We start from the raw sequence: 72,089 nt of genomic DNA, 5'->3' as shown, positions 1-72,089 counted from the left end.
CTGAAGTCAGGGAACTTCGAGCTCAGCAAGCAAGATCAGATAGGCGTATAAGGGACATCGAGCGCCTTCTGTCGCATTCAAGGACTCACTCTAGCAGTTCTCGTCGCCGATAGAATCTTATTAACTTTTCTTTTGGATATAACCTAGTTATGTAAAAACTTTAGGCTAATTTCCTATCCTTGTAAATCTTAGACTTGTTAGGTCTTGATTAGGTCATAGTTCTGTCAAAATTTTCCATCTTGGTTGATATAAGACCTACTTCTAGGTCATTTTTCCCAAACTCATTACATCTGTAATTCCAGTATCTTTGACAGATGTCTAATCTAATGGAAATTATTATCCAAATTAATCTCGTCTTCATTTAGTCATATTCATTCAATTATGCTGTTGGGCTATGTAGGGTTAGTCCATGAGTCATTCTCATCAATTTTCCTATCAAATTCTTATCAATATTTGTACCTTTCTAAAACTTTCAGTTAAAAGATGCCTCCACGCAAATCACCAAGAAACAATCCTCCACCACCACCTATTTCTCAATTTGATACAACGGCCCTCAATGTTGCTGTAGCTGCAGCTGTGGCAACAGCCATGGCTGAGTATCATTCCTCAAGTTCCACTGGAGGAAGGACTCCTATTCTAACTATACAGGTTGAAACCCCTGTGCACTCAAAAGAGTGCTCCTACAAAGATTTCACGAACTGCAAGCCATTGTCCTTTAAAGGGACTGGCGGAGTCATTGCACTCTCGCAATGGTTCGAGAAAACCGAATCGGTTTTCGCAATCTGCTCCTATCCAGAAGGGAGCAAGGTGAAGTTTGCACCTTTGAAACAAAACCCTAACATGGTGGAATGGCCATGTTAAGTCACTATCTCTTCCATTGGCAAATGATATAGGCTGGGATACTTTAAAAGACCTCATGAGTGAGGAATATTGCCCGAGGGGCGAAATTCAAAAGCTGGAGGAAGAACTTTGGCGCCTAAGCATGAAGGGCTCCGACATCGTCGCCTATACCGCCATGTTCTGTGAACTGGTGGCCCTCTGTCCCAATATGATTCATACAGAGAGAAAGAAGATCGAAAGGTTTATATGGGGACTGGTGCCACCATACCAGGGCAATGTTTTGTCATCACGCCCTTCTACATTCGATAGTGCCAAGCGATTGGCACAGCAACTAATTGACCACGGGGTCTGTAACCCGACATCAAGAACCACCCTAGCCATCTCAGAACTCGCCAGAACCGCAGAGTCCAAGCGGAAATTCTGGGATGACAAGAAAAAGAATAAGGCTGCCAAGAAACAACAGATCGTGGCAGTTCATGCTGCTACAACACCTGTCACTGCTGCTTTTCCATTAAAGCAGTATTCTAGAAGCTTGCCGCTCTGCAACAAATGTAACTACCACCATGTGGGAGCCTGTCGGGAAATGCAGTGTGTAAACTGCAACAAGAAGGGGCACACTACCCATTTCTGCAAACCTCCGGCGAGGCCAATCACCCAAGTCCCCGGCGCTGGAGTGGGCCAAGCTTGCTACAACTATGGCGATGTGGGCCACTACAAAAGGAACTGCCCTAGGCAGGAAATGCCGGTGGAGTAGGAAGAGTTCTGGCTATAGGCCATGAGGAGGCGATTGCCGACCCCACAGTGGTCACTGGTACGTTCCTCCTCGATAAGTCTTATGCATGATTCTATTTGATAGTGGAGCGGAGAGAAGCTTCGTGAATCAAAAATTTGCTCTTTTACTTAAGCAAAAATCACGAGCACTCAAAGAACCATTCACAGTAGAAATGGCTAATGGGAAGACAGAGAGTACTAGCTGCATATACATAGGGTGTACTTTAACTTTAGATAGTCATTCATTCTCGATCGATCTCATGCCAGTCTCAATTAAAAGTTTTGACGTCATCATTGGCATGGATTGGTTGAGTCTTCAGCGTGCCGACATCATGTGTTACGAAAAGGCTGTCCGCCTTAATCTTTCATCTGGCGAAACCCTAATAGTTTATGGCGACAAACCCGGCACGAACCTTCGTATCATCTTGAGTATTCAAGCTCAGAAATTCTTGCGAAAGGAATGTCGTGCATTCCTTGCTCATGTTGTCGATGTGAGCCAAGAAACGAAATCTATTCAGAACATTCCAGTGGTACGCGATTTTCCCGACATTTTTCCAGAAGAACTCCTAGGATTACCTCCATAACTTCAAGTCGAGTTCCGAATCGACTTAGTTCCAGGGGCTACCCCCGTAGCCAAATCGCCTTATCGTTTAGCACCTGCAGAGATGCAAGAACTATCCAGGCAACTTAACGAACTGCTCAGCAAGGGCTTTATAAGACCAAGCTTCTCACCCTGGGGAGCCCCAGTCTTGTTCGTCAAGAAGAAAGACGGATCGTTTCGAATGTGCATCGACTACAGAGAGCTCAACAAGCTAACCGTAAAGAATCGTTATCCTTTGCCAAGGATAGACGATTTATTCGATCAACTTCAAGGGGTGAACTTCTTTTCAAAAATCGACTTAAGATCCGGATATCACCAACTACGAGTTCTAGGGGAGGATGTTCCGAAGACAGCCTTCCGAAATCATTATGGGCACTATGAATTCGTACTGATGCCATTCGGATTAACAAACGCACCCGCAATATTCATGGATTTGATGAATAGGGTGTGTCGTCCCTACTTGGATCAATTCGTCATCGTCTTCATTGATGACATACTTATCTACTCTTGAAGTAAGGAGGAACATAGCCAACATCTGGTATTAGTCTTAGAAACCCTGCGCGCGGAGAAGCTTTATGCGAAGTTCTCGAAATGCGAATTTTGGATCCGCCGAGTTGAATTCTTAGGGCATGTAGTTAGCGAAGAGGGAATACACGTGGACCCTTCCAAAATTAAAGTCATCGAGAGCTGGTCAGCACCAAAGACACCTACAAAAATTCGTCAATTTCTAGGCCTCGCTGGCTACTATCGCAAGTTTATTCAGAACTTCTCCCGCATAGCGAAGCCTCTTACAACCCTTACCCAGAAAGGCGTGTCCTTTGACTGGGAAGAAAAGCAGGAAAGAGCGTTCCAAACGCTCAAACGAGCCTTGTGTACCGCACCAATACTATCCCTCCCCGAAGGGATAGAAGACTTTGTTGTCTATTGTGATGCGTCAAATCAAGGACTCGGATGTGTTCTAATGTAGCGAGGTAAGGTCATCGCCTATGCCTCGAGACAACTGAAGACACATGAAGTCAACTATACAACGCATGATATTGAACTAGGAGCAGTTGTGTTTGCTCTGAAGATCTGGAGACACTACCTATACGGAACGAAAAGCACTATCTTCACAGACCACAAGAGCCTTCGACACATATTCGACTAGAAGGAGCTCAACATGAGACAACGACGGTGGGTCGAGCTACTCAGTGACTACGAATGCGAAATTCGTTATCATCCCGGCAAGGCCAACATAGTAGCTGACGCCCTGAGTCGAAAGGAATATTCTGGTCGTCGAGTCAAATCATTGACTATGACAATCCATTCACACTTATCCGCACAAATATAGGCGGCTCAGCTCGACGCTTTGAAACCTGAAAATGTGACTAGTGAATCCCTGGGAGGGATGGATAAGAACTTGGAAGTCAAGGGTGGCGGATCTTATTATCTCATGAACCGGATCTGGACCCCGAAACTTGGTGGTTTCAGAGACTTGGTCATGAACGTGGCGCACAACACTAGTTATTCCGTCCACCCAGGTTCAGATAAGATGTATCTGGATCTTAAAAAGTTATACTGGTGGCCAAACAAGAAAGCAGAGATTGCTACCTTCGGGAGTAAATGCCTTACTTGCGCAAAGGTCAAGGTCGAGTACCAAAAACCCTCAGGCCTCCTTCAACAGCCTGAGATCCCGGAATGGAAGTGGGAGCAAATCACTATGGATTTCATTACCAAGTTGCCCAATACAACGGGCGGACTTGATACCATATGGGTCATCGTCGACGGATTGACCAAGTCCGCGCACTTCCTACCTATCAAGGAAACAGACAAGATGGAGAAAATCACAAGAACTTACATTAGGGAAATAGTACGAATGCATGGTGTTCCCATATCCATTACCTCGGACAGAGATAGTAGGTTCACTTCTAGGTTCTGGCAGTCGCTACATAGTTCCTTAGGAACTAGGCTTGACATGAGTACAACCTACCATCCGCAGACAGACGAACAAAGTAAGAGGACTATTCAAACCTTGGAAGATATGTTGCGAGCCTGTGTGATCGACTTTGGGAAGGCATGGGATACTCATTTACCCCTTGTCGAATTTTCCTACAACAACAGTTATCACACAAGCATAAAGGCTACTCCATTCGAGGCCCTCTATGGCCGCAAATGCAGATCCCCTCTGTGCTGGGTTGATGTGGGTGATACCCAGTTAGCTAAAGGACGAGTTCCTGAAAGCACTCTCACAGGTCCGGAGATCATACAGGAAACGACGGAGAAGATCGTTCAGACCCGTGAACGATTGAAAGCCTCCAGAGACGGACAGAAAAGCTACGCCGATAAACGTAGAAAACCGTTGGAGTTCCAGGTGGGCGACCGTGTTTTATTAAAGGTCTCACCCTAGAAGGGATTAATACGCTTCGGAAAGCGTGGCAAGCTAAATCCAAGGTACATTGGGCCTTTTGAGATTCTTGCCAGAATTGGCCCAGTAGGTTACAAACTTAATCTACTAATCGAACTTAGTAACGTACATTCTACCTTCCACGTATCGAACTTGAAAAAGTGTCTGTCCGATGAGACTCTTGTAATCCCACTCGGCGAGATTGAGATCAACGAGAGCCTCAACTTCATGGAACAACAGGTAGAGATCATGGACCGAGAGGTCAAGCAAACAAAACAAAGCCGTATCCCGATAGTGAAGGTTCGCTGGAACGCTAAGCGAGGACCAGAATTCACTTGGGAACGAGAGGATCAGATGAAACTAAAATACTCTCAACTTTTTACTTAGTTACTTGTGATTACTTATTTGCTTAAATTCTAATTTCAGGACGAAATTCCTTCTAAGGAGGGGATGATGTGACAACTCGAAATTTCTAGCTTTCATTCTTCATTATTGTTAAAGTTAGTTTCGATTTGCTATTTTATAATGATGTTTTGGGTCTAAAAGAGTGCTTAAAGCTTAGTATAAATGAGATACGTGTCGGAGGAGAGGTTAGATTGGGTGTAGCATTGGAAAAATGGGCCAAACACACCAAATGAGGTGTGTGCGGCCGCACACTAGAGTGTGCGACCAGTCAGCCGCGCAAAGTCCAACCACACACACCTCCAGCCGCACTCACTCCCTTATATATACTATCCTTAGTCATTTAATCATTTCTTACACTTCTACAAAGCAAGGACCCGAAAATCCTCTCAAGTATCATCCAGAAAGGTAACATCTTTCACCAAGAACACCAAGAACACCATGTTTTCTGGCAACACATGCTTCTGGCAACACACCTGGCTGCACACAGGGCCGCACACACGTGCTGGCAGCACACATGGCCGCACACACACATATTGTGTGTATTTTGGCCATATACTCTCTTGTATAGCCTTATAACCCTTCATACAATCATATATGGTTGTAACACTTCAATATAAGTGTTTACTAGTCCCTAAGGTGGTCCCAATTCATTAGTTAGTTGTTCATAACACTAATTATATTCATATATGTGCCAATATATGCTAAATAGGATTCGCGTGTGTACTCAAGTCACCACTTGGTACTTAGCAACTGATCCAACATTGTCATCAGAACCGCTCACTACAGGCGAGTTCATACCCCTAAATTAACCCTTGAAATGTTTTTAAATGCTTTTATGGGGGGGGGGGGGGGAATACAAGTTGAACAATTATAGTTACTATATCAATCACATGTGATTAATGACTACCAAGCAAATGGTTTTCTTACTTTCCAAGCTATTTATCAAACTGTTTTACCTCAAACTGTCTTACAAACTCCTTTAATTGTCAAATACTTTTACTTAAACTCTTTTAAACTTATATTCTGTGTATCTGTATAAATATAGTTATATAAGTAGGATTGAAAAGACTTAGGACTGCTAGTCTACCCTGCTTCCTATTCTTGTTTGATGTGGTCTTAGGGTATCAAGGTTAGTTGTCCGAAGGTCGTTTGAATCCTAGTTACATATTATGTATATGTATATAGATATAAAAAGGTTATTTCTTTCATTCAATTCCATGCCCTTGGGTAGCAAGGGTATACAAACATGTTCATACTTTACTAGTAAGCTACCATAGGGGTAGTTTAGGAAGATACTATTACTAGAACAATGAAACATACAATGAGTCAGTTCATACATGAGTCAATACATACTATGATGAGAATCAAACATGAGACAGAGTGATGAGAAACAAACATTAGACACTATGATAAGAAACAAACATACAGGATAGACAGAGAAAGAACACACAATACATCTAGCACACAACTCACATTGCATATACATTAACCACATTTATGTGAGCCATTAAGCAGGGCATGGCACTACCTGCCATGACTGTTTTTGTATCAGAATCTCCTTCATTGGGGAGCGTATTGAGTTTGCGTATAGATCTATACTGGATTGACTATCCTACACCTTGCTGCTCGCTACAGTGGGACTTGCAAGTCTACGGGTGCCAAACGTCATTTTTACATCATCTTACATTGTCGTTTTTCAGCTAAGTCGGTAGCAAGATACAGGCCGATCACATGTTACCTTAAAATTTAGATAACGTATAAGGTAGTTAGTACAGTAGTAGTTACTAATTACTACATTACAGTACTATAACATTTTCCCTTTACTTTTTTACTTTGTGATATTCACACAATAAGTAATAATGTAACAACTATATCTTGGTTAATAGTAGTCGGATTTAGGGAAAATACACACTTTTACAAGAGACACACACACAAATACTAGATGCCTTGGTAGAAGGATACTGTTAGTAGAAAACATAGGGTTTTCTAGGAGAGTTCAATCAAATACAACATTTTTACAAACATACACAGTACATCTTACAAAACATCTTACAAATGCTTTCATACAAATACAGACACTAATATACTTATGATCTCACCAGTTTAAAGCTGATACTCTCTTTCAAAATAACTTGTATTCTCAGGTCGCCAGTAGACAGGTACAGGTGCCAGGTTTTGAGAAGAAGGAGCTCGTTCAAGACTCTTCTTTTATTTTGATGTATATAATTTTTGGTGTCTATATAGCTTGACAAAAACACACTTGTATAAAATTATACTATTAATTCAATGGATGATGTTGTTGCTTGTTTACTACTTTGCATTGTTGTGATACTGTACATGACGTCCTCCACCCCAGAACATTTCCGCCGTTCATCGGTTTTGGGGGTGTGACACTAACCCTTGTTGGGCACGTATTGAGGGAGTAATCCCTAAATCAATACTTTCTATGCGATGTAGGCACTGATCCTTAGGGAGAGTCCTTAGGAACAAACATATAAGGAAATGCGATGTAAGGAGATGAGAGGTAAATATGATGTATGAGACGACCCTTAGGATAAATCCTTAAGGAAGGTACTTAGGAATATAGAAGATAATGGGGATGGGTAATTGGGTTAAGTTTTTTATGATTAAACATAATAATTATATTATTGTGGGTTGAAAACCCTATGTACTTACCAGGTTTCCCAACCTGACCCACTAAGTTTAATTGTATCACAGCTGTCGATATAAAACTACACTACACTGAGAGATTAAGGAGATGTAAATCACTAGTGATAATGAATGTAAGTTCTGTTTATGCTTATGTTTCTGTATTGACGATAACATCCCAAATGTTTTAAAATGAATAAAAATATTTTTCTTCATAAATACTTTGATAACGTATTTATCATGTTTTACTGGGAACAAATTCCGCAACATTTTTATTAAAGGAGATACTCTGATTTTTATAAAGCATAAACAAAACCGGTCTTTTCTGGCCGTAAAAATGGGGATGTCACAACATCTTTCATCTAGCATAACTTTCAAAGCATAAAATATTTATACAGTGTAGATCTGAAAAATAGTGTTTAGATTTTTCACCCAAAATAAATTTCAAATAATAAAATACATATATAGTCTAGATCTGAAGAAAAAGTTCAGATCTGAAGGAAAAAAATTCAGATCTTTCATCCAACATAGATCTCAAATTATACAGTTTAGATCTGAAGAAAAAGTTTAGATCTGTGATGAGAAAGTGTAGATCTGAAGGAAAAAGTTTCAAATATGAATGAAGGAAGTATAGATCTTCTCATCCAACAAACATCTCAGGTAAACAGATTCGGACATCACCTCACTTCTAAAAATATATATACACATAGCACATAATTTATATAAAATACTTCGTATTTATGTGTAAGATGAAAGTGACTATACACTCACTTGATACGGCGTGATTCGGACATCACCTCGCTTCTAAAAATAATCTTCTTTGACGAAACCGGGAACTTTGCTTGAAAACCGGGCTCTGTGCGGGCAAAGTTTCAGACCGAAAAACTCTTTTTCTCAGAGACTCCGGGAGCCTTGGGGCTTCCTTCGGATGCTAGGGGGTTTACCTAGGCTTAGGAGGGTATTTTAGAGAGAAGATGAAGAGAGAAAGAGTTGAGGAATTGAGCAAAAATTTCGGCAGCCCTCGCAGCCCTTTTATAGGCGCGAGCCTCCTCGGAACGTTGGGCGTACCCTCGGTGGTACGCTACGCGTAGGGGCAAGTGTGTCGCTGTGGGTGGGGCAATGTGCCATCTCCGGAATAGCATAAAAAGTCAATATGCAGGGTGTAGGATCCTCGTACGTGGGGCGTACCTGGTACGCAAGGCTTCCGAAGTCTACATTGGGTGTAGCCTCACATCCAGCTTCGCGATTTGGACACTCGACTTCTAAAATTCATAACTCTTGAATACGAGCTCCGTTTTTGACGTTCTTTATATCCACGCATAGGTGAGACCGTACTCTACAAATTTCATTTAGATAGCTAAGGCTAAAAGTCACTCTATCGTAAATTCACTTTTTACGTCTCCCGGTGTCGTGTCGGTTCCCTCGCGAAAATTCGACGGGTCATAACTTCTTCGTTATAACTCGGATTTCGGCGTTCTATATATCCCCGAAATCCTTGTTTCGACCACTACAACATTATGTAAAGATATCTAGCCGATCTCGCACTTTAATTTTGACGTTTATTTTTATTCTTTATTAATTATACCTTTATAATTAAGTATAAAAAAAAAAAAAATTTACATTATTCACATAATTCACATAGTTCACATAATACTCATATATTTCATCTTTATTACTTCAAAAAGAGTTACAATATTTGACCTAGATTATTACATCATCTAATAATGGTTAGCCTTGAAACGTGGGCGTTACAATTCTCTCCCCCTTGGGGTGATTCCGTCCTGGAATCATGCATCAGCAAACAGATGCTGATAGCGACTCATCATGTCACTTTTTATTTCCCAAGTGAGATTCGGCCCATTTGAATGTTTCCAACGGACTAGCACTAAGTCGACCATCGTGCGTCGTAACTTCTTAGTGTTACGGTCAACAATTGCTTCGAGCTCTTCAATCAACCTCTTGTTCTCATCCATTCTTAACTCTGAGATTGGAATTATGTCGGGAACTTATCCCATGAATTTCCTCAAATAACACACATGGAAGGTGTTATGAATACACTCTATTTCTTCAGGCAATTCGAGCTTGTAAGCTTGGTTCCCAATCTTCTGAAGAACTTTGAACAGTCCAATAAACCGTGGACTCAACTTTCCTCTTTTCCCAAATCTTATAAGTCCCTTCGACGGTGAGACTTTAAGCAAAACTGAATCCCCAACTTCGAATGTCACCGGTCGTCTCTTCTTATCAGCATAGGTCTTCTGACGATCCTGAGCTACTAACATCCTTTCCCTGATCACCTTTAACTTCTCAGCAGTCTGATGGACTATCTCGGGGCCCATAAAATGTTTTTCTCCAGCTTCAAGCCAACAAGACGGCGTATGACACTTTTGTCCATATAAGGCTTGATAAGGTGCCATCTTGATGCTCGAATGGTAACTGTTGTTGTAGGAAAATTCTACCAAAGATAAGTGTTCATCCCAGTTACCTTGGAACTCTAGGGTACACGCTCTTACCATATCCTCCAGCGTTTGAATCGTTCTTTCGCTCTGACCATCGGTCTGCGGATGATAAGTTGTACTTAAACACAATTCCGTACCTAATTCCTCTTGTAGACTCCTCCAGAATCTTGACGTGAAACGACTATCACGATCCAATACAATAGTAAGAGGAAAACCGTGAAGTCTTACTACCTCCTTCACGTAATCATTTGTGACCTTACCCATAGACCACTTCTCGTTGGCTGCTATGAAGTGTGCACTCTTAGTGAAACGATTCATGACCACCCAAATCATGTCGTGACCGTCCCTTGGCCTGGGCAGTTTAGTGAAAAAATCCATGGTAATGTCTTATCATTTACCCATGGGTATAGGTAAGGGTTCTAAACTCCCATACGGTTTCTGATGTTGTGCCTTAACTCTCGCACATGTCATACACTCGGCCACATACTTCGTGAAATCGAGCTTCATCGTCGGCCACCAGTAGTAGGGCTTTAGGTCCCTATACATTTTAGTGCTACCGGGATGAATCGAGTACATGGTCTTGTGCGTTTCCTGCATCAGAAGATCTCTTATTCCTCCCGTCTTAGGTACCCAAATCCTATCTTGGAATACTTTTAACCCTTGATTGTTCATACCGAACACCAGCGTTGTGCCCAAACGCTCTTCTTTTTGGTCATTTTTCTCTAAAGCTTCTTCTTGAGCTCTCTTAATACTTTCCACGATCGTTGATACAACTTCAATTCTTAACGCTCTTGTCCTTCTCCTTTTAAGGCTCACTTTTCGGCTTAAAGCATCGGCTGCGGCATTTGCTTTACCAGGGTGGTAAATTATCTCGCAATCGTAATCCTCAAGCAACTCTAGCCAGCGTCGTTGCCTCATATTCAACTCTTTTTGATCAAAGAGATACTGAAGACTCTTATCATCAGTGGAAAGCTTGCACTTCGTTCCGTAAAGATAATGCGTCCATATCTTTAGTGCAAAATCTACCGCCGCCAATTCCAGATCATGAGTGGGGTAGTTCTTTTTGTGTTCTTTCAATTGTCTCGATGCATATGCTATCACCTTATCCCTTTGGGTCAAAACGCAACCTAACCAAATTCCATATGCATCACTATAAAATGCGAAGTCTTCAACTCCATCGGGCAGAGAAAGAATCGGTGCTTCACACAACTTCTTCTTTAACTTCTTGAATGCTTCTTCGTGTTTCTCGCTCCAAGTATAAGTAGCTCCTTTATGTGTCAAAGCCGTCAATGGAGCAGCTATTGAAGAAAATCCTTGGATAAACCCTCTTTAATATCCGACTAATCCCAGAAAGCTTCGGATCTCCGTAGGACTCTTTGGTCGCTCCCACTTCATCACAACTTCAATCTTTGTTGGGTCAACCATGATCCCTTCTTGGTTAACCACATGACCCAAGAATTGGACTTCTCGAATCCAAAAATCACATTTGGAGAACTTTGCATACAGCTTCTCCCTCTTCAAAACTTCTAACACCTATCGAAGATGCTTGCCATGCTCCTGCTCGCTTTTAGAGTAAACCATAATGTCATCTATGAACACTATTACGGATTTATCGAGGAATGGTTTACAAACCTTGTTCATCAAATCCATGAATGCTGCTGGAGCATTGGTTAGTCCAAACGACATAACCAAGAATTCATAGTGCCCATATCTTGTTCTGAACGCGATTTTCTCAATATCTTGCTCTCGCACCTTCAGTTGATGATATCCTGACCTAAGATCGATCTTGGAGAAATAACTTGAACCTTGCAGCTGATCGAACAGGTCATCAATCCTTGGCAATGGGTACTTGTTCTTCACCGTTTCCTTGTTCATCTCTCTATAATCTATGCACATCCTCATGCTTCCATCTTTCTTCTTTACAAATAACACTAGAGCTCCCCAGGGTGATGAATTAGGTCTAATGAAACCATTGTCCAACAAATCCTGAAGTTGCGTCATAAGCTCCTTCATCTCCATCGGTACTAATCGGTATGGTGCTTTCGCTATCGGTGTCGCTTCTGGTAACAAGTCTATTCGAAACTCCACTTGTCTATCAGGGGGAAATCCAGGAAGATCTTCGGGGAAGACTTCTGGATAGTCACACACCACTGGTATTTGTTGCATCTCTTTCTTCTCTTTCTTAGCATCGATCACAAATGCCAAGTATGATGTGCATCCTTTGGAAAAACATTTTCTGGCTTTCATTAGGGAAATGATTCCAGATTTTACTCTACATTTGTCACCGTAGACCACAAACGACTCTTTCCCAAGCGGGTTCACTCTTACTATCTTCTTCTTGCACAGTATCCTGGCATAATTGGCGCCGAGCCAATCCATTCCTAGTACGATATCGAAACCATTTAGCTCAATAGGCAACAACTCCTCATGGAATTCGTTTCCGTTTAAGTCGATGAAGATATTCTTAATGCAATTGCTATCAGGTATGAATTTACCACTGGCAACTTCTACAACTAGGGCATCATCAAGTTTTTCTATAGGCAATGCTAGTCTTCCACCAAATTTATGTGATATAAAGGAGTAATTTCCTCCAGAATCAAACAATATATTGGCAAGAAATCCATTTACAAGAAAGGTACCTGAAGCGACGTCCGCTGCTTCCCTCGCGACTTCTAGGGACATCTGGAAAGCTCTGACTTTTGGCTTCGGTGGGACATTGGGCCTTGCCACCTCCTTCTTCTTTGGGAAATCCTTAGCGATGTGCCCTTCCTCATTACATCCATAGCACACCTTTTTTTTGGATGTGCACTCGTTGGCGTAATGCCTGCCCTTCCACATTTGTATCAAGTCACCTCCTCGCTACATTTCCCTGATTGTTTCACACTTTTCGCACCACTTTGCTTCATTTCCCCCTCCTCAAGATTTTTTTTGGAACCAGACTTGTTCTTTTTTTTAGATTTGACGACCCATCAAACTTCTTCTTTTCGCCAACCTCAACCTTGCTGGCGGCTCTTCCCTTGATAATTTCCTCAACAGACTTGGCAGCCCAGATAGCTGCCTCCAGAGTAGGTGCCTGGCAGACTAGCACAACTTACTCCCATGGAAGTCCCTTTGCATACTTATCAACTTTTGTCAGCTCATCTGGAACGATGCGCAAAGGAAACTCCATTTTGTCAGTGACGGCATTGGTGTATTCATCAATGGACATGTTTCCCTTTTTCAGTGTTAGGAACTGGTTCTCTAGCTCAAGCATATTTTGGGCTGAGCAGTACTTGCGCTTGAAGTATATCAAAAATTCTGCCCAAGTCAACTGTAGTGGCTCATTGGGGCTTAGGGTCTTCCCCAGAGTGTTCCACCAGCGAATAGTAACACCTCTGAACTGACGCACTGCAAATGTGGTCTGTAGCTTACCTTTGCAACCACATGTTATGAAAGCCAATTCCATCTCCGATATCCAGTCCATGACTCCAATTGGATCCTCCTTCCCCATAAAAGTTGATGGCTTACAGGTTGTGAAGTCCTTATACTTGCATTCGTTCCTCTCGTCTCCTTCGTCATGGTTGTTCCTCCTAATCACCGGGGGTTCCACCTGACTGATGTGTGACTGTTATTCCCTTCTTCATACTCTTCTTTACTTTGCTCTGGTTGTTCAATAGGAATTGAAGGTTCACTTCTGTTATTCAGCAACAGTTGTCTCATTTCTTCCCTCTGTTCTACCATCATAGCCCGAATCATGGCTTGAACTCCAGTCATTATGACTGGCGCAGGTGCAACTTTGACTATCGGCACCTGCTCAATCACTTCGGGACAAGGCCGATGATTCTTGTTTTCATTTGCGTTTCCAACTCCTGTTTTAGTCTTTTCCATTTCGAACTATACACCAAATTAGGTGAATTTAGATCTATACTCCAAAATGTTACATGCTTGTAAGTCCCCAAATCTGCTTGTGTATCAATCAGATCCAATTGATGGTGCGGAATCCCAATCAATTTGATGATGTCAGATCAAAATAGAAGAGAAGGAGAAGAAGAAGAAGAAGAAGATGAATCTATGATGTATTGAATGAATATGATTGATGCTCCTTACAATAGATTCATACACACGCACACACACTTCTTCTCTCTAGGTTCTCTCTCTACAATTTGCTCTCCTTCTCTAGCCCTTCTAGCCATTTCCGCTCCTCACCCTTACTTCTATATATATATGGACCTAAGGCCAAGCCCAAAATACAAATAATCCAATGCTAGACCGAAAACACATGGGTTTTTGGTCCAAGCTACAATTAATCCTATACTATTTTAGGCCCAAATAATTAAAACAATAAATGCTTAGAAAAGCAAAGTATAAACCATATTTTTGATGCAACAATCTCCCCCTTGGTTTATAGCTTTCTTTTCTAATCGACCCAACAAGCCCCCCCCCCCTAAAAAGTAGCTGGCACTTCTTTTCAATCTTCATTGGGAGCTTGGCTTCAGCTATTATCTTCAAATTCTTCACAACGTCAAGATGATCTTGATGAATCTTCAATGAATGACTTCATCTGGAGCAGTTGGGCTTTTCTTCAAGATTTGACATTGAACGCACATTGGGTGAGGAAGCTTCATGTACTGATTCTTGAAAGATAGCGCTTTCAGCTTGAGAATCTTTAGAGAGAACTAACAGAGAGAAATAATCTTCTGGATCACTTCAGCAGGTAAAAAGATAGCAGCAGACTGATTGAGGAGGCTTTAATGCAATCCGTCACATAATCTTGAATTCAACTTCACCTTGCTTCTGGGGTTGAAGGATTCAATGTCGGAAGAATAATCTTCATTTCTTGCTCCTTCGAATGAGAATTCTTCGATGATCACAAATGAAGCTTTGGCTCAAAAATCTTCGATTCAGTCTCCATGAGTCTTATCCATACTTGAAATCACTTTTCAAGACAAAACAAAACTAAAAGAAAACTTAGCACACAATATTTTTTTTTATATTTTCTGAAAAAATAAAACAGAAACAAAAACTATTTTTGGATTTTCTGATTTTTTTAATTATTTTTTTAATTCTCCCCCTAAATTTGTGCATAGAGGAAAACTATGAACAAATTTAACAAAAAGAAAAATATTTGGGATCAAAGTTGTGAGACAGCTTGAACTTGTTTATCAGTACCTTCACTTTCATGAATAGATCTGGTCAATTGCCGGTATTGTGGTCCACTTAAACATGAAGGATATCGACAAACTTTTCTAAATAAACCATTTAGCTAACGACGACCACGGGTATTGTTGTCCACTTAAATTAAGCAGCGAGATCTATAGACAACCTCAAAAATGGTTCAATTTTAGTTGCACTAGAACGTGTTCCCCATTTCCCAATATACCCTGGTTATCAAGAACTTCCTAATGACTCCTTACTTTAGGTGAGAAAACAATTATTAAAGAGGAAGTTAGATTTAGAAATAGGTGCATATGTTGTGTCCCAGGTCGGATATATTTCAATCACACAGAGGGGACAACATATGGCTAACAGAGATAGAGGGATTGAGAGGTAGAATGGTGCATATGATGTGTTCCAGGTCGGATATGTTTCAATCACACAGAGGAGACAACATATGTCTAACAGATAGAAAGAATTTCACAAATAAGGAGGTGCGTAGAATTAGAGTTGCATATGTTGCATTCCAGGTCGGATCTCTTCCAATCACGCAGAGGAAACAACATATGACTGACAGAAAGAAAGCAAGACAATAATTTCTACAAACCTACTTTATCAGAACCCCCCGGTCGCCGTATCAGAACCAGAATTAAGGACATAAGTCTGTACATCAAGTAAAATTTGAACCACTGTTCTAGATGCGTATTAATTTAGTGTATCCTGTAGGTTCCCATGTTTATCTCACTGCTCAATCTACCCGAGCTTCGTATGGTCAGTCCAAACAATCCTATCTAAATCCACACTATCAAATCCTTTGTGCCTACCAGCACATTGAATATAGAGTCTAGACAATTCAGATTCAGTCCTTTACATATGTTTTAGACTGCCTGTTATCACATTCTTGATATCACTTCCCAAACAATACCTACTAAAGAAAAACTATAAAAGATTGTCTTTAAAACGAATCAGAGTAAGATAAACTAAGGAGTATAGAGAAGAAAACGCAAACCGTAATTCACCGATTGAATTTGCATCCAGAAGGTCTGAGAACATCACACATAATCTCAGAATAGATCCGAAAATTCTTCATGTCATTAAGCACTAATCCCATTTGTGATCTCTTCCTTTCCTCTTTTCCTGCAAAAGGACACATACTCTCAAACAAAGGTCTGAATGTTGTACAGTCGAGAGATGCCTCCTATCATGTGCCAGGAACAGCCACTACCAACAAACCGAAGTCTGATGGCTTCCATAGCTATTCTGACACAGAGCGGGATCAATTGGTCTTTGGAACCCAGTCCATTTTGAAATTGGGTCGACCTTTTTCATCAACGCAAGGTACTTTCTCCCATGACATGTCCTGTTTATCACAAACAGAAGATGTAGAAATATTAGAATTATTAGAAGATTTAGGAGATTGAGCCTTTGGTACCCATTTGTAGTTGGGTTTAACCCATTTCTTTTTCGATCTGATGGATGGCTCAGTACTTGCTTTTGAACTTGAAAGCATCCTTTGAGATGACTTTGACCTAGCCGGTCTTGGCTTCACTGGAACATCTCTTGGATTGGGCTTCTTGGCCGACATTCCCTTTTTGCTCTTGGGATTCAGATTCTTGGCCTTGTGGGTTTGATTCTTGTCCTTCTGTGTGTTCCAGTCACCATTTTCTGAACGTGACCTTGAGGGGTTTTTTTTGAAGTATCTCCCTCTTGGCGTGTTGTGCCAGCCTTGTGCATAATAGGGAACATATGCGCGATTATGACAATTTCTGGCAATGTGACCAGGTGTTCCACAGTGAAAACAAGTCTTTTTCTTCACTATGAAGTTATTTCTTTCTGCCCCTGGTGGTGTATCCATGCCTTGTCTCTGATTGTTCCTACATGCAAACATGCAACAAGCCGTTGATTGTTTCACTTGATTTGGTGGCCTGTACTTCTCAACAACAGGTTTTTTAGGAGTAACTGAGTTAGAAGCAAAAAATTCATAGTTCAAGGAGTCATTGGACTGTTCAATAGCTTTCTCCTTGTTCTCATCCTCTACTACTTTACCTGTACATGAAGTAGAATCATTAGTATCATTCAACTTAACACCCTCAATTGCCTGTTCAACAACTGGTTTACCGTATACCATAAATGGTTCTCGGTCAATCTCTTCTTGAGTCAAAGGTTTAGCAGTGTAGTTGTGATTATAGGGAGGAGGGACACCTTCATACCCTAGACCCTTGGTTTGATTATCTTTAAAACTCAACTGTTTTTTCAATTAAGGACTCGACTGTCTTACTTGACGCAACATAATTTTTGAAACTAACATCTGTTTTTCCACACTTAGTTTTCAAAGCGTCAAGTTCTTCAGTTACAACAACAAGTTTTTTCTTAATGTGATCGTAATTTTCACACTTGTTGCTGTAATCTTCTTGTAATTTCCTAAAGTCCTTAGTCTTGGCCTCTACTTGAGCTTTTAGAGGTTTTTGACCTTTCCTAAGTGTATATCCTTCATATTTAAGGTCCTCATTTTCTCTTTTAATCAACTCGATTTGGTCACACAAAAATTTAATTGTTTTAATGCAAGTTTGAGAACAAGAAACTTCATTGACCGGAATGTTTGAGGAACTCATTTTTATCAAAAATGGCTTTTGACAATAAACCTCAAAAGTCAATCTTAAAAGTCAAATTTAAAAAGTCAAACTTAAAATTCAAACCGAAAGGCTAAATTTGAAAATTTAAAAGGCAAACGAAAAGGTCAAAGTTTAAAGTCAAAGGTCAAAATTGAAAGTCAAAAACCAAATTTTAAAGTCAAAAGTCAAAAGTCAAAAATAAAAATAAAAAATTAAAAACTAATTTTTTTTGTTTGAAAATTGAATTTAAAAATAGAAGAAATTGAATTTTGGGAAAAAATTGACAAATTTGCAAAAATAGGAATCGAAATCGAGCTCTTTTGAATTAAATTTGGAAGGATTAGAACGTGTGGCAGGCTAGCTCGAGTGGTAAGGCGCTGAGAGGAAATGAATCAGAGGTCCCGAGTTCGAACCCCAGTACCTCCAAATCTGCTTTCTATTTTTTAGATGTGAAGGCTGCTGCTTGCAAATATAGTTGCGAAGCGAGGCTGCTGAGCCGTGAATCAGAGGCGAGACCAAAAGTGTGCGTGAACCGAACACGTGCGAGTTTCGGACCGAAAACTCCAATTCCGACCGAAAGCCCTTCAAAGACCGAGAACCCCTCTGCAGATTACGTGAAAAACAGCGTTTTTCACATCTTTTTGCTCCAAAACTCGATCAAAAACTCGTTTTTATGAAAAATGCTGTAACGACGTAATTTCAAACAATTTTTCACATTTTTAAAACATATCTCCATTCATTAATATTATAAAATCTCGTTGTTCACATGTTAATTCATAACTACAGCCCACGATCATAATGTATAAAATCTCCTCATGTGTGTACTGATCATGCCGGCGCCTTCCCGCGATCCTCACTGGTACCTGAAACACATAACACAACAACTATAAGCATAAATGCTTAGTGAGTTCCCCAAAATACTGCATACAACATATACGCCACTCGAGGCTACAGTACGACCCTCCGGTCCCATAGCTCGTTGGGCCCTCTGGACCGATCTGAATCGTTGGACCCTCCGGTCCTGTCTGTATCGTTGGACCGTCCGTTCGGGTCTATACAATCATATAACATACATATATATATCACATAACACATAATCTCATACATAGCACATAATCTCATACATAGCACATAGGACCCTCCGGTCAACACATGAATACCACTCTAGGTAACGTATAGTGAGAAGACTCACCTCGGGTGAAGAACAGCTCCTATAGTCACTGCTGCTACGCACCGGACTCCAACTCTGTGCCAAACCCACAATAAATCTCAATTAGGAACCAAGTCCAACCTCTCCCTAATTGGGTCTAAAGATAGACCACCTAGCAGTCCAATAACACTTTAAACCCCTTTGGGCCCACTAAAGCCCAATAATAAATGGGTCCTCATACAGTCCAATTCCCAACCAAAAAGGCAAGCCCAAAACAAAGGCCCCAAAGCACATATATACATTCCGCTGGCCCAAGACTTTATGCGTGAAGCCTAAGCTCCAAGCCCAATACTCAAGGCCCAAAACATCACCTAGCCCAAAAGCCCACAGACGGGTTACGCGGGGCGTACCTCCTTTGGTACGCTCAACGTACTCAATCACGCACAAATCTGATCGGGGACCTCAACCCAGTACGCGGGGCGTACTAGGATTACGCTGGGCGTACTCTCAGATTTGCGTAAATCAATTTCTGGGTCTTAACCCGTTAAGACCTTAAGTCATCTCTTGGTTCTAGACTCCCTAACAGTCCCTATACCATATGTAACACCCGCAAATCTGGGCTAGTCAAATTAGAGGCAATAGGGGTCGAAAACGACTTTTCGACAAAAGATTATTTAGAATAAATAATCTTAACCAAGTCGTAGAGTATGTTACAAGGTTTTCGTACATATAAAGAACGCCGAAAACCGAGTTATAACGAAGAAGTTATGACCCGTTGAAGTTTCGCGACGGAACCGGCACGATACCGGGAAACGTAAATAGTGAATTTATGATAGAGCGAGATTTAGCCTTAGCGATCTAAACGAAAGTCGTAGAATATGTTAAACTAAGAACATCAATAAAAAGAACGCCCAAATCTGACTTCGTATGAGGAGGTTATGATTTTTCTAAGATTTAGCATAGCAGTGCACAACCCGAAATCTGAATTTTAGATCGGTCGATTTTTAGCCGACGGGATCTAAATGAAAGTTGTAGTACTCGTAAATACCAACGCGTGGATATAAAGAACGTCGATAATAGAGCTCGTATGCAAAAGTTATGGACGAAGCTTAGTCCCTACTTTTCGAGCGCGGTGAATTCGATACAGTTTTGTAAATACGAGATAGAATGAGAATTAGCCAACGAGGTCTAAATGAGAGTTGAAGATCTCATTAATAGGAACTCAACGGTAAAAAGACAGACAAAAATGGAACTCGTATGCGAAAGTTATGGACGAAGCTTAGTCTCTACTTTTCGAGCGCGGCGAATTCGATATAGTTTTGTAAATCCGAGATAGAATGAGAATTAGCCAACGAGGTCTAAATGAAAGTTGAAGATCTCATTAATAGGAACTCAACGGTAAAAAGACAGACAAAAACGGAGCTCGTATGCAAAAGTTACGGACGAAGCTTAGAGACTACTTTACTATAAATACAAGGGTGAACTCCTCATATTTTCTTCACACCATAAGCCTCTCTTTCTCTCTCTAACTTCTCTCTAGCCTCCCTAAACCCCTCCCAAGTCTACGGAACCTCCCTAGCACGAGAAGAAATCCCCGGAGCGCCCGACGGCTCCAAGAAGAAAAGCTTTCGGCTTGGAAACGCTGCTCCAGCGAAGCCCGGTTTTTAATAAAAACTCGCTGTAAGTGAGCTACGCCTATACTATATTTAATATAGATTTTATTTAATTATAGTAACATTATTAGGACCTTAAAATAATTATTTGGGCTATTATTATGAGTTATATTGAGTGTTATTTAACGCTTATATAATAGTAATAATAGCTAGACTATTAATTAGTCGTGGTTAACGTTAAAAACTAAACCCTAGTGGTATTGATACTAGGTTTTGTCGAGGAAAATTGTTTTGAGATAACGAAGTGCTGTCTGAGTTCGGAATCACCACCTAATCAAGTGAGTGCATAGTTACTTTCATCTTACACATAGATATGAAGTATTTTATTATAAATTTACGTGCTATGTGTGCATATTGTCTAAATACTTGCTGTCTATGCTGGTGAAAGATTTTTATACATGTTTTAAATGATGTAAACTGTATAAAGTATTTTATATCTACAAGATATGTTGGGTAAAACATGGGTAGATGAATGATGATGGATAAAAGCTGAAATAGAGGAACATTAGTAGTACGGACCTAGTGCCCTATAGGTATACATTGGCAGCAGTGGACCTAGTACCCTATAGATGAGCACTGGCAGCTGCGCCACAACCCGTAGATGATTTAGATCTACGGTAAACGTCCTAGCAGCTGCGCTCCAAGGATAGTATCGGCAGCTGCGCCTAATAAGGAGCCTTATGACCATGACAGTAGTGTTTAAAGGTCAATACCGGCAGAAGCGCCTCATAGAAAATGTCCTAATTCTGGCAGCTGAGCCTAAGTGACAATATTAGCAGCTGCGCTTGACCAATGTGTCATTGGCAACAATGGACTTCATGTTGTTTCCTTAGGATGATCCTTAGGAATGAATGAATGAGAAATAGCTGATTCTTAGGGTAGATCCTTAAGAATAAAGAAGATAATGGGGATGGGTAATTGGGTTGATTGTTTGATTGTTTAAACATAATAATTATATTATTGTGGGTTGAAAACCCTATGTACTCACCAGGTTTCCCAACCTGACCCACTCAGTTTATTTATATCACAGGTGTTGATTTGAACTGACATTACACTGAGAGATTTAAAGAGATGTAGATCACTAGTGTAAATAATTGTAAGTTCTGTTTATGCTTATGTTTCTGTATTAACGATGACATCCCAAACGTTTTAAAATGAAATAAATACGTTTCTTCGAAAATGTTTTAATAACGTATTTACCATGTTTTTCTGGGAACAAATTCCGCAACATTTTTATAAAATGAAGTACTCTGATTTTTATAAAGCATAAACAACATCGGTCTTTTTTGGCCGTGAAAATGGGGATGTCACAGTTGGTATCAGAGCATTAGTTTAAGCGAACTAGGAATATGGATTTATTTCTAGACTTAAACTTAGAATGCTAAGCGATGATTGTGAGGTGTGAGCACTAGCTTATTTTAGGAATTATGCCTAAAATGCTTTTATGTGCTAAATGCTTTATGCCTTATATGCTGTTATTTATTCGGATCTATGGTCTGTTGCCGACCGGATCTGGAAACCTTATATGTTTAGGATTCTAAACGTACGACTACGATATTAGAACTAGCATGTAAACGTTTCAGAGTGATAAGGATGATTTAAACGTCAATCCTAAGTAAAGGTCTAGATTCACCTTATTCGGTGTATAGATCAAGATGGCAAGGACCCGTAGCGGAAACGTGAATGCAAATGAGAATAGGAACCAACCCCTAGTGGTTCAGCAAATACCTGTTGTAGAAGAAGTTGCACCTGAGCCAGTCACGATGGCTAGAGTTCAAGCCATGATTCGGGCTATGCGAACTGAATAAAGGGAAGAAATGAGGAGGATGTCGAATAGGGACGAACCTACTATGCCCAATGAGCAACCCGAGCTGATTCCCGAGCAATCGGAGGAAGGGAACTACAGTCGCCAAGTGAGTCAAGTGGGGACTCAAGATGGCCTGGAGAGGAGAAACGACAAGGATGGGCGAATGTACAAGAATTTCTTGGGTGCGAAACCACCAAGTCTCTCAGGAAGCCCAAAGCCTGTTGAGATTATGGATTGGATCTCCGAGATGGAAATGGTGTTTGAGAGCTGCGACTGTAGCGAGAAACAGAAGAATGTCTTCGCCGTAAGACAACTGAAAACTGGAGTCTTGAGCTGGTGGAAGCTATTGGCAGATACGATGCCACGAGGAGAAGCCTTAAGGATGTCATGGGAAGAGTTCTTGGAACAGTTGAAAATGCAGTACTGCTCGGAGATAGATCTGATAGACCTAAACAACGAGTTTCAGAACCTGAAGAAAGGGAAAATGAGTGTTGATGAGTATGCCACCGCATTCACCAAGAGGATGAAGCTATTCCCCTACTTGGTGCCTTCTAAACTCTCCAAGATTGATAGGTTTGCTAACAGACTGCCCACTGACTTTGGCCCAATGGTCAAAATGGCAACTACCTTGAAAACAGCTGTTAGGGCAGCTAAGAACGTAGAGGCCCAGGTAAGAGAAAATGGTCTAGAAAAAGATAAGTCAGGAGAGAAGCGGAAGTTTGAAGGATCTTCAAGGTCCAAAAAGGAAAGCAAGACTACCCAAAGAGAGAGGGGGCTACAAAGCCATATGTGCCGCCAAAGCAAAAGGCGAGAACATTTCAAATGATTCTTGACGAAGCAGATGACAATGCGAAGATTCAGGAGTTAACACTTGACATCCAAGGATCGAGTTATGGAGTAATCGTGTAGATAGTACCTCGCGATGTAGCCTGTTAGGGGCATAGTTTAGGGTGAACTTGAACACCTATGTAAACATTTTAAGGAATAATATAAAACCTTCGTTTTGATATTTTATGTGTTAAACTGTTATGTGATTTTCTTGTATGGTGACTTGGAAAACTGCGAGACAATACTTGGGACGGGTATGAGTAGGTGTGGATGGTAGTAGAGGCCTATACTACCGGAAGCACAGGACTCACACTTGGATCAAGGAAAGTCACAAGGTTACCAAGAAGCTAGTAATTGATTTCGTTTTATTCAAGTGTGTTGTTACCATCGTTTCGGTAATGACTAAGAAGATTTTTGATATTCCGACCCTAGTGGTCATATCGAATCGAGTCCGACTACGATGAGTATGTTGTGTGGTTCAGAGAACCAAGTTTGATGTAGCGTCCGACTTAAACCAAACGGTTGAAATCAAAGCGATCAATAGAAGTATCGCACTCGTTGTTAAAGAAGTTGGTGGCTAGAAATGCCTAATGTTAAAGTGTGATTATATCACATTAGAACATGAAGGAAGGCATAGTCTGTTTTAGAATTTAACTCTAAAAGACCTAAGTCTAAGTGTTGCAACATACGATGATAGGTCATTAGAATATGACACATCGATCTATAGTAGTAATAAAAGAACTTATCTCAAGTCCGTATCCAGCAAGGATCGAGATTGTGACTTGAAGGTCATAATTTGGAGTCTAACCTGAGGTAGAGAGCAGGTGCACGATCGAGTACTCTTACAGTCAATGAGTTTAAGAGATAGAATTGAAGGAATGTAGAAGTTATAATTATTACCTAGGATGAAGAGATGACGTATGGAGTCATTATACGACCCTGTTTCATTGATGATTCCGGGACGTAATCATCCTAAGGGGGAGATAATTGTAACGCCCGCAAATCTGGGCTAGTCAAATTAGAGGCAATAGGGGTCGAAAACGACTTTTCGACAAAAGATTATTTAGAATAAATAATCTTAACCAAGTCGTAGAGTATGTTACAAGGTTTTCGTACATATAAAGAACGCCGAAAACCGAGTTATAACGAAGAAGTTATGACCCGTTGAAGTTTCGCGACGGAACCGGCACGATACCGGGAAACGTAAATAGTGAATTTATGATAGAGCGAGATTTAGCCTTAGCGATCTAAACGAAAGTCGTAGAATATGTTAAACTAAGAACATCAATAAAAAGAACGCCCAAATCTGACTTCGTATGAGGAGGTTATGATTTTTCTAAGATTTAGCATAGCAGTGCACAACCCGAAATCTGAATTTTAGATCGGTCGATTTTTAGCCGACGGGATCTAAATGAAAGTTGTAGTACTCGTAAATACCAACGCGTGGATATAAAGAACGTCGATAATAGAGCTCGTATGCAAAAGTTATGGACGAAGCTTAGTCCCTACTTTTCGAGCGCGGTGAATTCGATACAGTTTTGTAAATACGAGATAGAATGAGAATTAGCCAACGAGGTCTAAATGAGAGTTGAAGATCTCATTAATAGGAACTCAACGGTAAAAAGACAGACAAAAATGGAACTCGTATGCGAAAGTTATGGACGAAGCTTAGTCTCTACTTTTCGAGCGCGGCGAATTCGATATAGTTTTGTAAATCCGATATAGAATGAGAATTAGCCAACGAGGTCTAAATGAAAGTTGAAGATCTCATTAATAGGAACTCAACGGTAAAAAGACATACAAAAACGGAGCTCGTATGCAAAAGTTACGGACGAAGCTTAGAGACTACTTTACTATAAAACTCCTATAAATACAAGGGTGAACTCCTCATATTTTCTTCACACCATAAGCCTCTCTTTCTCTCTCTAACTTCTCTCTAGCCTCCCTAAACCCCTCCCAAGTCTACGGAACCTCCCTAGCACGAGAAGAAATCCCCGGAGCGCCCGACGGCTCCGAGAAGAAAAGCTTTCGGCTTGGAAACGCTGCTCCAGCGAAGCCCGGTTTTTAATAAAAACTCGCTGTAAGTGAGCTACGCCTATACTATATTTAATATAGATTTTATTTAATTATAGTAACATTATTAGGACCTTAAAATAATTATTTGGGCTATTATTATGAGTTATATTGAGTGTTATTTAACGCTTATATAATAGTAATAATAGCTAGACTATTAATTAGTCGTGGTTAACGTTAAAAACTAAACCCTAGTGGTATTGATACTAGGTTTTGTCGAGGAAAATTGTTTTGAGATAACGAAGTGCTGTCTGAGTTCGGAATCACCACCTAATCAAGTGAGTGCATAGTTACTTTCATCTTACACATAGATATGAAGTATTTTATTATAAATTTACGTGCTATGTGTGCATATTGTCTAAATACTTGCTGTCTATGCTGGTGAAAGATTTTTATACATGTTTTAAATGATGTAAACTGTATAAAGTATTTTATATCTACAAGATATGTTGGGTAAAACATGGGTAGATGAATGATGATGGATAAAAGCTGAAATAGAGGAACATTAGTAGTACGGACCTAGTGCCCTATAGGTATACATTGGCAGCAGTGGACCTAGTACCCTATAGATGAGCACTGGCAGCTGCGCCACAACCCGTAGATGATTTAGATCTACGGTAAACGTCCTAGCAGCTGCGCTCCAAGGATAGTATCGGCAGCTGCGCCTAATAAGGAGCCTTATGACCATGACAGTAGTGTTTAAAGGTCAATACCGGCAGAAGCGCCTCATAGAAAATGTCCTAATTCTGGCAGCTGAGCCTAAGTGACAATATTAGCAGCTGCGCTTGACCAATGTGTCATTGGCAACAATGGACTTCATGTTGTTTCCTTAGGATGATCCTTAGGAATGAATGAATGAGAAATAGCTGATTCTTAGGGTAGATCCTTAAGAATAAAGAAGATAATGGGGATGGGTAATTGGGTTGATTGTTTGATTGTTTAAACATAATAATTATATTATTGTGGGTTGAAAACCCTATGTACTCACCAGGTTTCCCAACCTGACCCACTCAGTTTATTTATATCACAGGTGTTGATTTGAACTGACATTACACTGAGAGATTTAAAGAGATGTAGATCACTAGTGTAAATAATTGTAAGTTCTGTTTATGCTTATGTTTCTGTATTAACGATGACATCCCAAACGTTTTAAAATGAAATAAATACGTTTCTTCGAAAATGTTTTAATAACGTATTTACCATGTTTTTCTGGGAACAAATTCCGCAACATTTTTATAAAATGAAGTACTCTGATTTTTATAAAGCATAAACAACATCGGTCTTTTTTGGCCGTGAAAATGGGGATGTCACAGTTGGTATCAGAGCATTAGTTTAAGCGAACTAGGAATATGGATTTATTTCTAGACTTAAACTTAGAATGCTAAGCGATGATTGTGAGGTGTGAGCACTAGCTTATTTTAGGAATTATGCCTAAAATGCTTTTATGTGCTAAATGCTTTATGCCTTATATGCTGTTATTTATTCGGATCTATGGTCTGTTGCCGACCGGATCTGGAAACCTTATATGTTTAGGATTCTAAACGTACGACTACGATATTAGAACTAGCATGTAAACGTTTCAGAGTGATAAGGATGATTTAAACGTCAATCCTAAGTAAAGGTCTAGATTCACCTTATTCGGTGTATAGATCAAGATGGCAAGGACCCGTAGCGGAAACGTGAATGCAAATGAGAATAGGAACCAACCCCTAGTGGTTCAGCAAATACCTGTTGTAGAAGAAGTTGCACCTGAGCCAGTCACGATGGCTAGAGTTCAAGCCATGATTCGGGCTATGCGAACTGAATAAAGGGAAGAAATGAGGAGGATGTCGAATAGGGACGAACCTACTATGCCCAATGAGCAACCCGAGCTGATTCCCGAGCAATCGGAGGAAGGGAACTACAGTCGCCAAGTGAGTCAAGTGGGGACTCAAGATGGCCTGGAGAGGAGAAACGACAAGGATGGGCGAATGTACAAGAATTTCTTGGGTGCGAAACCACCAAGTCTCTCAGGAAGCCCAAAGCCTGTTGAGATTATGGATTGGATCTCCGAGATGGAAATGGTGTTTGAGAGCTGCGACTGTAGCGAGAAACAGAAGAATGTCTTCGCCGTAAGACAACTGAAAACTGGAGTCTTGAGCTGGTGGAAGCTATTGGCAGATACGATGCCACGAGGAGAAGCCTTAAGGATGTCATGGGAAGAGTTCTTGGAACAGTTGAAAATGCAGTACTGCTCGGAGATAGATCTGATAGACCTAAACAACGAGTTTCAGAACCTGAAGAAAGGGAAAATGAGTGTTGATGAGTATGCCACCGCATTCACCAAGAGGATGAAGCTATTCCCCTACTTGGTGCCTTCTAAACTCTCCAAGATTGATAGGTTTGCTAACAGACTGCCCACTGACTTTGGCCCAATGGTCAAAATGGCAACTACCTTGAAAACAGCTGTTAGGGCAGCTAAGAACGTAGAGGCCCAGGTAAGAGAAAATGGTCTAGAAAAAGATAAGTCAGGAGAGAAGCGGAAGTTTGAAGGATCTTCAAGGTCCAAAAAGGAAAGCAAGACTACCCAAAGAGAGAGGGGGCTACAAAGCCATATGTGCCGCCAAAGCAAAAGGCGAGAACATTTCAAATGATTCTTGACGAAGCAGATGACAATGCGAAGATTCAGGAGTTAACACTTGACATCCAAGGATCGAGTTATGGAGTAATCGTGTAGATAGTACCTCGCGATGTAGCCTGTTAGGGGCATAGTTTAGGGTGAACTTGAACACCTATGTAAACATTTTAAGGAATAATATAAAACCTTCGTTTTGATATTTTATGTGTTAAACTGTTATGTGATTTTCTTGTATGGTGACTTGGAAAACTGCGAGACAATACTTGGGACGGGTATGAGTAGGTGTGGATGGTAGTAGAGGCCTATACTACCGGAAGCACAGGACTCACACTTGGATCAAGGAAAGTCACAAGGTTACCAAGAAGCTAGTAATTGATTTCGTTTTATTCAAGTGTGTTGTTACCATCGTTTCGGTAATGACTAAGAAGATTTTTGATATTCCGACCCTAGTGGTCATATCGAATCGAGTCCGACTACGATGAGTATGTTGTGTGGTTCAGAGAACCAAGTTTGATGTAGCGTCCGACTTAAACCAAACGGTTGAAATCAAAGCGATCAATAGAAATATCGCACTCGTTGTTAAAGAAGTTGGTGGCTAGAAATGCCTAATGTTAAAGTGTAATTATATCACATTAGAACATGAAGGAAGGCATAGTCTGTTTTAGAATTTAACTCTAAAAGACCTAAGTCTAAGTGTTGCAACATACGATGATAGGTCATTAGAATATGACACATCGATCTATAGTAGTAATAAAAGAACTTATCTCAAGTCCGTATCCAGCAAGGATCGAGATTGTGACTTGAAGGTCATAATTTGGAGTCTAACCTGAGGTAGAGAGCAGGTGCACGATCGAGTACTCTTACAGTCAATGAGTTTAAGAGATAGAATTGAAGGAATGTAGAAGTTATAATTATTACCTAGGATGAAGAGATGACGTATGGAGTCATTATACGACCCTGTTTCATTGATGATTCCGGGACGTAATCATCCTAAGGGGTAGATAATTGTAACGCCCGCAAATCTGGGCTAGTCAAATTAGAGGCAATAGGGGTCGAAAATGACTTTTCGACAAAAGATTATTTAGAATAAATAATCTTAACCAAGTCGTAGAGTATGTTACAAGGTTTTCGTACATATAAAGAACGCCGAAAACCGAGTTATAACGAAGAAGTTATGACCCGTTGAAGTTTCGCGACGGAACCGGCACGATACCGGGAAACGTAAATAGTGAATTTATGATAGAGCGAGATTTAGCCTTAGCGATCTAAACGAAAGTCGTAGAATATGTTAAACTAAGAACATCAATAAAAAGAACGCCCAAATCTGACTTCGTATGAGGAGGTTATGATTTTTCTAAGATTTAGCATAGCAGTGCACAACCCGAAATCTGAATTTTAGATCGGTCGATTTTTAGCCAACGGGATCTAAATGAAAGTTGTAGTACTCGTAAATACCAACGCGTGGATATAAAGAACGTCGATAATAGAGCTCGTATGCAAAAGTTATGGACGAAGCTTAGTCCCTACTTTTCGAGCGCGGTGAATTCGATACAGTTTTGTAAATACGAGATAGAATGAGAATTAGCCAACGAGGTCTAAATGAGAGTTGAAGATCTCATTAATAGGAACTCAACGGTAAAAAGACAGACAAAAATGGAACTCGTATGCGAAAGTTATGGACGAAGCTTAGTCTCTACTTTTCGAGCGCGGCGAATTCGATATAGTTTTGTAAATCCGAGATAGAATGAGAATTAGCCAACGAGGTCTAAATGAAAGTTGAAGATCTCATTAATAGGAACTCAACGGTAAAAAGACAGACAAAAACGGAGCTCGTATGCAAAAGTTACGGACGAAGCTTAGAGACTACTTTACTATAAAACTCCTATAAATACAAGGGTGAACTCCTCATATTTTCTTCACACCATAAGCCTCTCTTTCTCTCTCTAACTTCTCTCTAGCCTCCCTAAACCCCTCCCAAGTCTACGGAACCTCCCTAGCACGAGAAGAAATCCCCGGAGCGCCCGACGGCTCCGAGAAGAAAAGCTTTCGGCTTGGAAACGCTGCTCCAGCGAAGCCCGGTTTTTAATAAAAACTCGCTGTAAGTGAGCTACGCCTATACTATATTTAATATAGATTTTATTTAATTATAGTAACATTATTAGGACCTTAAAATAATTATTTGGGCTATTATTATGAGTTATATTGAGTGTTATTTAACGCTTATATAATAGTAATAATAGCTAGACTATTAATTAGTCGTGGTTAACGTTAAAAACTAAACCCTAGTGGTATTGATACTAGGTTTTGTCGAGGAAAATTGTTTTGAGATAACGAAGTGCTGTCTGAGTTCGGAATCACCACCTAATCAAGTGAGTGCATAGTTACTTTCATCTTACACATAGATATGAAGTATTTTATTATAAATTTACGTGCTATGTGTGCATATTGTCTAAATACTTGCTGTCTATGCTGGTGAAAGATTTTTATACATGTTTTAAATGATGTAAACTGTATAAAGTATTTTATATCTACAAGATATGTTGGGTAAAACATGGGTAGATGAATGATGATGGATAAAAGCTGAAATAGAGGAACATTAGTAGTACGGACCTAGTGCCCTATAGGTATACATTGGCAGCAGTGGACCTAGTACCCTATAGATGAGCACTGGCAGCTGCGCCACAACCCGTAGATGATTTAGATCTACGGTAAACGTCCTAGCAGCTGCGCTCCAAGGATAGTATCGGCAGCTGCGCCTAATAAGGAGCCTTATGACCATGACAGTAGTGTTTAAAGGTCAATACCGGCAGAAGCGCCTCATAGAAAATGTCCTAATTCTGGCAGCTGAGCCTAAGTGACAATATTAGCAGCTGCACTTGACCAATGTGTCATTGGCAACAATGGACTTCATGTTGTTTCCTTAGGATGATCCTTAGGAATGAATGAATGAGAAATAGCTGATTCTTAGGGTAGATCCTTAAGAATAAAGAAGATAATGGGGATGGGTAATTGGGTTGATTGTTTGATTGTTTAAACATAATAATTATATTATTGTGGGTTGAAAACCCTATGTACTCACCAGGTTTCCCAACCTGACCCACTCAGTTTATTTATATCACAGGTGTTGATATGAACTGACATTACACTGAGAGATTTAAAGAGATGTAGATCACTAGTGTAAATAATTGTAAGTTCTGTTTATGCTTATGTTTCTGTATTAACGATGACATCCCAAACGTTTTAAAATGAAATAAATACGTTTCTTCGAAAATGTTTTAATAACGTATTTACCATGTTTTTCTGGGAACAAATTCCGCAACATTTTTATAAAATGAAGTACTCTGATTTTTATAAAGCATAAACAACATCGGTCTTTTTTGGCCGTGAAAATGGGGATGTCACACCATAAAGCCGGAACCTTTAAGCCTTTGCATGGCCTTAAAGGCCCCTACACTCCCAAGCACCTTTCGTTTTTCCTCAAAAGATCTAGATCTCATGCATGGCTCAATAATCTCATCCAAGATCACATTTTTATGAACATACAACTCTCATAGCTCTGAAATATGGAAGATCTAGGTCAATGGAGACCAGTTGCCCATAAAGTCTCCACCTTGGGACCAAAAACCCTAGAAATGGGTCCATAAAGCATAAAACAAGAAAGGCTAGGAAAGCTAGGAGCTTTTTACCTCTAAAAGAAGCTCCACCCTCTGAAGAACTCAGATCCAGACTTGTACTCCATTTTCTAGCCTCCACAAAGACCTTATCTTCTTCTTCTCCATCATACAAAGACTCTTCCTAGCTCAAAACACTCATACATCACTATGAAATGATGAAGATGCTCTCTTAGGGTTTCTCTCTATGAAATGGTGGCTGAGGATAAGGCCATAGCCTTCCGTAAATAGGGATCGAGTCTAATTTAGGGTTTTGAGTCTAGACCCGCTACGCCCAACATTGCTCAAGGTACGCCCAACGTACCGGGAGGAGTCAGCGTCCAAAACACGCCCTTGAGTATGCACAACGTACTCCTTAGTACACCCAACGTACTCAATTTCCTTGATTCACATTTAAGGGCTATCTTGACAACTCGGAAGAGAACAAGGGTTTAAGGGATGTTCCTGAATTTCGGGATGTTACAAGTCTCCCCCACTTGAAATAGATTTCGTCCTCGAAATCGCTCCTTACTAAAACATAGAACGTGACCAACAAACCACGACACACTACCGAAGGTCCTCATACCATACAACAATCACTTTTCAACAACACGCTTCCCCACCAGGGACTCTCATTCGAGAAGGGGAAGACCCAGCTGCCGCTGCGGTACTCGATCTGACTCATCAGAACTGGAACCCTAACGGTCTATTTCCTTGCTAGACCACCCTCGGAAAAACATCATGTTAATCTCCCATCGGTTAACAAATTCTATGAACTCTCTATCCACCCTGTTTCTTTAATTGATCCCGGTCAAACTCAAGAGAAATTGCAAGATCATAACCCATCGATGATCCACCGCCTGAACAACTACTATAACTTATCGAAAGAAATGAATCTAAAAAATCTGACCTCCAACCCAGGAAGACCGCACTCCCTTGTTAGTGTCCTCTGACTTCCATAAACATAAGCCCCAACTTCCTCTCAGATTTCCCTTCCAATACCGAGCACCAGGTCAGCTCCTGACCTAAAAGATGAACCTCCAAGGTTACTTATTGCAAACCAACACGTCTGATTGACTCCCTTCTCACGATGACTATCCCGGCTCATTGCGACACACAGTCACGAATTTCGCTTTATCCCAAGCGAGTGCTGCAACCCATCTGGAATCGTCTCGCGTCCGACCCTTGGTCATCATCCACCCTCCGGTCTCATGCGCCCTGCGAGAATCGCCATACCAATGATACTGACCCACTCCGGTCAATGAAATCAGATGAAGATAAATATTCCCCACACTAATACCCATAAAGATGAAACCTCATCTTACCTACTCAAAAAATGAACGAATCCAGACTCAAACTCGAGAGGCTGATTCAACAGCAGGCTTGGAACCACTCAATTCTAACCTGACACTCAACTCATGACCCAAGATTCGCAAATTTAAGCACACACCTTCTCCCAATCCCTTCTGATTACAAAAATCCCCACCCAACCTGGGGTATATCAATTCCAAACTGACACGGAGACCTTCGTCTTGCCCCTAGTTCGGCAACCGGACTCCCAAAGACTCAAACAGTAAGGTTACCGAAGCCTAAATACTCCCTTGCACCATACTCCGATTAGCAAATACTACGGCTCCCCGTAGCATCGCAACACCCTCTCGATGACTAGTGAGTACTACGGCTCCCCGTAGCATCACAACACCCTCTTGCTGACTAGTGAGTACTACGGCTCCCCGTAGCATCACAACACCCTCTCGCTGACTAGTGAGTACTACGGCTCCCCGTAGCATCACGACACCCTCTCGCTGACTAGTGAGTACTACGGCTCCCCGTAGCATCACCACACCCTCTCGCTGACTAGTAAGTACTACGGCTCCCCGTAGCATCACAACACCCTCTCGCTGACTAGTGAGTACTACGGCTCCCCGTAGCATCATGAATCTGGTGCAACTCTGCAGGTAGCTCCAAGTGATATGCTACCCTGCCCACCCTCGCGATCACTCTAAGCGGCCCAATATATCGAGGCCCCAGCTTGCCCCTCTTCCTGTATCGGATCACTCCTTTCCAAGGAGATACCTTCAGAAGCACAAAATCACCGACCTGGAACTCGAGCTCGAATCGTTGTCTATCCACATAACTCTTATGGAGACCCTGAGTGGTCAACAACCTCTGTCTGACCTGTTGTATCTTCTCTGTCATCTGAAGCACTATCTCTGTACTACCCATCACACGTTGCCCTACCTCACCCCAGCAAATGGGGGTCCAACACCTCCTCCCATACAACAGCACAAAGGGTGGCATATCAATGCTCGAGTGATGGCTGTTGTTATAGGAAAACTCAGCCAAGGCAAATACGGGTCCCAACTCCCGCCGAAATTCGGTACACATGCCCGAAGCATGTCCTCGAGCGTCTGAATCGTCCGTTCACTCTGTCCGTCAGTCTGTGGGTGGTATGCGGTACTAAAATGCAGCCTCGTACCCAATTCCTCATGAAATTTCTTCCAAAATCTGGAAGTGAAACGCACATCTCGATCTGAGACAATCGAGACTGGTACTCCATGCTGCGATACCACCTCCCTCACGTACAACTCTGCCAATTAGTCTGGAAATAACAAACTTTTATTCCTCATCATACTCGACTCTTCAACCCACGCTCCGTTACGTCTCTTATCAGAAGAGCAGAACTCACATGTCTACCCTATATACCCATCAAAGACAATAAGGGTCACCGCCCTGATATACTCCTCTTGATCGCCCCACGCTGACCACCTGTTCAAGCTGTATCTTTACCTCGAGACAGACCTACTTCCATATACTCTGTTTGCAGATTACCATCCATTCAATCTCACAGGGCTCACCCCCAAAACTCAAAACCGAAATCTCAGCACCTCTTACGTCTCCCACAGGAAACAAAAATAGCACCACTCGGGTCAAGGAAGTGACCTCTCCACTATCGTCCGGTCACCTAGCCCAGGCCATATTCTTCCATAACGCACCATCCCTAATCATCCCTGAATCTTGTGACTCTAACTGGCATATCACCCACAATCCCTCGGAGCTCACTCGATTTCCCATTACAAGGGATGCTCCAATAAAATTGTTCATCATGGCCTTCTGGCCCCATACTCATTCACCTCTGATCTCTGCATAGACAATCCCCACGGAATAACCAATGAAAACCAGAAACACTAACCGCCACCAGTCATGACCCTCGGACCGGGTGACCCCCTCTCAATCTGTTACAACTTATGGTACTTGAACCACGACGTCACTTCTCAATCCGCTACTTATCATGGTACTCGAACCAGGATATCGCCTCTTGTGGCTTTCGGATCATGTCCTATCGAACCTTGGTGACTTCGTGTTGCTAAGCTCCCGGTACAACAACAAGTCACCCCCTCGTGGCCTAGCGGTTGCGACAGCTCCGATGGCTGCAGCAGTAGCATCTTCCGAATCAGCAGTGTATCGCTCATCAACGTCTCAATCAACGTGGTCTCGATAGACCCAAACATCTCGTATATGACCTCACATATGGTCGCGGCTACCTTATCACGAATCATCCTACGAATCTCGTCATTGCCAACTCCGCTGCTCTCTGGAGTGTGACGTGCGCTCACCAAGATGTCTCTGAAATATAACAAAAAGATACCAGAGACTCAATCGAGTATACTCGCACTTGATCACCCAACCCTACTTGTTCCTTGGTACCCTAAGGAATCTTACTTAGACTGCTCACTGATCCGGTGTCTTCAGTAGTACGGCCCTATACTACCGACCACACCGCATCAACATTCACCCCAAGTCCTCCTCCTTGGATCCCAGATCACAAGTACTCTATATCTCGTTAGCATAGGCTACCCTTTGGTAGACCTCTCATAGCTCCTCACTGCTACCAACTCGCTCTCAAGAATCTCACAACAAAAGAAATCTTCCTAGGCTAAGGCATCACAATCAGGCCACTCTAGTCCTAATATGAGTACTTGGCCTACTCTAGCATGCATAACATATCACATGATATCTCATAACACATAATGTAAGGGTATTTTGGGAAATCACCGTTCAGGCGCTGGCTGATCGTACACACTGCTCCGTTCTGCCTTTCTCAAAATCTTTACTCTCTTTGAAAAAAATTGTTTATTTTATGAAAAAGCTTCCTCAAATCCTCAGTTTGAGTTCAGATACGCCCGAAGGTATATCCGAATCCCTCAAACCAAGGTTCTGATACCAACTTGTAACGACATAATTCCAAACAATTTTTCACATTTTTAAAACATATCTCCATTCATTAATATTATAAAATCTCGTTGTTCACATGTTAATTCATAACTACAGCCCAAGATCATAATGTATAAAATCTCCTCATGTGTGTGTACTGATCATGTCGGCGCCTTCCAGCGATCCTCACCGGTACCTGAAACACATAACACAACAACTGTAAGCATCAATGCTTGGTGAGTTCCCCAAAATACCGCATATAACACATATGCCACTCGAGGCTATAGTATGACCCTCCGGTCGATGTGTCTCAGCGGGACCCTCCGGTCCCGTAGCTTGTTGGACCCTCTGGTCTGGTCATAGCTCGTTGGGCCCTCTAGTTCGGTCTAAATCGTTGGACCCTCTGGTCCGGTCTATATCATTGGACCCTCCGGTCCAGTCTATACAATCATATAACATACATATATCACGTATCACATAAAATCATTCATAGCACATAATCTCATACATAGCACATAGGACCCTCCGGTCAACACATGAATACCACTCTAGGTAACATATAGTGAGAAGACTCACCTCGGATGAAGAACGGCTCCTATAGTCACTGCTGCTACGCACTGGACTCCAACTTTGTGCCAAACCCACAATAAATCTCAATTAGGAGCCAAGCCCAACCTCTCCCTTATTGGGTCTAAAGATAGACCACCTAGCAGTCCAATAACACTCTAAACCCCTTTGGGCCCACTAAAGCCCAATAATAAATGGGTCCTCATACATCCCAACTCCCAACCAAAAAGGCAAGATGAAAACAAAGGCCCCAAAGCACATATATACATTCCGCTGGCCCAAGACCTTATGCATGAAGCCCAAGCTCCAAGCCCAACACTCAAGGCCCAAAACATCACCTAGCCCAAAAGCCCACAGAGGGGTTATACGGGGTGTACCTCCTTTGGTACACTCAGCGTACTCAATCACGCACAAATCTGATCGAGGACCTTAGCCCAATACGTGGGGCGTACTAGGATTATGCTGGGCGTACTCTCATATTTGCATAAATCAATTTCTGGGTCTTAACCCGTTAAGACATTAACTCATCTCTTGGATCTGGACTCCCTAACAGTCCCTATACCATAAAGTCGGAACCTTTAAGCCTTTGCATGGCTGCAAAGGCCCCTTCACTCACAAGCACCTTTCCTTTTTCCTCAAAAGATCTAGATCTCATGCATGGCTGAATAATCTCATCCAAGATCACATTTTTATGAACATACAACTCTCATAGCTCTGAAATATGGAAGATCTAGGTCAATGGAGACCATTTGCCCATAAAGTCTCCACCTTGGGACCAAAAACCCTAGAAATGGGTCCATAAAGCATAAAACAAGAAAGGTTAGGAAAGCTAGGAGCTTTTTACCTCTAGAAGAAGCTCCACCCTCTGAAGAACTTAGATCCAGACTTGTACTCCATCTTCTAGCCTCCACAAAGACCTTCTCTTCTTCTTCTCCATCATACAAAGATTCTTCCTAGCTCAAAACACTCATACATCACTATGGAACGATGAAGATGCTCTCTTAGGGTTTCTCTCTATGAAATGGTGGCTGTGGATAAGGCCATAGCCTTCCTTAAATAGGGATCGAGTCTAATTTAGGTTATTGAGTTTGGACCCGCTACGCCCAGCGTACCAGGAGGAGTCCGCGTCCAAAACACGCCCTTGAGTACGCGCAGCGTACTCCTTAGTACGCCCAGCGTACTCGATTTCCTTGATTCACATTTAAGGGCTATCTTGACAACTCGGAAGAGAAGAAGGGTTTAAGGGATGTTCCTGAATTTCGGGATGTTACAAATGCGAAGAACAAACCCCCCTTATTTTGACAAGATCTATCCAAAAACACAAAAATCCCTTCAAAATAAGATCAAATAAGCTCCAGATCTGAAAAAAATTGATTGATACAATCCAAGCTCTGATACCACTTGTAAGTCCCCAAATTTGCTTGTGTATCAATTAGATCCAATTGATGGTTCAGAATCCCAATCAATTGGATGATATCAGATCAAAATAGAAGAGAAGGAGAAGAAGAAGATGATGAATCTATGATGTATTGAATGAATATGATTGATGCTCCTTACAATAGATTCACATACACACACACACACACTTCTTCTCTCTAGTTTCTCTCTCTACAATATGCTCTCCTTCTCTAGCCCCTCTATCCGTTTCCTCTCCTCACCCTTACTTCTATATATATGGACCTAAGGCCAAGCCGAAATACAAATAATCCAATGCTAGACCGAAAACAAATGGGTTTTCGGTCCAAGATACAATTAATCCTATACTATTTTTGGCCCAAATAATTAAAACAATAAATGCTTAGAAAAGCAAAGTATAAACCATATTTTTGACGCAACAACTAGTTCTAATATCATACTCGTACGCTTAGAATCCTAAACACATAAGGTTTCCGGATCTGGTCGGCAACAGACCATAGATCCGAACAAATAATAGCACATAAGGAAATCATAAAGCACTTAGCACATAAAAGCATTTTAGTCATCTTTCCTAAAATAAACTAGTGCTCATGTCAAAAATATGGAAGACACACATCTCACGATCATCGCTTAGAATTCTAAGTTTAAGTCTACAAATCCTACAAATTCCTAGTTCGCTTAAACTAATGCTCTAATACCAACTTGGAAATCCCCATTTGTACGGCCAGAAAAGACTGATTTTGTTTATACTTTTTAATAAAAATCAGAGTAACTTCTTAACAAAAGTATTGCAGAATTTGTTCCCAAAACAAAATATGATATAAATTTTATCAAAGCATTTCTTAAAGAAATGTATTTCCATTACATTAGAAAAACTCGGGATGTCAATCATTGATACAAACCATAAGCATAAACTAAAAGAAATAAACGTTTTAGGCCACAAAACATTATTTGGCCTCAAATCCGTAATCTCTCGTCAAATGATCTAACTATGCTTTTGCCACTACCTGTAATACAAGAAACTGAGTGGGTTAGGCTGAGGAGCCTGGTGAGCATATAGGGTTTTCAACCCACACTAATAAGTTCATTATTTATTTTCATCAAATCACTAACCCGATTACCTGTTCCCGTTATCCTCACTTTACGTCCCTAAAGCATCTATTATAAGGGTCCTATCCTAAGGAATTTCATTGGGATGGGCACTACTGCTAAGGGGATTCCTCAGCCATATGTGTCTATAAGGCAACCATGGGTGGGGGGGGGGGGGATGGAGTACATCTTCAAAATCACCTACAGGTTACGAGCCTGCTAGCGTTCCACTGGACTGTCTAGAAAAGTCCGTAGTCGTCATTTATACTCCGCTAGATGATTGGATCATCTTAAACATCGAGGCCTCTCATCCTTTTAACACACATAATCTATTTCATCTACCTATTATTCTACCCAACATGTTTGTAGATATAAATACATACACACTCCAGATCTGAAAAAAAAAAAAACAATGTTTACATCTTTCATCCAGCATAACTTTCAAAGCATAAAATATTTATGTAGTCTAGATCTGAAAAATAGTGTTTACATCTTTCATCCAACATAAATTTCAAAGCATAAAATACATATATGGTATAGATCTGAAGAACAAGTTCAGATCTGAAGGAAAAAGTTCAGATCTTTCATCCAACATAGATCTCAAAGTATATAATTTAGATCTAAAGAAAAAGTTTAGATCTATGATGAGAAAGTGTAGATCTAAAGGAAAAAGTTTCAGATATGAAAGAAAGAAGTATAAATTTTCTCATCCAACAAACATCTCAGGTGAACAGATAACATATATATACACGTAGCACATAATTTATATAAAATACTTCATATCTATGTGTAAGATGAAAGTGACTATACGTTCACCTGATACGGCATGATTCGGACAACACCTCGCTTTTAAAAATAATCTTCTTTGACGAAACCGGGAAGTTTGCTTGAAAACCGGGCTCTGTGCCGGCAGAGTTTCAGACCGAAAAACTCTTTTTCTCAGAGACTCCGGGAGCCTTGGGGTTTCCTTCGGATGCTAGGGGGTTTACCTAGGCTTATGAGGGTGTTTGGGTGAGTTAGAGAGAAGATAGAGAGAGAAAGAGTTGAGGAATTGAGCAAAAATTTCGGCAGCCCTTGCAGCCTTTTATAGGCACGAGCCTCCTCGGAACGCTGAGCATACCCTCGGTGGTACGCTGCGTGTAGGGGCAGGTGTGTCGCTTTGGGTGGGGTGAGGTGGCCGTCTACGGAACTGCAGAAAAAGTCAATACGCGGGGCGTAGGATCCTCGTACGCGAGGCGTCCAAAGTCTACGTTGGGCGTAGCCTCGCATCCAGCTTCACAATTTAGACACTCGACTTCTAAAATTCATAACTCTTGCATAGAGCTACGTTTTCGATGTTCTTTATATCCACGCGTAGGTGAGACCGTACTCTAAAACTTTCGTTTAGATAGCTAAGGTTAAAAGTCGATCTATCGTAAATTCACTTTTTACGTCTCCCGGTTGCGTGTCGGCTCCCTCGCGAAACTTCGACGGGTCATAACTTCTTCGTTATAACTCGGATTTCGGCATGCTATATATCCCCAAAATCCTTTTTTCGACCACTACAACATTATGTAAAGATATCTAGCCGATCCCGCACTTTAATTTTGATGCTTATTTTTATTCTGTATTAATTATACCTTTATAATTAAGTATAAAACACATAAATTCACATAATTCACATAATACTCAAATATTTCATCTTTATTATTTCAAAAGAGTTACAATAGTTGACCTAGACTATTACATCATCTAATAATGCTTAGCCCCGAAACGCGGGTGCTACATCTCGACATATACCATTCGGGGGACACTGGCCATGAATGCAGCTTCATCTGTGTAGGTCCTCTGCCCAATGTGGTGTCGGATCCTATAGTGCTACACCTATCAGAAAAATCTCGGGTCTACGAAAGGGAGTTATCCTCTTACGAGGAGTGTGCATCCATAATGGACCACTTGGATGGCGGTATACTTGAAAGCTCGTCTCGGCTATAGGATCGTGCAGGCCACGAACAACAAAACGTGGGCCGCTGACCTCAGAATCAGCTTCGGAGTCCTCCTCCATCAAGTACTCATCATCACCTTGACCCACCTTCGGGTCCTCCTCAGCGGCTGGTGCGTCAGCCTCGACCTGCTCCTCGGGCTCCTCTTCGATCCATCCACCATTCCCATTATTGGGAAAGTAAGGATCTCCTGGTAGGTGAAATTCGGCCATGTCGACTGTGCAAAAATAGAGGTATAAGAGGCAAATAAGGAGTCTAGGTGTATGGTTCTATAGTATCATAAAATACTCCTATGGTATTTTTAAAGTTTATGTTTGGTTCTAGAGTTTCTTTGTATGAGGTGTTGGTAAGTTTTTTTTGACTTGTTGTTCACTACGACTATTCCCAAGCACATGTTAGTCATATCTCGGACAAATATAGTTGATTAGGCTCTATCTATCCTAGATCTGATTACATAATTACCTAGGCCTATTCGTAGTCTTCAACTTATCTTATTACTTTTGTATTGTTCTTGTTATGACACCGTTCTAGTATGTATGTATGTACTTATACTTTATAAAAATATCATTATATTTTAAAAGTACACTTGTACGAAACGTTTTAGTCAGAGAGTTTTAGTCCCATTGTATTTATAGTTGTATATCTTACATGGTTTGATATACTTACTTCACTATAAACAATGCTCTGATACCAAATCTGTCACACCCCCAAATCAGGATGGCGGAAACGTTTGGGGGTGGATGACTTCATGAACAGTATCACAACATAATGTACAATAGTGATCAAAGCAAACACAACCATCATAAATATAATTAAAATGTTACATTGTTTCCAAGTATTGTATGTTTCAAAAAGAATTACGTTATGATGAAAAAATGAATAGTACGACGTCGTAACGTCCTATCCTCAAAAGCCTTGTGACTACCTATTTAACGGTTTCCTGAGAATACTATAGTTTTAAAAAATGTCAACAATTAAGCTGGTGAGTTCATAAGAGTTTTGTATGGGAAAAATCTATAATTCTTTCATTGTAAAATGATAGTGTTTGTTCCCAGAAAATCCAATATTTCCTTAAAAATGAGTTGTAGTCTTAAAAACCCTAAAAGCAAAAATGTTTTAAGTATTTCTATACTTAAAATATATTGCGTAGTTTTATTCTTATATAAAACCATTTGAACGCATGTTACCTCGTAAACTAAATGTATCGTTGATTCCCCATGTGACTTATTACAACCATGTTAAAACCGAAGTTGGTCTGTTGCGACATTCTTCAAGCGTCGGAATGTTAGATGTTTGTCATCTCAGACATGCCGGTCTAGCTGTAACTAGCAGCTTAGGTGCGGGATTATCAGTCCCCTATAGATCTATACACAAGTATCATGCTCTCTTACCGAGATTTTGGATATAATTCAGGACTTTAGTGTGTACTCTAGTAGGTATGGTGAAGACTTTGTCTCACATAATTATTTCAATGTGTTCACGTTTTGTTGTAATGAAAACCCTTGTATGTGTAAATATCATTTTTCCATGGTATTAATATAGTGTGTAATAATTATATACTTTTATATAATTATTCGTCTTGTCCCAAAATGTTATAATAGTGTTAATGACCCATAAACTACACATATTATAGTTTATTATAAATATTTCGTCGTACCTATATATACATATGTATATAGGTTAACATGTTTAGATGTTCCTAAATTACATATTTTATACATTAACACAAGTATATGAACTTTTAGTATGATAAAGTCAGTTTTCTAGTTTTTGATTTTCTTTATGTCACCAAGCGGTAAATATTGAATTATAAACTTTGTAATTCAATATATGAACTTTTATAAAAGTTGGTGATTTTTATAAAAAGTGTGGTAAAAATGATGTGTAATTACTTAATTTGAATCATATAAATTCAAATTATTATAAAAATCATTATCATAAAAAATAATAACACATCACACGAAAGTTAGGATGATTCCTAATTCTTTTCGTTAAAGTTTGCGTGTTTAAGTCGGGTAAAGAATTTGTCGCATTTGGTGACGAATTCACCAAAAATCTGAATATGTAACCTTTTCCATGAATTTTGTCATGTAGTATAAAGTTTATGAACTCAACTACATTGTGTTATTAATATTATTTATACCTAAATAATATATTATTGAATTATCAAATTATGTCGCTAACCCTAATTAGGGTTTATATTCAATAATTGGTAACAAGAGAGGTACTTTGTATTATAACTTGCCAATAGTACATCAGAAACATTAGGGAATATCATGTTTCTCCTAAAATTCTAATACGAGTTGAGTTGACTTGGTTGACTTTCTTTGACCAAAATTGATGGTTGTCACAATAAGTTTCAAAAAAAAATAAATCCCCTCCTTTTGATTAAATCCTTTAGCAACTAGACTGACTTTATGTATTTCTATAGCTCCATTACTACCATATTTTATCTTGTAAACCCATCTACATCCTACAGTGTTCTTGTGTGGTGGTAGGGGTACAATTGTCTAAGTATTATTTTCTTTCATTGCATCCAATTCTGATTGCATTTCTTTGCACCATTCTGCATGTTTTGAGGATTCTTTATAATGTTTGGGCTGAAAATGAGAAGAATTATTCATGTAAAATTCTATATTTGGCTAAAACATTCTCATAAGACAAATATTTGTCTATGGAATAAGGAGCTTTGGATATAGAAGAAGTATTAGCAAGATTGCAATGATAGTCGCTTAAGTATAATGGTGGATTATGGGATCTAACAGGTCCGGTAGGAATTGGATTTGGCGAAGGAGGATGAACAAAGTTATAAGAATTATCTTCTAGGGACAAATTTTGGCCAGGGGTAGGAATGCCCAAATTTTAGGCAACGGGTATAACTGTTTGAGAAAAAGGATCAGTAGAATCTGAGTTATTAGGATCATGAAATGGGAAGATCATTTCATGAAAAACAATATCTCTTGAATAAATGATTTGTTTACTTGCCAAATCAAACAATTTATATGCTTTCATATTGGGAGGATAACCAATAAAAATAGCTGCTTTGGCTCTTGGATCAAATTTGGTTATGTGAACTGGTAATGTAGATGCATATGCAAGACATCAAAATGGCCTCAAGTGTTTGTAACTTGGTATAATACCATTTAAAACCTGAAAAGGTGTTTGATTGAAATATATAGGAAATTTAGATTGAAACATTACAGATCTTGCCACATTGAGAAGGTGTTGATGCTTTCTTTCAACAATAGAATTCTGTTGTGGTTTACCAACACATGACTTCTGGTGAGTGATGCCATTTTCTTTAAAAAATTCCTTGAAAACCAATTCTTTTGTATTATCAGTTCTAAAAGCTTTTATGACTTTATTGAAACGAGTTTGAATATATGCATAAAATTTTGGAATTATAAGTTGAATATCTGACTTTTGTTTCAACATATAAATCCAAGTATATCTACTCTTATCATCCACAATGGGAGCAAAGTATCGATGACCAGTATTAGTGAAAGATTGATAAGGACCCCATATATCACAATGTACCAATGAAAACGTTTCATTACACATATTGTTGAAAGAATTAAATGGTAATTTTTTTTTGTTTGGCTAAAGGATAAACATTACAATGTTGAGAATGACTATTTTGACTAATAGAAATTCCTAAAATGTTCTTAATAGAAGTAAGAACTTTATTAGAAGGGTGTCCTAATCTTTTACGCCACAAATCAACCGAAACTATATTAACTCTTGTATTATACTCTTCTTTCTTAACTGGATTGCTCATCACATATAGATCTTGTACATTATTAGCCTTGCCAATCATGTTCTTGTTATGGATATACTGGATATAAGCATGATGACATGTAAACTGAACAATGAGGTGTTGTGTTCAGGTGAGAGCACTAATTGATATCAGATTTAGCTCAAAATCAGGGACATAAAGAACATTGTGCAATGTGAACAAATAATCAATCTCAATATCTCCAATCATATGAACAGGTAAAACGACCTTATTTGGAAGAGTAACAGTATGATGAGAAACTTTCCTTTTGTTGATGAACATGGTAATGCCATGACATACATGTTGAGAAGCACTAAAATCTAAGATCCACATGTATGATTTTAAACCATTATTAATGGTTAAGGAATAGCATTTACCTGTTATAGAAGTCTCATTATAATTGACAGATATCAGATGATTGGATAATGCAGACATCACTTGTTGAGACTGAGAAGGAGAGAAACCACGGAACATGTTGCTCGAGTCATCGTTAATAGAAAATGATGAAGTATGATCCGAATTGGTTTGTTCATTGATCATAGCATCATTGATATGATTAGGTCGTGGTTTTGGTTTATAACCCGATGGATATTCGTGCAACTTGTAACACTTCTCAATTGTGTGTCTCTGAAACTTGTAGTGCGAACAGTAAGACCTGTCTTTGGTATCATGATTCTGATTATTAAACTTCTTGACTTGATTGCTGTGTGAATTTGATTTGGCCACAAATGCAACAGAAGATGTATTTTGATTATCTTGTGATATCATCTTTTGTTTTTCTTCTTGAGCAACAAGAGCGTAAACTCGATTAACAGATGGAAGAGATCCATAACAAGGATTTGACCTCGAGTTTGAGAAGATGACTCATTGATTCCCATCAAGAAGTTCATGATGTGTTTGTCTTGAAAATACTTCTCAATTTCCTGAACTCTAGTACAGGTACACTTTCCACATGAACATCTTTGACGAAAATTGTATAATTCTTCAGTGAGAGACTTGAGTTTGGTGAAATACACTCCGATTGGATCATGATTTTGACTAAGATTCACAATCTCTCTACAAATCTATAAAATACGTGGTCCATTAATTTGTTGATATCGAACTTTGAGATCATCTCAAATTTCCTTCACAGATTCAGAGAACATGATACATGTGGAGATTTCCTTTGAAACTGAATTGAGAATCCATGAGATAACAAGTTTATTGGTCCGCATCCATGGATTGTGATTAACAGTATCAGTAGAATCAGGCTCAAGAATATATCCATCTATGAATCCGATTTTGTTCTTAACAAAAAGAGTAATCAACATTGATCGACTCCCTAAAGGATAATTTCACCATTCAATAGTTGAGAAACAAGAACGAAACCAAGATTGTCTGGATGATGGATGAAATAATGAGAAGACCGATCATCAAGAGGAGAAACAACATTTTGATTTGCCATGATTAACAGAATCAAAGAAACGAAGTATGTATTCAATGATGAATTCGACAAAAATTTGAAAAGAAATCACAGAAGCAAAAATCAATTCTCTGATACCATATTACAAACAAGAAAGAAATGAAATGAATTTGTCAAATTGATTAAACCGAAGCTATTACATCTTGTATCTGCTAGAGCTAGGAGCATATAACAGAAAATAACGAACTACCAAATATTTACAATATGAACCCTCTACTTTAGATAACTACAAATAAGACCCTCATATCTAACTTATACTTTATCAATTTATCAGTTTGAGGAACATACCTCAAATTTCGAGCAACATAGAACTTTAACAGACTCCATTATAATATTCTTACTTTGAAATCAACTTACTGTTTCAAGATTATACTTCAATTTATTCCTTAATTTTTTCTTTTACCTTGGATTGATAGCATATCCTCCGATTTGGCTTCCGATCACAAGGAACAAATAAATTTGACGTCATGAGATTAGAAACATTAGTTAGTCTCCTTCTCCATATCTTGCTTCGACTTGTTGTTCCTTTGTCCACATGGATGCCCTTCCGATATTCATTTGAGTGAGTTTCATACAGGAAGCCTTCTTGAAGGCCGCCACCTCTGTCCACTCAATGATCAATATCTTTGCTACAATTCGTCTTTGATAATGATAATTCTGAGATATCGATCTTGGTTACAACGGTATTCCGATTAAACCACAACCACATATTTTTCATTTTCCGTTTTAAAGCTCCGACAAAGCAGGGTATGCCTAATCGTAAATGATTATATAGCAGATAAGTATAATCATATATAATTACACATGTTTATACATATGTCTAATCATAAATGATTATACATATATGTCTGTTCATAAATTGAGTAGTTATATATGATTATGATGGTTATGGCAAAGGAGGTGGCGGTGGCATAGGTGGTGGAGGTGGCAATGATAGGGTCGGTTGGTGGCACAGGTAGTGGTGGTGGTGAAGGTGGTCGGGAAAAAAAAGAATGGACGACACTGCATAATCATTTATGATTATAAGTTTCTCGTTGTGTCGATACACAAAAATATTAGAGCGGCAAATAAAAAAATATGTGACTAATATCGAATCTCAAAATTTCTATTTTTTTTTTAAATCTCAGTTATCTATAATTATTTTTTATTTTAATATGAGAATTTCAACTACTTTACTATCTTTAGATTCGATAGGCGAAGTTTTTTTTTTTAATAGCATATTGTTAGCATATTATAATTATCTGTTCGTTAAAGTAGCGCCGATACCACGTTAACATCATTTGCAACGAGTAAATTCAAAAGCAACAACTAAATTTGAAAGCGTTAAATGCTATTTTTATATATCAAATTACAAGTACACACACCCATCTTCATCGACAATTCCAGAAAGTTGATAACGCAAAAAACAAAAGTCTTGAGGTTTCAAAAATGGAATATTTTAATCTGAATTTGATGCTGTTCATAACCACGATGATTCCAGTCATGCAGTTACCCGGCACGATGGCGCAGACCAGGCACATCGTCGGCGGCAGTTTGGGATGGACCATACCTTCCGGTGGCGCAGTCTCTTACACCACTTGGGCATCCCATCAATCCTTCACTGTCAACGACCTTCTCGTCTTTAACTTCACCGATGGAGAATACGACGTTGCGGAGGTTTCAGAGGCAGCATACGGCCCATGCACTGCCACCAACCCCATCTCCCTCGCCACAAATGGTCCCGCCACCCTTACCTTGACCACCGCAGGCACTCACTATTACATCTGTACATTCAGAAGTCACTGCCAAATTGGCCAGAAGTTAACCATCGACGTCTCAGAAGCAGCTTCCTCCACTCCTCCTGGAGCAACACCAGTAACTCCACCGACCATCAGGCGTCCTCCTAGACCCGTAACATCCAGAACAGCGGTGGAGACACCGAACACCGCAACACCCTTTGCTCCATGTCCCCGCATTACATCTGCCCCACCACCACCTACCGATGGAGCTCCATCATTCACCGGCATGGTACCTTCCACGTTCTTGATAATTGGCTTAGTTTTCTTGAATTGTTAAATTTGAGAAGTGAGAGATGATCATATATTTGTATCATGTTTGTTTGTGTGTAATTTTTTTGTCCATTAACTGAATGTAAAACGATTGTATCTTCACACCATTTAAACTTGTAAGAATGTTTTTATATCGACTAGAAATCCAAAAACAAATAAATAAATAAAAAATCAAAATGTTGGAGTTAACAAGACATTGACGTGAGTACACCAAAAAAATTCTAAATCCACCATTCTTGCACTGGTAAGAAAATCATCTTTAGCTAGAGACTCCATCGTAATACCTCCAAAGTCAAGATTCCAATTTCCGTAACACTAGCGTATTACATACATACGTACATTTTTTTATCCAACTCCAAGGTATAGAATCTATGAAAAAGGAATGTTGGTATAGTCCCATCTACAGGTAGACGATAGGGGCGATCAGGGCCGTCAATTAAAGAGGCACAAGTATTATATATATATATATATATATATATATATATATATATATATATATATATATATATATATATATATATATATATATATATATATATATATGAGAAATTAAATTGACTCCTACCATTTCTTTCTATTAATATGCCTACCCACTAAAATTATGTCATTTGTCATCAATATTCCATGTCATCTAATTTAATTTGATATTCCTTTAGTGCCCTCGTAATTGAGAAAAAAAGAAAAAAAATCACGTAAGATTATCACATAAACGTGCACAGATACCGATTCCTTGTCAAACCCTTATTCTCGTCTACTCTGTTGCCCACGACAATTGCAAAGCCAGCGACAACATCAACAATAAAGAAGCAACAATCAAAAAGGCAAACTATCAGCAACAATCAGGTATTTGCAATGAATGCTCGTAGTTTGTATTTATATAGTTTAATTAATTGAGAAGCTTACAGCCAAAGTAACGTACAAACTAAAATTGACTTCCTTTAATAAAATAATGTTTTCTCAAATTATTTTATAATATTCATAAGATTTCTGATAAGGTTTACAACCGTGGTTATATTTTACAAAATCATATTCATTACACAGTATATTAACAAAATTAATTTACAATTTACAAAAAATATATTAATAAAATTTTGGGATGGCCTCTGCTTTATTATTGATAAAATCTTTGGTTTGTTGTTAATAAAATATTCGATATTTGATCAGTATGGAGGTTTCAAATTCAGTTGAAGAGGCTGCAAATTCAGTAGAAAATGTTGCAGTTTCAGTAGAAAATGTTGCAATTTCAGTTGAAGAGGCTGCAAATTCAGTTGAAGGGCATACAATTCTTAATCCTCGAGATCAAAAAATTTCTAAAGATGGAATGAAGTTTGATTCAGAAGAAGACCTTTACAATTACTTTAAAGCATATGCATTCCAGTCTGGATTTGGTATATGAAAATCTAGTACAAGAACAAAATATTCTTGTGCTAAAACATACTATTCACTTGGATGTGCTAGAGGAGGGGTATATGTTCCTAAAACAAGAAAACCATATAAAAAGACCACTAAAACAAACTGTAAAGCAAAAATTGACGTAATTGCATATGGTGATGGAAGATGCATTATCTCTAGTGTTTTTCTTGAACATAATCATAATTTAAGTCCCAAAAAATCTTGTTTCCAACGACCACATAAGAAAATGGATTCATATGCTAAGAGAAGACTTGAATTGAATGATTATGTTGGAATTCCGTTAAATAAAAGTTTTCACTCGTTAGTTGTTGAAGCGAAAGGGTGTGATAATTTGCCTTTTGGCGAGACAGATTGTAGATCTTACATCACAAAAGTAAGACAACTAAGACTTGGGCTTGGGGATGCCGAGGCACTTCGTAATTATTTTGTCCGTATGCAAAAAAGGAGTTCAAATTTTTTCTACATGATTGATATGGATGATGAAGGTCGTATGCGAAATGTATTTTGGGCAGATGCAAGGTCAAGGGCAGCATACGAGTCATTCGGGGATGTTATTTCGTTTGATAGCACATATTTGACTAACAAATATAATATGTCGTTTGCGCCTTTTGTTGTAGTAAATCACCATGGGCAATCTATCTTATTTGGATGTGGTTTGCTTTCACGAGAGAACATAGAAACATATGTATGGTTATTCAAGTCATGGTTAGAATGCATGCATGGACGGGCACCAAAAGCAATAATAACAGATCAATGTCGATCAATGCAAGGAGGTGTGGCATAGGTATTCCCTGAATCTCATCATCCTCTTTGTCTTTGGCATATTATGAAAAAGATTCCTGAAAAGTTAAGTAGGCTGCCTCAATATAAAGTAATAAAGAAGACTCTAAAAACCCTTGTATATGAGTCTACGGACACTCAAGAGTTTGAAGATGGCTGGTGCAAGCTGGTTGAAAAGTATGCACTTGAAAAAATGAGTGGTTAAGTTCTTTATTTAACGAGCGAATGCGTTGGGTGCCGATATATGTAAAAGAAAACTTTTGGGTAGGGATGTCTACTACGCAAAGAAGTGAAAGCATGAATGCTTTTTTTTTATGCGTATGTTAATTCTAAAACCTCATTACGACAATTTGTTGAGCAATATGACAATGCACTAAAAAGCAAGATTGAAAAAGAAAATAAGGCTGATTTTGAGTCTCTCAATTGTTCATATAAATTAGTAACTAGGTTTTATTTTGAGAGACAGTTTCAGGAAGCATACACAAATGCAATATTTAAGTTGTTTCAAGATGAGTTGCGAGGTATGTTGTTTTGCAATTCTTCATTGGTCAAAATAGATGGTGCTCGCTATGTATTTCATGTCACAGATATTGTGGAAGGGAAACATGGAGATTCTAAAAAAAGAGTTGTTTATATCGTTAGTTATGATGAGACCGAATGTGATAAACAATGTTCTTGTCATTTGTTTGACTTTCGAGGAATTATTTGTAGGCATGTAGTGAAAATATTGATTGAGAAGGATGTTAGAGAAATCCATCCACGGTATATTTTGTCTCAGTGGAGGAAAGATGTGAAACATGGACACTACTTAGTGATAAATTGTTATGAAGATTTGATGAGTGGTGAAAATGCTAAACAATTTGACCACTTGTGTTCCAATTTTTACGAGGTTGCACATATTGCTAATTCCTGCGAAAAGTATGAATACTTGCTAAGTTGTGTAAATATGGCTAAAGAAAAGTTAAATGATTTAGGGTTGTAGTAGTAACATCAATTTGGTAGTTGAAGATGTTCGTGTTTCAGACTCGACTACAAAGTTGTTACCACCCTTGCAAGTGCGTAGTAAAGGCCGTCCACCATCAAAGGGAAAAGAATCTAGAGTAGAACAAGTTATGAAGAAGAAAACAAAGAAAAATGTAATATTTTATCTATTTAGTTTTTTATATTTTTTATTTGGTTAACGTAGTTTATAATTACCGAGTTTTTTAGGTACGTGAAAAAACGAACAACATACAACAAGATCAAATGGATTCAAGTCGTGAGCATGGAGCAAATTCCTATAATAACGAGCCAAACTACCAGTTTGATCTTAATGTACCGGTTTGAATGATAAAGACCGAGGAGTAGGTGGAAATAGTATAAAATAGGTTTTTTGAAAAAAGATTATTTTTTAGTTTCATTTAATTTGCGTTTAATGATTTTGAAAGAACCGAATGACATTGTGATAGTGTTACGAATTGCACTTCTTGCTTTCTAAATAAAGGGTACATTGGTTCTTTATTGAATAATTATGATTTTATTTTATTTAGGATCAAAATATGTTACAAGAAGATGAGTAGAGGGACAAATTGCAAAAAAAAAAAAGCAAGTGCTGAAACATAAATTAAAACAGCATTGATACGCAGTCTTTCTAGGCCTATATCTAATTCAATATGTAAACAAAAGATGTGTTTGTATAGTCTAAACTGAAGTACAAACTCTAAACTACATGCTGGAAAAAAAATCATGTAAATCCGACTTCATATGACTGAGTTATGTGCATTTTTAAAAGGGGAACATATTGCAAAAAAAAAGTAAGTGTTGAAACAGAAATTAAACAGCATTGATACGCAGTCTTTCCGGGCCTATATCTGATTCAATATGTAACCAAAAGATGTGTTTGTACGGTCTAAAATGAAGCACAAACTCTAAACTACATGCTGGAAAAAAAATCAAGTAAATCCATCTTCAGTTGACTGAGTTATGCGCATTCTAACTCAAGGGCATTTTTGTCCAGATTTACAAAATGGAAGCTTTGTACATTTTTTTCCAGGTTTACAAAGAACAAATTCAAGGGCATTTGTGTCCTAAATGAGAAATGAAACTAATGAACATTTGATTCCAGATGCAAAAATACAGCTCATGTAAAGTGTTTACAAAAGTAAACTACATTGCTATATTAAACCAATCTCGTATAAACAATCTCAATAATAATTATCACAAGGTTCTGAAGATAAGAATAGAACATTTTTCATATAACTACATCTCATAACAAACTTAATACGAATTGACCATTTTACCCATGTCTTCTTATGAATTGATTTCCAACTTATCACCTTCGTGTAAACTCCTTATCATCCGGATCAACAGACCAAAACCATAAGTAAAGCCACCAGTAGCCTCAAATAGATCCAAGAAGGACCCAACAAAATATCCCTTTATGTTTGATCCATTCCGAATGAAGTTTGGAAAAAGTTGGAATTCGGGTTCCTACTTTCTGTTGATATCTGTTGGATATGATCTGTGACATTATCTTCTGAAAGCTTGTTTCCATATTTATATTTGTAGAATTAATTCCACAGTACTTTTTTGGTGCCATTTGAGGATACCTTCATCAATAATCTAAGTGTTTCAAATACCCGGTTACAAAACACTAAAAATGAAGGAATTTAAGTTGGTTAGGAAACAACCAATGGAAAGAAGTGTTATTACCTCGGTAGATGCATACAATTAACAAGCTTCTCAAATTCATGATCAACGTCTAATGTAGGAGACCGAACTGTGTTGAATTGTAAAAAGAAAATAACACAAGCGAGGAAAAGGGAAAACATAGAGAAGAACCGGCCCTAATCTATGAAATCGAATACCTGGTTATAAACCATCAAGATCCTCCATTTATCCCACCAAGAATCAGTCCTAATCCCCTGAAACAAACCCTAGAAATCGTTTTGATATTGAAATTAACCACCCATAACTCTGACCATCTGATTCTTCATCTTCCCTAGCAACACCGCAACATGTAAGGAGTAGCACCCCCGAGAATTGGAATCTTCCCCTGTTTGGCTGGAAGGAGGTTTCAATCATAAGGGTAAAATTAACATGCTTTTTGGGTTTGAAGAGTTCGATTGGTTATGAGAATTTCGGGATTGAAGATGTCGATTGAAGTAGACCGGAACATACCAGACGGAAAGAAAGCTTGGATACGTTGGAGATGAAGGTAGATTACGTGATTTTCTTTTCTTTTCTTTTTAAATTATCTCTGAGGACATTTTAGGGATATCTTAATAAATTAGATGAGGTGGAAAAAAGATGACAAATGGCTTGATTTAACTGGGTAGGAATAACTGTAGGAAGAAATGGTAGGAGGCAATTTAATTTCTCTCTCTCTCTCTCTCTCTCTCTCTATATATATATATATATATATATATATATATATATATATATATATACATATATATAACACGTGGAAACCACGGTTAAAAAAAATTAAACTTTCATAGTAAAAACTCAAAATTATTAATCAATTATTTTAAATAAATTATTAATTAAAAGATATTTTTTAATTATATAAAAATATAATCGTTGATTTAAATAAATACATGAAATTATATTATCTTATAATTTGTATTAATTTTATTTTAATTTAATGTAATTAGAATGAGAAATTTCAAATTTCAAATTCAAATTTGAGAATCAATAGGTTGACAATTGGCATGACATTAATTAAGAGTCCTAACAGAATGACACATGTCAAAAGAAGAATAAACATATTCTTTTATTAGAATAAGGATATATATATATATATATATATATATATATATATATATATATATATATATATATATATAAAATCAAAAATGTTATATTAAAATCTAGTACAAGTAAATTTCTTTCAGTTATTAAGTTATTATAAAATTTTTGATGAAATTTGTGTATTTTAAGGATCCTTTTCTTCCTTTTCTCCCCGAACCCAAAATATGTTTGGAACGCCCTGCTGGTGTATTCCCACCACACATACACATATACACACACATACAAAGAGAAAGAGAGAGTATCCATAATCTCCCATTGGTCGGTGTCCTCTAGTTGTGATCGTTACACCATAACAGCTCCGAGATGGTATGTACGATCTTGGTGAGATGCCAAGTTGGCCACGAACATGACTCGGTCGTGTATACCATTTAGCTTAAGGTGACATCCAAATATAAATAACACAATTTTTTACCCAAACAAGTATGTCAAGGTTTAAATACAGATTAGGGTTTCTAGTCGATCAAAAGATTGTATTGGGCCATTAGAAAATATATTCCACAACTTTAATATGTCCAAAGATGATTACAAGCCCAATTAGTTAAGTAGATGACTAACGAAAAGATATAAAGTATTTATTATTTTTTAAAAATTAATAATTAAGCATGTGTTTTGCCGCGAGTTTTTACGAGTTTTTGGTGCATATTAAAAAATTAAAAGAGGAAAACTCATTATACACACACACACTCACTACGGGGATGAGGGATAAACGCGAAAGTTTAGAATTTGAAGGTGTGAAAGTGACATTTTACAAAGTTGAAGATGGAAGGACGAAAGTGATATTTTAAAAAGTAAATGGATTAAACATATCATTTACAAAATAGAGGGGTTGTAAATGATGGATTGTACAAAGTTGAGGGATTAAAGATGAATGAGTGAAAGTGATATTTTATAAAGTTGAATGTGAAGGGGTTGAAAATGATAAGTTAAAAAGTAAAAAGGTAGAACATATTATTTTACAAAATAGAGGGGTTGCAAATAACCGATTATGCAAACTTAAGGTAAAGTTGTACTTAGGCATTTGAGATACTATTACATTGTGCATTAATAAAAAAAGAGGGTGGAAAATGCTTTCTACGAAGTACAAGATATATATATATATATATATATATATATATATATATATATATATATATTACAGTATAAACGCGGAAGTTTAGAAAATGAAGGGGTGAAAGTGACATTTTACAAAGTTAAAGGTGAAGGGGAGAAAGTGATATTTTAAAAAGTAAAGAGAAAATTTTATTTTATAAATTAGAGGGTTGAAAGTGACGATTTATACAAAGTTGAGGGCTTAAACTTGAACTTTCTACATTAAACATCGTACATTATGCATTGTAGGTTGTACTTTTAGCTATGGTACACCAACTCACACATGATTTAGTTTTTGTAAATATTTATGATGATATAAAAGGACTATTCATTTTCTTATTAGGCTTATTCTAAAAGAAAATCTATTTCTTTCTAATAGATATTTTGGAAAAAAATAAAGACAACTAACAAATGGGTATTTAACTATTTATTCATTTAATAAAAGGAAAATGGAAATGTAATTTCTTTTTTAAGCCTCACTAATTTAGTGGCATAAAAAAGCCAATTTTTAATATTTCAGGACCTTGAGATATTAAATTGAAGTAGGGAATGAAAATGTACTCAAAGAAAGTTTGATTTCATTTGTAACGACTCAAAAATCAGGATAAAATTTTCATTTTAAAACAAAAGTTACAATCGTCACATTGTTCCAACCATCACATACTAACAATGTCAAATCATCAGTACAATATCAAAAAGTGCGGAAAATAATGAGGAGATAATGTTGTGCCATCACGCCCAACCCTTCCCATTAGTACCGGAAGTACCTGAAACCACCAATATAAACTAAAAGCAAAAGCTTAGTGAGTTTCCCCAAAGTACCACATACCAAACATAAATAAGTAAATGCTATGGATCAAAACTTAATCTTACAAGTAATTTCCTACCGAGGGCCAAATCTCGGTTTTCTATACAGTTGTCAGGGTTCAGATCCTGGTCTTTCATACAGATACCAGGGGCCATATCCTAGACTTTCATATAGTTGCCAAGGGATCAGCAATATAGCTAGCATCCTATATCACAGAGAATGGGTTGACCTTGGTGCGTTTGACTCATTGATAAAGTGAGAAAACTCACCTCAGTCCGTTGATAAGTAAGTAAATCCTTGACTACTGAATTGGAAGATCCCACACTGAACACAAACAAATCACCCTAATCAGTAATAGGTTATAAACGATAACCATGGGCCTAAATCCCAAATCCAGACCCCTAATATAAAAGCCCATTTTACCCTTCCAAAAATAGGCCTAACCAAACTTAGCCCAACAACACAATAATGGACCCAAGGCCCAAAAGGCACAACTCATGCAACAAACAGTCCAAGGCCCAAAACCTAACTAAGGCCCAAAATTCAACAGTCCAAACTCCAGCAGTTGGTCCTTACGTCGTGGACAACTCATTATCACGTCGTAAGCACCAACTTGACCCAGTCCCGACTCAGCGGGTAAACTCAGCCCATTAATACAATTCCAATCCTTGTCATGTTGCCACCACACCTTGAGTCGCGTTGTGAACTAATCAGGAAAAAATAGTCAGGATGTCGAGTATTCTCACGACGCGACAAGCTAAATCCTCACGTCGTGAGATCTATATTGACCAGCTTTGAGCATTAAGCTCTTATTCCTTACAGCCATATCTTGAGAATTTCTAGAGGCTATTCTCTTACACAAAGGATGATAGCTTTTCAGGCATGCATATCTAATGAATGACTCAAACTCTTACTAGGCCAAGAGTGTAGGAGGCTAAGGATGGGCAACCCTGGCTCTCTCTTTCCATTAAATACCTGAAATATTAGGGTTCGATCATCAAGCTAATGTCACGTCATGAGCATTCAAAGTCACACGTCGTGATAATCAAAATCGCAGGTCAACTAGTCAATGGGCATTCATGATGTGACCTTCATGTTTCACGTCATGACCTTCAACAAAAGCTAAAAATTCAAGAAATTAAATACCTTAATAATCAGAGTGTTACATCATTGTTTGGTAGAACAAAAAAATCATTTAGAAAAATATTTCAGAGAATCAATTCCTTTTTTAATTGTTGTAATCAATGAATTGGAACTAGTGTGTTTGTCGTGTTTATCATTTTCAAACAATTTTCGTTTACAAAAATAACATTATAGTTTACATATTAATTTATCACATTATGTATTTTTATATTTGTATTTTTTTCTTTTTCTCAATTTCTTTTTACTGATATTTTCTTTTATCATTGTCAATTAACTTTTTATATCGCCAAACCAGTTATATCATTTTTGTTCCATATCAATCACACTAACATATATGACTAATCTAAGGAAAGGAAGTATTTATTAAGAATTTGGTTAATAAGGTGTTTATGTCGATCATGTTTCCACAAGCTTATTAAAATGAAGACATCAAAAAGACATCTATAAGCTCATCAATATGTTCATAACATCAAATTTTGAAACTTTTAGTTAATTATACAAAGATATGATGCTTGGTGAACAAGACTTGATAACGTTCATAATTTTTAACACAAGGACATTGACTAAACGTCACCAAAGGATTCTCATCTACCAATGCAACAAAATAGTATCTCTATGTTCTTGCTCGTAAAATCTTATTTAGTCATGTCTTCGGCTAATCAAATTGCGCTTGAGAGAAGAATAATTCTACTAAAAAATTTAAGTTACATGGGAATGACAGAAGATATAATCCAACAAATAATTAAACAAATTATTCTTTCAGCACGATCAAAATAAACTAGTAGGAAAAATAAACTTTAGAATTTGTGGGGAAAATATAAGAGCTTATCCTTAATTGTGTAACCTGAAAGAGATCATTCCCCTTTACTTTCCTCTAGTTCAAATGCTTCCTCTGAATAGTTTTTATGAAAGTTTCATAAGGTATAGATCAAGATACCCTTCAAACGAAATAATCATGATGGTCCACAATGTTCCCCGTCTTCCATTATTTCTTCATGTTCATTTTTCAAGTTGTAATTTATCAGAAACAAATATCTATTTAAAACCAGAACAAGTTGGCCTCAAAGTGCAAAAAACGAAACAAACGAACAAAATCTCCCTTTCACCCGTCAATTACATGACTCACAAAACCAATTTCAAATTTATATACTTACTAGAAAGAAGCTAACATGAACACTTATCTTTATCTTCTTCCCAAAATGATCACTGATCACACAAGAATAAGAGAGACGAAACATTAAATGAGATCAATTTCAAAGAAATGGTAATTTGACCTACTCAAATCCCAATATGTGAACATTGAATCGAGCTAGGTGTAACACCTAGTTTCAGAATGCTTTTAAAGTTTAGGCCTTATTGGATATTAATATTATGGGTTAAGTGATTTAAGCTCTAGAATTTGTTTAAGAGCTAAAGGGTAGAATGGGAAAAGTAATATTTCGGGCTTCTTGCATGGATTATGGTTTTATTTTCAACATGTATAAAGTCAAAGTAATTAGATATGGTTGTGGGGTTTGTCAACACCTTCGAATGGATATAAAGATCACCACAAACTAGGTTGAAACGAAGAAGTTATGATTGCTTGAAGCTGGAATGGAAGTGGGTGAAAACTGATTGCCACGAGGTGGAAGTCGACACGAGGTGGCCGTTGTGTAACCCAAGCCCATGAAGTTTTAGGGTTTTCTATGTATTTAAATTTTAGTTCCGTGTTTTTGGGGTATTTTTCAATCCTCTTAAGGAAACCCTAGCCTCCTTTTCACCATTTTGAGCCTCCCTTCTCCTCTCTTATATATTTTGTTTGACTTTTGGTGATTTTTAGAAGGGAGTTGCTTGCAAGGTTGATCCTTGAAGCTTAGAAATTGAATATCTCAACTTTCATCTATCTTTTGGACCATTGTAAGTCACAAAGTTCCTTATTTTTTGGTATCTTGTCTTTGGATCTTGAAGTATTATGAGTTTTAGTCTATATTGATGAGTTTTGAGTGAGAGTATGGAATAAAGTTCGCAACTTTATTACTCTATAAGGTCCCAAGAACATTTTATGTTTCATATTCGGACTCACAAGTAGTTTTGACGTCATGCATAGGATTTTGACCAATTTCATACCCCTTTTGACCTAGTTTTGGGAAGGACATGTATTGGACATGCATGACCATAAAGCAAGGATTTTTATGTTTCATTTAGGTGTAATAAAGCCTTCTGGAAAGTTTGGAAGAATGACTTTAGGGATTAAGAGCTTAATCCATTAATTTGGCCAGAGTAGGTGCCACAACGTGGTGGCTTGATCGCCATGACGTGGCAGAAGGCAGGCTTGTAACTATTTTTTTGTGAGGCTACCATGACATAGCATATGTATGGCCATGGCGTGGTGGCCAACTAAGTTGACTTTTTGACCGTTGACTTTTTGACCAGTTTAACTTTTAGTTAAACTTGGAGAGGTGTTGTGCTATTTTCTACGTTTTAACTTATGATTGGTTTAGGAGGTTCGTTTAGTTGATTCTATGAGACTTTGAGTAGTGGATTTCAACTCTTCGTTCATGTGAGTCTTCTCACAATATTACCTATGTCATAGTTGGGTGCATGCCAAACCAAGTGCCTCTTATTTGTTTATTGTTGTTATATGTGTATCTGAGTTGTTGATAACTCTGGGACTATTGATAGTTCGAAGGGTTACTGATATTCCATAGGGATGTTGTGATCCCATAAGACCGATGATAGTCCCAGGGTTGCTGATAACCCATAGTTGTTTATATTGTCATGATGTATTTTGATATTTAGGACCGCTGATAATCCTAGGGTTGTTGATAACCCATAACATATTATTATGTTGTGTTGTATATGATATTTTTGGGAACGCACTAAGCTTTGTGCTTATAGTTATGGATTAAATGTTTTTCAGGTACTTATTGTTGGATTAGGTGTATAAGCCCATAACTATAATTGGTATGTACTTGACCCGATAGTAACATGGTCCTTTTGGGTTGCCTTCATCAAAGCAACTTGACTGGATGAATTATGGAGAAAGAGGTTAATTATGATTTATTAATATATTATAAGAATAATATATTAAAAGAGAAATCATATTATTTAATTGATATTGGTCAAGAATTAATTTAGAATTAATTTTGTGATCAAAAGAGATTAATTAAATTAAGGGGACTAATATTTTAATTATCAGATAATTGCAAAATGAGCTGTGGATCCCTAAGTTAATGGATGGACGGAATTCTTGTGGAAGCCCACATAGAATTCGTTTATAGGGTGTTCTGGAAGGATCCTATGGGTTGTTTAAGGCCTAAGCAACCAAATTAGGTATTTGATTGAAACCCTAATACCTCAGCTATATATGGAACCCTTGGGGCATCCTATTTTCGGCCACTTGAAACCCTAAGAAGTGTTCCATCCGAAATTTAGTATCCCTAGCCTCTCTCTCTCTCTCTCTCTCTTATATTCTCCAACTTGCTTCTTGGTGTTTGTGATTGATTAGAGGTATTAGACTTGTGATACTAAAGATCTCAATGGTTAAAGATCAAGCTACAATTGAAAGGTAACATCCTAATTTTGTTTTTGTTATGATTTTCGATTTTTGTAAGCTAGACTTAGGGCTTATAAGCTTTGGATGATTATTGCATTTACAATTAGAAAAACTAGATCCAAAGTTTTAGGGTTTGCATGTGCACCATAGGATTGTTGTTATGCTCAAAACCCATCAGTGGTATCAGAGCCTAGGTTGTTTTTCTATAGTATTTGATGCTATGCTTAATTGTTCAAGGATGAAAAAGTTAGAATTCCGAATCTGCTGCATGGACTCGACGAGCCCATATATGAACTGGACGAGTTCATTGTGAACTCGACGAATCCAAGTCTGACTCGACGAGTTTGTGGGTCTATTGGCAGATTTTTCGGGATTTTGGCTAAAATTAGGTTAGGATAATTATCAAACACTATTTTTACTGATAAATTTCGATTTTTATAATATGATAATGATTATCTTCATCCAATTAGAAGATAATTGTCAAATAATAACATAATTATTAGTTTATTTGATAAAGATTAATTATTTGTATTTTTTATTTGAATTATCTTCTAAGGAAAGTAGATTAGGACAAATTATCTGATAAATATTTGATTATTTAGTTATTTTTCAAATTTTATCTAAATGATATTTTGAAAAGTTTCAAAATTTGCCCTCAAGTTTTGGAATTTAAATTTTAATTAAAAAGTTTAATTTTGAAATATTTAAATTCTAGACCTTAGAGTATTAAAACTTTAAAATTCTACCCTTATACTATTATAATATTAAAAGATTAATAATTATATATATGTATAAGACAAGTCAATCTTACCGTTAGTATGCCTCATTCACGAAGCTGGTCTGTAAGGGTGTTTAAGGAAGTGGCATGTACAATGACCACCATTGGGTATCCACTCTTACCCACCGTACTCTTGCTAGTGGATGGTCATTAACCGAATGGGTTGGATAGGACAAACCAATTCCTCATTAATAAGTATAATGATTATATAGAGGAACTAAATGTTTTTATAAATTCCCAATCTTAGTTACTTTAGGAAAAATATGAAAATGTATGCTATTCCTTGAAATTGCAATTTGCACTTTGCCAAGTTGTTAGTGGAGCATGTGTGGTTAACCGACACACTAATTTGGGACTAGAAAAGGTGGCAAAGGGTAGCTCGATGTTTATCATAGACGATGAAACGTATGTGGTTAACTGGCACAATGATTAGGTGATAAATGACATCGAGAGTACCACACATGTTTGCATGGTTATTCACACCTTGTTTGTGATCCTCGGTATCCCAGTCAGAAACTTAAAGTGCATAATTGAGATTTAAACATGTCATTGAAAAGTTCAATGAATCTCAAAAAAATCTAGAAATTTCAATTTATTTAAAACTTAAAATCCTTTTCGTTTTTCATGGTGGAAATTAGTAAATCGTCATTTACCTACCTTTAAATTATTTACAATTAAATTACGACATCCCTATTCTGAATTGTAAATAATTATGTTGGGTCCTAGCCCTAATTTCTCATTTGGGTGTCTAATTTGGGATTCTTATCTAATCTAAACTTTGTTCCTTTTCTTTTTTAGATGTCTACTCCAAACAACAACTCTTCTAGCTCAACCCCCTCTGGCTCATTCTCACTCATGAACTTGTGAGGGAAGGTGATCTTCGATGGATCCAATTTTAATGATTGGATTCACAACATTCGCATGGTCACACGTTACGAGGACAAAGAGTATGTTCTCGACAAGGAACTGAAAGAGATTGACCAAATAATGTTACTCCTGAGCAAACTGTTGCCTACGAGGCTCATGAAATGGACGCAACAAATGTCCATTGCATCATGCTCGCTACAATTACTGTTGAACTCTAAAAGTCCTACGAGGACTACTACCCATACGAGATGCATCAATATTTGATGGAAAATTACCATCAAAGTGCTAGGCATGAGAGGTACGAGATCATCGCCTTGATGATCACTACCAAAATGAGCGATGGGGAGTCCATCACGGCCCACTTGCAGAAAATGCAAAGGTTTGTGGACCACTTGCTGAAGTTGAATGTCAACTTCGATGAGGAGATGGCCATAGATATCATTCTACACTTGTTGCCTCCTTGTTAAGACCAATTTCGTATGAACTACCATATGAACAAGGAGGAGGTTACTCTAAGCAAGCTTCAAGGCCTGCTAAGGACTGCTGAGAGTAGTCTAAAAGGAAAATATGTTGCATCTACTCCTACTGCTTCTGCCCCTGTCTTGGCTATTGGGAAAGGAAAAGGGAAGAAGAGGAAGTCTCCTTCTAAGAGCCACAAGGGAAAGTCCCATGATGGATCCCCTTCTAGTGGGACCAAATTTGGTTCTGCTACCCCCTATACCTACCCAAAAGAAGCAGAGTACTTCTACTGCCATGAGAAAGGGCATTGGAAATGAAGCTACCCGAAGTATCTACAGAACCTCATCATAGGGAATAGGAAAATATTGTCTGTCACCAAGATTGGAGTTTATGCTTTAGTGCTTAGTAGTGGGTTAGGTTTAGACTTGAATAATTGTTGCTACTCGTCTGATATGGCCAGGAACATTATTTCTTTTCATGGTTTGTATAAACAAGGTTTTAGATTTTCATTTAATAATGAAATTGGTTCAATTAATGCTTTCTTGAATGGTACTTTCTATTTTGAAGCATTGCCTTGTAATGGTATATATGAAACTGTGATGGTTGTAGACAACTTAAGATATAATGTGTTGCAAATCGATTCGTCAAATGGTTTGGATAAAGCATACTTGTGGCATTATCGTCTTGGACATGTCAACAAGAAGCGTATAGCCCAAATCCAAAAGTTTGGAGTCTTGGAGTCATTTGACCTTAGGTTTGATGACACGTGCGAATCTTGTTTGCTTGGAAGATGACCAAGTCACCCTCCACTGGTACTTGTGAAGGAGGTGGAGGTCTATTGGCTCTCATACATACGGATGTATGTGGGACCTTTAGATCCACCACAAGGGATGTGAACCACTTCTATATGACTTTTACCGACGATTATAGCAGATATCGGTATATCTACTTAATCAAGCACAAGTCAAAAACCTTTGAAAAGTTCAAGGAGTTTAAACAAGACGTGGAGAATCAGTTGGGCAGGAAGATAAAGATGCTTTGATCCGATCGAGGTGGTGAGTATCTTAGTATCTAGTACTACGACTATCTTAAGGGATGTGGAATTGTTTCGCAATTGATGCCGCCTAGGACACCGTAGTTAAGTGGTGTGGCTGAGAGGCGCAATCGAACCTTGTTGGACATGGTTCGTTTCATGATGAATCAAGCTTCGTTACCTACTCATTTTGGAGGTATGCCTTAGAGATTGCCGCCCATATCCTTAATCTAGTCCCAACTAAGAAGGTTGCCAAAACACCTCATGAGATGTGGACAGGAAAGGTTCCCTCGTTAGCACATATCAAGGTTTAGGGTTGCAAGGATTTCGTAAGACGAGAGACTCACGACAAAATCGAACCTTGTAGTGAGCGATGTATTTTCATCGGCTACCCACATAATTCCTTTGGATATCTCTTATATAGACCAAGTAACAATGTTGTCTTCATTGCAAGGAGAGGGGTTTTCCGAGAAAGAGAAATCATATGCCAAGAGGACAATAGGAGGCAAATTGATCTTGAAGGGCTTCAATAATCAGGTGATGAAGGAACCTCTAACACTGGCGCTTAACCTGAGGATGAAACTCCTGTTGAACCGATTGACGAGTCCCTACCTCGTAGATGTTCCAGTAGAGTTAGTGTTCCACCTGTATTATATGGTATCCATATAGCTGCTGAGGGTGACGTTTAAGACTGATAGTAAGATAATAAATATGGATGAAGCTAGCAACTACAAGGAAGCCATGGCAGGCCCAGAGTCTACGAAGTGGAAAGAGACTATGGACAACAAAATTCAATCCATGTATAACAATCAAGTTTGAAACTTGGTTAACAATGTACCAGGTCGTAAGATGGTCGGTGCAAATGGATCTTCAAGAAGAAGAGCGACATGGATGCGAAAGTACACATATAAGGTGTGATTAGTTGTGAAGGGCTTTACTCAAACTCCCGAAGTTGACTATGACGATACCTTCTCACCAGTAGTGAAGATTAAATCTATAAGAGTTATGCTAGCGATAACTGCGTTTCATGATTATGAAATATGGCAGATGGATGTCAAAACCGCTTTCCTAAATGGAAGTTGGCTGAAGATGTTTACATGAGTCAGCCAAAGGGTTTTGTCGATGCGAAGCACCATAATAGAGTGTGTGTAAGCTTGAGAAATCCATCTATGGATTAAAACAAGCGTCTCGCAGATGGAATCTTTGTTTCAATGAGAAGGTCAAAGAGTTTGTTTTTTCGAGAAGCGAGGATGAGTCCTGTGTATATGTAAAACCCAGTAGGAGCATAGTTAGCTTCTTCGTATTGTATGTGGATGAGATACTACTCATAGGAAACGACGTCCCAACCTTGTAGGAGGTTAAGTCTTGGCTTGGGAAGTGCTTCGCTACGAAGGACCTCGAAGAAGCTGCTTATATTCTAGGGATAAGGATATTGAGAAATAGGTGTAAGAGACTAATAGGACTTAGTCAAAGTACTTACTTGGACAAAGTGTTAAAACGTTTTAGCATGAAAAATTCCAAGAAAGGGGAGTTACAAATCCAAAGCAATACCAAGTTGAGTAAGACACAAAGCCCGTGTACCGATGCCGAGATAGCAGAGATGAGCAGAGTACCTTATGCTTCCGCAGTTGGCTCAATCATGTATATTATGACATGTACTCGCCCTGATGTGACCTTCGCTTTGAGCATGGTCAGCAAATATCATGGAAATCCTGGTAGAGCTCATTGGACTGTGGTAAAGAACATTCTTAAGTACCTGCGAAGGATTAAGGATTGGGTTCTTATCCTTGGTGGGAGTGATGACTTGAGAGTACGAGGGTATAGTGACGCCAGTTTTCAGACCGACCGAGACAGTTTCCGCTTTCAGTCGGGCGGGATGTTTACCCTGATTGGAGGAGCAGTGACTTAGAAAAGTTCCAAGCAGGAGACCGTAGCTGATTCAACGTGCAAATCAGAGTACATAGCAGGAGCGAAGCGTCGAAGGAGGCGATATGGCGAAAGAACTTCATCGGAGACCTTAGAGTTATACCTACCATAAAGGATCATATGGAGATTTTCTGTGATAACGAAGGTGCGGTCACCTTAACCAAGGAACCGAGGGATCATGGCAGATCCAGGCATATCGACACAAAATATCACTTTATTAAAAATCGGGTAGAAGAGGGACTCCTCGTAGTAAAGAGGGTATCGTTAGAGGATAACCCACCAGATCCCCTTACGAAAGGTCTAAGTAGGGTTAAGCACTTGCAGCATGCTAGGAGTATTGGGCTGAAGGACGATATTAGTTTTAATGATTAGATTGCTTTTAGAAACTTGTAATAGATAAATTGTAATTAACATTTGATGATTAAATATCGGAGTATTATTTATAAGTAATGTTACTGTCTTGTGTTAATTATTTACTATTGTTTCACTTTGCGTGTTTTGACTTCCTAAATAATAAGATTATTTAAACTATCCACAGTTGATCATACGTTGGAAGTAAGTATGAAAGAAGACTGTCATGAATTGGCTTGTAGACTGTCTAAAGCGTTTAAACATAGAAAAAGTTTGTTGTAACGTTCATGAGTGCTTCTGAAATAAGATTTGAGTATTGGATTCAACCCGTGCTCACATGGATCACTTCATGGAATTTAATCACGAGTGATTGTGAGACGATAATATCATATAGTCTTTAAACCTAGATTTATGAGTTGTTGTTTACGAGTCGGTTGTGCATTGATAATGCGTAAACGCATCAATAACTTGATGTTATAAAACGTATTACTATGTACGATTTGATGAGTAAATAGTACAAGCATATAAGTCGAAGTTTATATGTTGCTTTTATCCTACGAGGTTAAAAGTGATATCATGGGCCCCTCGATGATTTATTTTGACTTATGTGTCGGGCCCGGTCAGGACTAAGTTGATGTGTTCAATTAAGTTCTATGTCAGACAAATCAGAAATGGGGAAACTAACTGCTAGACAATAAGTATGACTATGTTCCATGTATTTGTCCACACGATATCTTGAGAACGGAGGACTGTACGATCCCTTATCTAAATGACGTGTCAAAGTTCGACAACGACTTTTGAGAGCTACGATTGATAATCGTATTTTGAAGTCGTACTTGCATTATAGTTATTAGACTTATCCAAGTGGGAGATTGTTGGATTAGGTGTCTAAGCCCATAACTATAATTGGTATGTACCTGACCCGATAGTAGCATGGTCCTTTTGGGTTGCCTTCACCAAAGCAACTTAATTGGATGAATTATGGAGAAAGAGGATAATTATGATTTATTAATATATATTATAAGAATAATATATTAAAAGAGAAATCATATTATTTAATTGATATTGGTCAAGAATTAATTTTATGATCAAAAGAGATTAATCAAATTAAGGGGACTAATATTGTAATTATAAGATAATTGCAAAATGGGTTGTGGATCCCTAAGTTAAGGGATGGATGAAATTTTTGTGGAAGCCCACGTAGAAGTCGTCTATAGGGTGTTCTGGATGAATCATATGGGTTGCTTAAGGCCTAAGCAACCAGATTAGGTATTTAACTGAAACCCTAATACCTTAGCTATATAAGGAACCCTTGGGGTATCCTATTTTCGGTCACTTGAAACCCTAAGAAGTGTTCCGGCCGAAAATTAGTATCCCTAGCTGTGACAACCCGAAATTTCTATTCTGTACAACATGTCAAGTCAATAGAAGTCAGAGCAGTTACTGTTAATTTTCAGACTTTTTGGAATAATTTTGAGTATTTCAGGATTAACACTTTAGGAGATATCAGGAGAGAGGATGCCCTAGGGTTTATTGTGCAACAATAAAGTCCCGACACATCAAAAGTTTAGAGTTTACAGCCTAAACAAGGAGTTTACGGCCGTAAACCCTAAAGGAAAGCGGTATAAAGGTAACACTTAGTTATTTTTACCATTTTTCCAACTTTCAAGATCCAAATCTCAAACTCTCTTAAGTATCATCCAAGTTTTCTTCAAGATCTTCAATATAGTAAGTGTTTCTAGCCCTTTCAAGTTAGTATATCACTTCATCTAGTGATTTAACACACTTCTATCCATGAAATCTTTCCAAAAGGTTGAATCTTCAAGTTTCACCAAGAACACACACTAGTGTTCTCGGACTTTTGGCTCATTTCAAACTTCTATATTGTAAGTACTTCTATCCTAGATTATCATAGAGCTTATTATACTTCCATACATCAATAAAACACAAAGAAACACCAAGATCAAAGGTGTTTACGGTCCAAGAACTCCTTGAACCGTAAACCCTTCTTAAGGGGCCAAAGTGGACCTACTCCCTTCCTTTGCTTTGGAAACTACTCTAGACTCATTCCTTAATGTGTTTAGGACTTGGAAATATCAAAATACCATAAACCATAAGGGTTTACGGTTGTAAACCCAAGGACAAATGGTCTAGGGACCGTAAAGTCCTCAAAGGAGTGAAATGGTGCTCAAACCTCTACCAAAGGCTTAACCTTCAAGTGGGAAATACATTTAGGGACTTATAAACCTTCAAAACACCAAATGGTCATAAGGACATGAGTTTAAGGCCGTAAACACATGGGTTTACGACCATAAACTCAATGAGTTATGGTAATTAAAGCGTAAACTCATGTAAGGGTTTCTATTGAACCCTAAACTCAATGGCTTTGTCCTACAACACTTAGATGCACTCCTTAGCACTTATAACACTTATATAAAGTGTTTATCATGTCCTAGGATGTCTTAACTTTGTTAATTAGTTGTTTAAAGACTAATTGGATACATATATGTACTACTATATGTTAACTAGGATCCTTGTGTGTGTACAAGTCTTCACTTGACACTTAGCATCCTACATCAGTCAATACATCCAAACCACCATCTACAGGTGAGTTCATACCCCTTAATCAATGTTTTAAATGGTTTTAAATGCTTTAATGGGGGGGGGGGGAACACAAGTAGAAAACAGTATGTTATAAAATCAATCACATGTGATTTGTAACTATGTTTTCAACCAACTGATTTCACATACTTCAAAATGTGATACATGAAATGGTTTTCTGTCTTAAAATACTTTGTTATCAAATGAATTACTTTTGAAATGTTTTATAAAATGACATCAAGTCATTGTTATTTATTTTTCAAAACTCTTAAATGTTTTACAAAACCTCTTTCATCTTCTTGATCAAAACAATATCTATACACTTATGTTCATATATATATATATATATATATATATATATATATATATATATATATATATATATATATATATATATGAGAGCATTCATTCTTCGTTCAGTTCCCACACTCTTGGGTAGCAAGGGTGTATAAACCTTCTTGGACATCAAATACATTCCGATAAACTATTATAGGGATAGTTTAGGGGATACAAAACATTATTCCTATTACAAGGAATTTCACTGAAGTCAGTTCATTCATGATTCTATACTAAATGCTATATGAAGAGATACACTTACATGGATCCTCTTACATCGATACACTTACATGGATACTTTTACCTAGATACTATATAATGAGATACTATTACATATTATACGTGTAGATTAGATCTTTCTATCATAGTACAAAAGGATACTATACGGGACTAACCATTCCGACACCCAGCTGTTAGCAACATAGGTAAATGCACATCTACAGATACCTACGGTTAATACTTTTACAAAGGTACCTTTACGGGACTCACCATTCCTACCCCTGTTGTTAGCTACAGAGGACAATGCACATCTACGGATGCCTACGGTTGATACTATTCGACATTTACTATGTCGTGTTTATCCTAGTACCAAAGGATAATACTTAAATGTTTATATTTTCCCTATTACTTTTATTTTGTGATACGTTCACATAAACGATGAAGTAGACTATATATTGTTAATAATAGTCATACAGGGGAAAAACCATCTATACTTTCAAAACATTCAGGTCTTGGTAGAAGACCACTTTTATACTAGTAGGAAATATGAGATTTTATAGGGTTTTCACACTTATATCAAATGTTTCATTCAAAGATTTACATGGCATTCATAACATCTTTCCAAAATAGAGTAATGACACTTAAATACTTATGAATTCACCAGCTTTATGTTGATCTACACTTTCAAAATAACTTGTATTCTCAGGTCACCAGTAGACAGGTACGATGACCAGGTTTTGAGAAGACGGAGTACAGACAAGACTCGTCTTTTATTTTGATTACATATTTTGGTGTCTTATTACAATGAAAGAACACACATGTACTAAAACTTTACTTTTAATGCAATGGATGATGTTGTTGCTTGTTTACTACTTTGCACTCTTATGATACTTCACATGACGTCCTCCACCCCTGAACGTTTCCGCCGTTCTTGGTTTTGGGGTGTGACACTAGCCTCTCTCTCTCTCTCTCTCTAATATTCTACAACTTGCTTCTTGTTGTTTGTGATCGATTAGAGGTATTACACATGTGATACTAAAGTTCTTAAAGGTTAAAGATTTAGCTACAACTGAAAGGTAACATCCTAATTTTGTTTTTGTTATGATTTTCGATTTTTGTATGCTACAGAAGGGACTTATAAGCTTTGGATAATTATTGCATGTATAATTAGAAAAACTAGATCCAATGCTTTAGGGTTTGCATGTACACCATATGATTGTTGTTATGCTGAAAACCCATCGCTTATCTTATTACGAAGGTGGGACTGTCCACACACATCAACAATTTTATGATTCGAGATTCTGCAATGTATTCTTTATAAAATTTATTTTGAATTATGGTTTATGAACAATTGGTTTGACTGAATGTAACTTTATAAGAATGGGTGTTTATTCTATTTTTAAAAAAAAATGAAAACATTTATTCTGGAATTTGGGATGTTACAAGTTGGTATTAGAGCCCGCATTTTAGGGATTTGGATTAACACTCGTGTGATTCCAAACTAAAACTAAGGATCTAAGAAATTTCACAAGTTTTTTTTAAATAATCACTACAAGAAAAAGACCCTTTTACGACGTGCAAAACACGACACTCTTTGATTGATGTTACGCATTAGAGAACGACATTAAAAAAGTGTCATCTCTTCAAAAAATTTAAGGATTTAGGTCGCACATTACTGAGTGCCCTTAAATTAGTGTCTCATGTAAAAATATTAAAAACACGGAAGGCACTTGTGCGTCGTCTGTGAATGTCGTTTTATATTTTTTTTAAGAAACGCGCGTCTCGGAGGGAAAATGAAATCCCTAATTTTTTTAAACTCCCACCTTCTTCTCCCTGGTCTCCACCCCTCATCCACATCCACTATCTCCCATCCTTATTTCCTCTTCTACCCTCAAACTACGGCGATGCACCTTCCTTCTCGAAGAATGCTTCATTTACCACCATCGTCCGATTATGTGAGCCTAAGGAAAATGACGTATGATTAGGATTATTCGATCGGTGCAAGTACCAAAGGAGAGGCTCTACTTCTATCAGCAATGGCGTCCTCCAACCCTCTCTTCCATCTCCACTTCATAAAGATTTCTCACGATTTTTTGTTGTAATTACAAGCCCTAGGTCCGATTTCAACAAATATCTCGTTCGATTAACACAATTCATCAAACCCTAGAATCATAAAGGAAACCCAGCCCCCATAGCTTTCTTCACACTTCACCTCCTCAAAGATCTATCGGTAATAAATCAAATCATTCTTTACTTTATACTCTTCATATGCGACCTTCTAATCTATTTGATACAAGTTCTATTTAGGCTCCATGTGGAGGAAGTATCTTCGTATGCGACCTTCTAATCTCTTTCATCTCTTTTTACCTGTCAATGTGTTTCTCGGAAGCATCATAACTGGAACCGCACTTCAGCAACTAAAAGAGTTATTGGATCAACCGTCATCCCGAAGAAGATAAAGGAAACCATGGATCTTGGTTCATTGCTTTGGCCGGTAACCGAGCCTCGATTACAGTTCTACTTCTTGCTTGGACTCGTGTACTCAACCATCACCCCTATTCTCTTTCCATTCATCATCGTCTTCTTTGCGTTTGATTATATGTTTTTTCGTCATCAAGTAACTTGATTTTGCTTATATCTGAAACATAATATAAAGTTTAAATTTCTGATTAATATCTGAATTGTGGAATTTTCGTTCTGTAGTGTTAGATTATCAATGTGTAGCACCAGAAGTATGAGAGTGCAACATCGTTTTGG

General features: G+C 38.3%; 2 pseudogenes; both read left to right on the top strand.

The window, feature by feature from the left end:
* Positions 1–47,515: 47,515 nt before the first annotated feature.
* On the top strand, positions 47,516–48,335 carry LOC145062205 (mavicyanin pseudogene; annotated as a pseudogene).
* A 1,506-nt stretch (positions 48,336–49,841) lies between these two features.
* On the top strand, positions 49,842–50,399 carry LOC145064040 (protein FAR1-RELATED SEQUENCE 8 pseudogene; annotated as a pseudogene).
* The last annotated feature ends 21,690 nt before the right edge of the window (positions 50,400–72,089 follow it).

The sequence above is a fragment of the Lactuca serriola genome, chromosome 7 (assembly GCF_051521515.1).
Source record: "Lactuca serriola cultivar US96UC23 chromosome 7, Lser_US96UC23_V15, whole genome shotgun sequence".
In the NCBI taxonomy this organism is placed as follows: domain Eukaryota; kingdom Viridiplantae; phylum Streptophyta; class Magnoliopsida; order Asterales; family Asteraceae; genus Lactuca; species Lactuca serriola.
Note: the sequence above shows the minus strand (reverse complement) of the source record. Positions and strands in the feature narration are given on the sequence as shown.